This window comes from Lytechinus pictus, chromosome 6, assembly GCF_037042905.1.
Source record: "Lytechinus pictus isolate F3 Inbred chromosome 6, Lp3.0, whole genome shotgun sequence".
Classification (NCBI taxonomy): Eukaryota; Metazoa; Echinodermata; class Echinoidea; order Temnopleuroida; family Toxopneustidae; genus Lytechinus; species Lytechinus pictus.
This window is the reverse complement of record NC_087250.1, coordinates 10,727,804-10,791,438: the sequence shown is the minus strand read 5'-3', so window position 1 is coordinate 10,791,438 and position 63,635 is coordinate 10,727,804. Positions and strand designations below refer to the sequence as shown.

Genomic DNA, 63,635 nt, shown 5'->3' with positions numbered 1-63,635 from the left:
CTGTATCAAGACGAATATGGCTATGTAAAATGTGTGCATGGCTCAATAAAAAAAAAAAAAGAATTGTTATAAGGAAGACAAAGTACTTTAATTTTAATATATAAACCCTAAACTACAACTTTTACCCCGAAATGAATATTATTGACGTGTTTGTATTTAAAACACATTGCGTATGTTCTGCATTATAGTAACAACATTTTTGTGACCCAATTTGACCTTTTTATTACCTCAAATATCCTTCAACTGCACTTTACGTGCAATCAATGCTATGAGATCCATATAGTTAAACTTTTCAACAGCTTTAATTTGCTATCAACACATCACATGTACTTTCCGTAATCTATAAAAGTCAATTAAGAGAAATGTGAAAATTTGACGTTGCTTATGATGTCAATCAACAAGATTGCCTTAGAGTGCCAAGATTGCAACCTCCAGATTATTGATATACACACTCTCAACTACAATTTTCAGCAGAATATGCATATGATACGCTACATGTAATATTTTAGAACATATGACGCTTCGTAGTGTATGTTGTATTACCTTTTGTGACCCAATTCGACCTTTGACGACCTGTACGTGACTTTAATGCCACATGAATTTATTTACATTCTATTTTTTCATCAGTTTCAATATGATACCAAACATGAATTATTTATTCTGTAAAGTAGACAAATCAGGAGCAAGATGAGTGCGAATAATGGGCGTTTCTTAAGTCATTGATTCGAAAAAAATGTTCAACCCCCCCCCCCAAAAAAAGCACTTATACCCACTTTAACGATCATGTTGTGATTCTACTGGACTATTTTCATCGTTGCGAGAATTGGTCGTGCGGTTTGTTGAAGGGAACGTGATCTATCAGATTTATTATTTTCGCTGATGTTTTTTGCGGTACACCATGTGGAGTTTTATAGAAACAGTGGATAGAAGAAGAAAAATAAAGAAAACGAAGAAAGAAGAAAAAAGAAATGGATAGGCGAGAAAGTGAAAATTTGAGAGTAGAGTATTCTTTCTTCCACTTTCTCGCCTATCCATTTTCTTTTTTTTTCTTCTTTTTCTTTTTTTTCCCCTTCTTCTATCCACTGTTTCTATAGTACTCCACATGGTGTACCGTAAACCACATCAGCGATTGTACATGCAACCATGCAAACCTTCAAACAAGATTTGTTATTGGTGGTGTGATTTTAGGTCTGTGTTTGGTGGGGGGGGGGGTGGCGATTTTAGGAAGAAACATTTCTAGCTGTTTGAGGAAAACATCCGGGTTTCGCCAACCAAAAGGAAAGAGGTCTGACTGCCAATGAGAAGGAGGACTGGATTTCTATATGAGAACGAATATTTTCCCAATTTTTTCTTGCCAAGTTTCTTTATGAGGAGCTAGATTGGGCAGATAGTCAGCGGTTTAAGTGAAATCTTCAGGAGACGGCAGGCAATGGATCTCCGATAACCAGAAATAATGCCGTATGCATAGGTTGGCTTTTAAAACCGTCATCGAGTGACTTGTAATCCCGAGAGACATCGGACAATAGGACTTGATACACACCGACACCGTTTTCAGCATGTCATAATTTTGTTTATTGAAACCAGGCACTAAAAAGAGAAATGGAAAAAAAAATCATATACATTGTTGCATTCGGGCAGAAAGGTTGTTAAATTTTTCTGCCGTGGGGTTTAATTAAGTTAAACAAACCAGATGAAATTCATATCACAAACTTAATTCATCAACAAATTGCGTGTAACAATAAAATCAACATCAGTTAAAGGGAGAAAGTGCATCAACCCCAACCCCACCCTCACGTAGAAACCGAGTACCAAGCCCCTCTCACCACGGTAAATAGTGTTCAGGATTTGGTGATGAGGTGCCCTCATAAATCTATTATAATTCGATAATGATTTCATACTAGGAAATCATTATCGAATTACTATTAAATTCATAGTAGAAGAAAATGAATTAAATTACGAGGTCCAGTCGTATGGAAACATTCGACGACATGATTTAGTGCGTGGTTTGGGACTGGTAAAGATTTTTTCCTTCTAATTGAGCGTGATGAATAATAGTGATAAATAATATCATGCTGATGTAAGATAGTAAATGGAGCTGCTATACTGTATCTTAATATTGCTTTGTGGAGAGTGCATAAGGTGTGTCAGATATGACATCTCTCAAAAGAAGATTGAAAGTGTCCCATTCATCTCTGAACTGTTAAGGATACTTAACTTTTACTGGATTCACTGAATTTTCGCATTTTTTAAAGCATTTTTTTTATATTCTTGAATCTAACTATAGCGGAAGCACCTATGAACCGCTATAAAGATGGCTCCTCGTGGAGCAAACGAATCAAATTTGGAGCAGAGAGAGCTGGCTGTGGTCCTTAAGAAGGACCATAGTGTAAAGTGGGTCGATCGATGGTGGGCTAACGAAAAACCACCTGGCCTCATCTCCTTCGAGAACAGAAGGGGTGTGGTCAGAAACAGAAAAAAAGAAGAATGGCTTTAGGCCAAGAGCATTAGGTAATTTGAGGCAACAAGCTGATTTTTTTCAGGATAGGTCCAGTATTATGTCTGAAAATCCTCATACATCTTTTTTGAGGGTTTTCCGCAATCCAAGATGGCCTCCAAAATGACACCCATTCATAGAAAATGGACATAACTCACTCGTTATCAACACTAGACATGCAAAGTCCGTGCTTATTTCATGATTTAAATGGGTAAAACGATGTATTGATACAGGTTAGAGTGAACATAGGAATCCTAGGAACCCAAGTTGACGTCTGTTACGGTCTTAAACTGTAACCTCTTGCTATAGTGTAACTCGCTCTGTAGCTTATTGAAAATGTGTCCAGTGTGTGCGCGCAGTGCCTCTGTGTTGTTTGGTACCATTTGTTTGTACACCAACGCAGCGGATGCACGCATAGGATCCACTGCATGCACACGTACACGATCGCCTATGATTTGCTCTAAATGAAAAATATGCTGCAGTTTTTTACTAGGTTATTATATGTCTTAAATCTCTTTTATTTTGTGATGAGAAAGATGTGTTTTTTCTAGAACAGACTACAACTCCTCACCCCAAAAGAAAAAGTAAGTAGTTGGAAAAAAGAAACATACAGAGTGTTTGTGCGTGAATATTTTATTGAAGCGATATTCTCGCATAAACTCCCCATTCACTGTGCGCTCGTACATTATATTTGCAATAGAACACTTTTACGCGAGCTTACCCGGCGAGTTACACTATAAGCACGATTCGCTTATAAGTCCAACAATGGCCGCGAAAGCCTAAACGTCCACAATTCATCCATTTCTTACTATAATGTAATAATTTTTTTTCTATTCAACGATTTTGAGTTTCAAGTAATACATTACGACGGGATACAAGAACAGAGAGTGGTCAAATGTGTCAAAAATCAAAGATAGCTTCCGAAAATGGCCGTATGGACATAGTTCATTTAATATTGGTCTGGAACATATGATTTTGGTTTTTAAACCATTGTTTAAAGGGGCAAATTATACATCTGGACAAGTCAAAATGACAGTTAGTGGTCCAGTTTGTCCAAAAAACAAGTTTGCTTTCAAAAATGGAGTCCTAATGGGCTGCTGTTACTGAAAAAAATGACATCGTTCATTTAAAGGTCAAGTCCACCTCAGAAAATTGTTGATTTGAATCAATAGATAAAAATCAGACAAGCACTATGCTGAAAATTTCATCAAAATCGGATGTGAAATAAGAAAGTTATGACATTTCAAACTTTCGCTTATTTTGAAAAAAAAATAGTTATATGAACGAGCCAGTTACATCCAAATGAGAGAGTCGATGATGTCACTCATTCACTATTTCTTTTATTTTTTTTTGTTTGAGTTATACAACATTTCATTTTTTTACGAATTTGACGATTAAGACCTCCTTGCCTGAACCACAAAATGTTAAAATAATGGAATTCCACGTGTTCAGGGAGGAATGAAACTTCATTTCTCATGACAATGACGAGAAAATCAAAATATTTCATATAATAAAATACAAAAGAAAAAGTGAGTCAGTGATGTCACCAGTTCCCTCATGTGCATACTGACCGAGATAAACATATAACTGTTTTGTGAAATGAAGCGAAACTTTAGAATGTCATAACTTGTTTATTTTACATCCGATTTCTATGAATTTTTTAGTGTTATGCTTGTTGAATTTTTCTCTTTTTATTCAACTCAAGTTTTTGTTGGGGTGGACTTGTCCTTTAATATCTGTCTGGGAAATAAGATTTTGGTGTTTAAACCATGGCTTAGAGGGTCAAAAATACTCTAGAACAGATTCGAAGGACAGTCAGTTATCCACTTTGTCCGAAAATCAAAGACGGTTTCGAAAAATGTAGTCTAAAATGGCTGTTGCTACATTCTAATTTAAATATTCCATTTAATGTATGGCTGGGAGATGAATTCGTTGTGTCTAAACCATGGTAAAAAAAGGGTAAAAAAATACATTCAGACATTTTAAAAGGGCAGTGAGCTATTTATTCAAAGGTCGATCACGGCTTCCAAAAGTGGATTCTAAAATGGCTGCTGTTACTTTCAAAATAAAAGTTCAATTTATATCCGCCTGAGATTATGTTGGTGTCTACACTATAGTTTCAATGGTTTAAATTTCAATTTGGTTAACGTAAAAAATTGACAAGCCAAAAAATAAATAAATAAAAAGAAAAATGTCTTCACTTTCAAGAGGGGAAGGGGAGGGGCTGGATCCGCCAGTAGTATAGACACCACAATCATATCTATCAGGTGGATTTTTAACGAACTGTGTCATTTTTTTCGATAACAATAGTCAATTTAGACTCTATTATTTAGAAGCCATCTTCAATTGTTTTTTTTAATACTTGACCACTGACTGTACTTGTAACTTGTCCCAATTTATAATTTGGCTCTTTAATTCATGGTTTAAACACCAACATTATATATTCCAGGTAGATGTTTATTCAATTTTTCCAACATAATCCATTTCGGACTCAATTTTTTAGAAGCCATCTTCGATTTTTGTACATACTGAACCAATTAATGTTGTCCTAGAGTATTATTTGACAATCTACACTATAGTTTAGACACCAAAATCATATCTCCCAGGTTGATTTTTTAATGAACCATGTCAATTTTTCAATTACAACAGTTATTTTAGACTCCTTTGTTTAATCATCTCAGATTTTGTTTGAAACACTGAACCACTTACTGTCTTTGTAACTAGTTCGAATATATCATTTGGCTATTTAAACCACGGTTTAAACACCAAATTCTTGATCTCCATGGCAGACATCAAATAAACTATGCCTATTTGTATGCACCAGTAGTCATTTAACTCTTACTATGCCATGCCCAATACCCCTCTAGTGCCAGGGATATTCGAGGGAATCCTAAATTGACCGAAACGTAAGCAGAGACCGATTTTAAAACGGTCATATCTCTTCACCCGTACGTTGTATAATGAAACCTTCTACATATGAAATGATGCATGGTTCATGAACTTTATGATCATGTTATGACCTTTCATATTTGCAATCGGAAAAATTGAGAAAAGATGAAATATTTTACATCGTTTTTTTTCAATAAGTAAAACATAGAAAATTATGATTTCATGAACATTTCAAAGAGTAAATAACCTCAGTAATTATAGAGATACCAAAAAATTAAGAGGATAAAATGAAAGTTCAATGTTTACCCTTTCAAATGACGTATCTATTGATGAAATTGAACAAACAGAAATATGAAAAATAATGCTCTTTTTAATGAAATACTATTTTGCTATTCAAGTTATTTCCTCTGAAATGTGAGAGGGTTTATACACACGAAATTGAAACCGACCTTTCCAAAAAAGGGCATTGTCGTCGATCAAGTGACCAATCACAGCACAGCTGCGATCCCCACGCAAACACACACAATAATATATTGGAGCCATGTATCTTCACAGTGCAGCCAACCGTACCCTTACATTCGTGTAGTCTTCAAAACAAGACCCTGTAATTTTTCAGAATGCGCGGTATTCCGAAACTACCGCTATTGGGGAAACAAAATTATTAGCGCAGTGTAAATTTTATGTCATTTCAATTCTTGTCAATATTGTCGTAATGCAAAACATGTTTTAGAAAAATCGTAACCTGGATACGAGTTGTGGTGTGCGATGCACTCAACTATATACTGTTTTGGATAATGTAGGCGATTTCTATCCAGTGTCGGCAACAAACATTTGCGACCCACTCAACTATCGTTCTAAAGCATGAATCAGTGAAAAGTTTGGCCATATTTTGTCAGGGTCGATTCGTCGTACATACTATACGGGCTTTCGACTGTAACAAAGTTATTGCCAGTCAGAAGGAGACAAAATATAGAAAACTAAAGATGATATATTGAAATATAGATAAAGAGGGATCGGACAGATTCAATACTAACAGGTTTGGGGTGTAAAATCCCACAAAATAATATGGGCGTTTTTGGCAAAGTATTAAAATATTATGAACGTTGATATTTGTGAACACTCATTTTTAAACTGTCAAAAAATGTTAATGTTGAGCCGTTTTGAAGTAAGAGACCCCCCCCCCCCCCCGCGGCTTCCAGGGTAACCAAAATTAAGATAAACATAATGAATAATTACGCAATTAGAATTTTGTGATTACAGTCATTATAATACTGGTATTCTGACAATTTACAGACTGTAATCTGGGCCAACTATGCATCTCGTACATGCCAAGGAATGGACAATACATGCCGGATATTCTTTTTCGTGTGGATAATATAATGCAATATGAATATGAAAATATAATGGAAATTTTAGACAAAAAAAGGGCCCCATTGCATATTATGTCTTTGAATAATTGATTATTTTCAAACTTTAGGCTTCATTCATTCCGCAAGCGAGCAAAGTAGCCACCTGTCTGATAGCGACTGCATTTTTATTGTTCATTCCACCAAGTCATGAACAATAGATCCCCAGACTCTCTTTCATGAGGAATGTCTAATCCGCACTCCCTCCTGACCTATTATCGAGGAGAGCAATTTAGCACAGGATGTTCATAGAAATCGTGCCACGCGCGCGTCTTTTGATTTGACAATTGAATACTTTCAAAGGTTCCGATACGCACAATAGCTTTTCTCTCCGTTGAGATCAAGATTAAGATTCCTCTGTCTCTTTCCCCAACACTGTTTCGACTTTAAGACATTTAGCATCGACAATATGCGTCAAATTTCCTGTAATCTAAATGATGATGATGATGATAGTGATGATGGTAAAGATGGCATGGATAATGTTGAGAATGAAATCACGGGGAAACAGCACACCTCCACCACCACGACCACCAGCACAAACACTGGCATTGTTACTTCCACTTATCAAAAGCATAAAGAAAAACAAATAGTTTAAAATAATTTAATTAACTTGTAGCTGAAGCCTATTTTGCAAATTTAGAAATAAAGGATAAAGATAAGATTTAAGATTGAAGAAATGTATAGGCTATATAATCCTTGACAAATCAAAAATACAGGAAATTGAAAGATAAAAGAGGGAACATAAATAACGAAGCAATGGGGTGTGAAGGTAGAAATTACTAACAATTTGTAGAAATTTAGATCTTTATAAATTGTTGAACCTTACGATTGTTTATTCAAATAATATGTTTGTAATTGATCATCTATCAGAAAAGTAAGATATTGCTTTCGACAATATCAGAAATTATATTTTCTACACCTCTTTATTTGTGATATTTATAATTACCCCGTCATTAAAATATCAATCTAGTAAGGATTATTTTTACTTCCCCTTCCCTGAAATAATAAGTTAAATGGACATTATTTGCTGTTCAAATGATATATAAGTGACACCACTAAATTTCTTTATACCGTGCATTGTCAATATTCATGCAGTAGGACTTATGCACAATCAACATACTCGATATGTTAGTACAATTTACATTTCCAATTATTAAATTTGCTTGATATATATTTTTTTTCCATTTAGTAGTAATCCAGTTTATGCTTCCAGATTTGCCATATGAGCTCAGCGTGTAGGGGAATATACCCATTATCTTTTTGCTGGCAAAAAGGGAGAAACAAAAGAAAGCGGAACATCGGAAGAAATTATGCATTGATTGATATAAATTATTTCTCGCTAATAAAACAAATGAGGAAGAATAAAAAAAGCATTACGGAAAATGCATGACATTCACAGAATTCACGGAATTGACATTCACAGAATTATGAAAAGTGAAAAGATCATGAAAAGTGCGTTTACTCGCTTGATTCGCTCACTCCCATTTTCTCTTGTTTTTCTTCCTTACACACATCATACTTTTTATTTCGCCCTTGCCACATTGACATCATATATTTTGTTGAATATCAAAATAATATTTAGGTTTCTTTCCGTAACTGATGCAAATTTGATGCTTATTTTTTCCACCAAAATTGGTACGTAATTTGGTGTTGTTATCAAATTTTCTTGATCCATTTTTTTTTTCATTTAGTAGTATAATGATATCACATTTGACATAAGAGCTCAGCGTGTAGGGGAATTTACCCATCATCTTTTTGCTGGCATAAAGTGAATATGGTTATAATGAGCCATTTATGAATTCCATAATTCCAACGTATATGTGCCGAAGGCGGGAGGTCCTATTCTAAAAAATTAAGTATGTCACAATTAAATCTATCAAAACGGTCATCATGACTTGGGGAAAAGCGAAGATTTTACAAAATAACACGACTTTTTCCTCGTAAATTTCTTAACTATTCTGTTGATTTGAGAAGCAATACCTTTGTTTCTAGAAAGAAAAAAATGTCTGCTCTTTCATATTTACATTTACTAAAAATCCTGAAAATACTTTAGTTTGGCGCAATTAGCAATTGATTCGGAAAACACCGCCACAGATCCAAATACCAGCAATGTACCAAAACGGCTCCGCCGCAGGGAGAGGTATCGGGATTCGCGGGCCCGCACGCAAAGGGTTAATTATCACTCTCTTTTTTCTTCGTCCTATTTTATTCGAGGAGAAAATTGAACAATTAATATTTTTGTGAGAAGTTTAAATATGATATTAATAAGCGTAACAATATCAATAATTCTTTTTTATAATGGTATGGGCTATAAAAACACAAACGAATATGAACCATTATTTACCTGATCTTAAGTTTATGAAGAGAGAGTTTGGCTGCAGCGGAAATGAAATTGATATGATTACAATCATTTTATGACATAATATATAATTATAATATTTATGACTGTTTTCACAAAATATTACTAAACTTTGAAATTCAATAACTTTGTTATTTGTTAGCCGATTTTGATGAAAATTTCGGTATTTTGCTCAGTGAATTCTGCTTTGTATATAAAACTATAAATACTTTCAGCCGGGACCATCCCTTTTATACTAAAAAGAAGGTGAAAGAGAAGAATAATGATAATAATAATTATAATAACAATAACAATAACAATAATGATAATAATAATTATAATAATAATAATAATAATAATGGTTATTTATACACAAAAAGTATCACAGCGCTTACAATCAGAAATAAAATATAAATATAAATGTTACGTAACAAACATGTAGAATTATACACATTAAATTGCATCAATCATTGGTGTTCTCAACTAATACTAATAATGATAATATTAATAACAATAATAAATGAATAAATAAATAATGAGTGTGATGATTGCAGTGCGCAGACGAGAGTTGGAAATGACAGGCTTCTTTACTAATATATTTATAACGAGAACAATTTTGTGACAATGCTAAAAACAATGTATAAGACCTTTCTCCCGCCCCCCCCCCAAAAAAAAAAAATCCCCAAACCGTGCACATTTGCAGGCAGAAAAAAGCCTTGACACAAGAATACTACCATACAGGCCTGCAAAAGACCTGATCGATAGCTCATGAATATTCATGTAACAATAGCGAATGGGCGAGTAGTGTTGGGTGAGGAACATCGTACCGCTCGGTCATTGGTCAATTCCGAGCTGAATGTCTTCGCACATTCGCCTTTGCTCTGCCCATAGAAGTACAGTGCCGGCCGCAGGAAACGTCACGCCCGAGCACGCAAACACCCTAGGGGGCTTTTGCGTCTAACCGAGGGTATTCAAGGGGAGCCCCCTAGGGTGTTTAGCCGCGCCCGCAATTTCCTGCGTGCTATATAATATTGGCCGTGCCCGCACTTATCCTCGGGTACCCTAGGGTACGTACATTGCATTATGTTTACATGTGCATGTACTCTGGTTATGTTGTGATAGACCATTATATTTTTAAACTAGCGTGATCAGAATCTATTTTAGATTTTTTTAATAGATGTTATTTGTTATCTTTTCTTTCATTTTTTCATTTCTGTTTTCCCTTTTAATTCTTTTCCCTTATTCCCTCTTTCCTTTCTTCCTTCCTTCATGTTTTCTTCTGTCTACGGTTTCTTTCAAATAATGAAGGAATTCTTTTTCTTTCTTTCTTTCTCTTTTCCTCAATTTTTCTTACTTTTCTCTTTTCCCTCCTTATGTTTTTTTTCTCCACATTTATTCATCTTCCCTTCCTTTATTTTAATTCTTTCTTTCTTTATTCATTTCAAGTAATGACGGAAACTGTTATCTGTCTTTTATTCTTTCTTTCATCCTTTTATTCAAACTTTTTTCCTTTTAATTTTTCCTTATTTTTTTTCTTTCCTCTCAATTCATTTCTTGTTTCCTAATTTTCTTTCTCTTTTGTTTCTTCCGCTCACCCTCCCTTCCCCTTTCTTAATATATTTTGTTAACAAGTCTAACATTGTGTAGCATTTTTGTTGATTTTTTGGCCTGGCTCGGTCGATCCGATGGTACGTAGTGCTTTGTTGATTTCCCGTATTTAATTTTGTAAAATCTGGTCACCCTTGCTGGAACATCGAATTTATTGTTTTTCATTTACCGCAATGAATCTAATTAATTAATCTAATTTGATGCATTAGGTAAACTTATTTTCCTTACGCCTTACGTGGGAGGCATATGTATCATACAAATTTGTTTAAAAAATAGGACACAATTGTGATTTAATGTCATGGAGATCAATTCTTTATCTTTTGTGATAAGTTTTTTTCTCTCTCCATACGTACCCATTCCTCTCCCTTCAGCGTGAACTTTACACCAAATCCCATCTCCTTATTATGAACAGTGTAAGAACTAGAAAACATTTGAAACATTCTTCCTTGAGTTTTAACGGGGTGCACAAGGTGGAATCAGAAAAGAAGAAAGAAAGGCATATCAACAACAAAAAATAATTAAAATAGACAAAAGACATTAATAAGCAGACTTGATTTAGTTATTAGTTATTAACAGAGTGATTGTTAACAAACATTAATAACAAACTTAAAATAAAACAGAATTATGAATATCAAGGGCATTTGCGAATTCTCATTATGTTATAACAAACGTGCGGTCAATATTGGGATCGTCAATTCGTTGACATGGTTGATAAAACCCTAATAAAGGGAATGAAAGGTACGTGAAAACGAATACTAGTATGACCAAGATCATACAAAGTAGACGTGCAAAAAGCGAACACCAGCAAAACTGGTTGTGCTCATCGATTTGTTATTTGGTTCTTTTGTTATTGTCAACAGTCTGGTAGAGTCTTGCTCCCCGCCCACACCTTTGATCTCCTTTGATCACATCCGCTTCCCAATTTATGACAGGATGTTCATAGAAATGGGGGGGGGGATTAATTTGTTGATGCGTTAACAACAATAAATGAGGATGTTATTTTCATTTCGGTTCAAATCGGGTCTCTAAAACCCTCACCCTATAAAAAGTATAAATTTACCTAAATGTAACAGATAAAACAGATTTATCTTTTTGCTAAAACATCTGATCACATTACCTGCACTCTATTGCGGTTTTTAAGTTACATTGGTAGATATTCGAATTAGGAAGAGATGAAAGTGGTGGAAATAATAAATGAGGATGAAGAAATATACTTTGTTATATGAAATGGAAATGATAAAACCAAGTCACAATTTGGTATAATACAGAATTCAGTGTTATATGGCAGCTAAAAATAATAATACATGGCATTTGTAAGGCGCACTTTCCATCTTGATTGGATGCTCAATGCGCTTCAGAGCAAAGCAACAAAAGCTATTTACATAATGTAACTATTTAGAAAAATTCTTGCGCATTTAGCTTCAATGTTTAAACACATACCCTAGTAAAAGTATGTTTTCGAAAGCGACTATGACGTAGTGTGTGGAATGGGTACTTAACGAGTTAATTATCACTTGCCGACAAAGCAAGAATGGAGCAGCTATACAAACCATTCTCTTCTTTTGTAAAGAGTTTTGGTGGGTGCTCACGCAAACGCTAACTATCAAACCTAACAATTCTTTTGGGGGAACAAAGGAGTCAGTCAAGCCAAGTTAAAGAATGAAAGCCCCGTCCCGGTTCACCTTTATATAGTCGAAAATCCTTTTAATCATCACGCGTGAGCATTACTGAGTAAAACAAATTTCATAACTAAGTACTGCATAACTATATGGTATCCATATTACCACGAAACAATAAGCCCCCTCTATTTTCTCTTTCTTCCCTTCGTTTCTTCGCTCCCTTCTGCTTCTCTCACTTCTTCTATTTCCTTCTCATTTTCCCTCCATCCCTTCGTATTTGCCTTTTTCTTTCATTTTTCTTTCTTCTTTCGTGAATGAGCGGATGTAAATTCGGGATAAGTTTTTAATTGATGCAACGAGAGCAGGAAATTGTGAGCATGGTGAGAGAAAATAATTACAAGATTAAGCGCAAGAATGTTCAATACTTGTCATCAGCGTAAAAATGGGCAAATGCGAATTACTAACGTATTTTCTGACATGAAAATCTGGACAAATTCCCAAATTTTTCTTCCCACTATCTCTCTTTTCCTCTACTTTTTCTTAAGTCCCACTTCTATTGTCCCCTGTACTTCTTACCTTTTCCTGCGCCCTTCCTTCTCTTCCCTTTCTCTCTTTTTTACTCCATTTTATTATGTCTCCCTTCTTCATTTTATTTAATTTCCCCCTCCTTATCATTCTCTCTTTCTCATTCTGTCCTTCCTTTTCTTCCTTTGTATCTTCTTCTCCACTTCGATTTTCAATCTATTTTCCTTTTCTCCTTTTCCCTCTTTTCTTTCTGCCTCACCTTCCCTTTTTTATCCCCTCTGTTTTCTTCTCCATTTCACATTTTCCTTATTTATTTTCTTTACCCCCTCTCCCTCTTTCTCCTCCCCCCCCCCCCCCCCCCCGCTCTATTTTCTCTTTCTCCCCTTTCCCCTTCTCTCACTTTTTCTATTTATCTTATCTCTTTCCTTCTCGTCTTCAATCCATCCCTTCATTTTTGCTTTCTTCTTCTCCCTTTTATCTGCATCTCGTAGATCCGCGCCTGAAAGGCATGTCAGGGTATATAAAAAAGGATGACCATGTAGGGAAAGAATAAAGTAAATAGTTCTAGGACGACCTCTGGAATGTAGGGTCAACATCGACAAATACCTGCTCCTTCGTCAGAAACTCATTTACGATCACGACTAACCAAGTCAGTGAATGAAATAACGGACACCACGGGAGAAAATTCATATACATGTATAGGAAAGGACCCTTTACGCTGGTGCCAGTGTGTAATCGAACACAATAAGTAATTCGGTGAAAAGCCTAAAATCCCAGTTATCAACCCAAAATTTTGTAATTTTCATAACAGATTTTATCCACAATAAATTATCGAAAACTTATGCTTGATATAAGATAAAATCACATGCAGTCTTGAACGAATGTGTCAAATCAGACCTCCTCTTTCGACCAAGAATGCACGGCCGAACATCCTAGGGAAACACCCTAGGATAGACGCGGGCACTATCCTCGGGCACTCCCCTAGGGCACTCATGCCCTAGGGGAGCGGACGCGGGCGTCTTCCCTCGTCCGCTCCCCTCAAATGTCCGCTACGGGCTACCGCGTTCGCCCTAGGGGGCACTGTGACGTTTCCCGCGGCCGGCACTGTACGTGTATTGCTACACACAACCGTTATATCACACGTGTCAATAGGGGAAATCTTGATTCAGATCGCAGCAATATCCGAAATCAACTCTTGAAAATAATGATGCAAAAATACAATTTTACTCAAAAAATGTCTATGTAAACCACTATTTTTTATATGATAAAATGAATTGTGAATTCCTGGCCAGTATAACAACATAAAAAACAGAGAATATGGTGTTGATTTTCTGGCTGTAAAATTGGTTTTAAAAAATAAAGTTATCTGGGCACGCATACGTGCCAATGGCATTAGAGGGCTAAGGGCACGCATAGCTGCCAACGGCATTTAAAGAGTTAAGACTAGTTTTGGAAGCCATCTTTGATTTTTTGACATACTTGAACACTGACTGTCCTTGTAACTTGTCCCAATGTACTACTTGACCTTTTAACCACTGAATAGAAAAAAAAATAGAGACACAGAAGTACGTAATATATGAATTGTAGATTTTTAGGCTTTGGCAGCCATTTTGGACGCCATCTTTGATTTTTTTTTTAGGCAATGTGATCTGCTTATGGTACTCTAACATGTATTGTTGTACCTCTTTAAACCAAGAAATGTGCACTGAAAATAGATGTCAAGGGTGGATAATGAGTGAGTTATATCTATTTTCTGTGAATGGTGGCCATTTTGGACACCATCTTGGATTACGGATTTTCGTATCTTATTCTCCACATAACTCTGGACCTACCATGAAAACATCAGCTTGTTACCTAAAATTTCAATGTTAAACTAAATGCTCTTGGCCTATTTGGCAGATACACAACAAAACCAAGTTTGATGATGGTTAATTAGGTTGGCAGGAGGGCGAAATATTTAGTAATTGTAAAACAAAAGTGACAGAAGTTTTTAGTTATGTCTTGTTAGTCTTAATGAACTCAATAAAATGCCACTTTCATAATACGGCATTATGAACCCTCTAATCTCAAGTGCCTCATAAAATCATTCGCAAATCACGAACATTGAGACGGTTATGAGGATCCAAACAGGTCATTAATATGACAACTATGCAACTACACATCTATTCTAGATTTTTTTCATAGATGTTTAATTTAACCAATCAGAAAACATGTAACTGTATATCTATACATCTATCCCACTGACCCCAACCAAGCTCATTTAGTCGCATGGTTTTAAAGTAATCCGAACCAAACTGCAGTTATTCTGCGTAACTATAGGCCTATAGTCCTGTCAATCCAGCCAGAATAGGGGGTAACCCACCACTAATTGCAACACAAAATATTCCACTGAAATGTATGGAAGCTTAAAAGTGCCACCGAGATGTTGAAATAATTATCTTTGGAAGTCGACATCTTGCTAGCGAAAAGATCAGATGACGAGATCTTGGATTTCGTCGCGTCGACATCTTTTAGAAGAGATGACAGATGACAAGATCCCTCATCTCTTCGTGTCGACATCTTTAAGAAGAGATGATCAGATGACAAGATCCCGGATCTCGTCATGTCGACATCTTTAAGAAGAGATGATCAGATGACAAGATCCCGGATCTCGTCATGTCGACATATTTTAAAAGAGATGATCAGATGACAAGATCCCGGATCTCGTCATGTCGACATCTTTTAGAAGAGATGATCAGATGACTAGATTCCGGATCTCGTCATGTCGACATCTTTTAGAAGAGATGATCAGATGACAAGATCCAAGATCTCGTCATGTCGACATCTTTTAAAAGAGATGATCAGATGACTAGATCCCGGATCTCGTCATGTCGACATCTTTTAGAAGAGATGATCAGATGACTAGATTCAGGATCTCGTCAAGTCCACATCTTGTAGAAGAGATGATCAGATGACAAGATCCCGGATCTCGTCATGTCCACATCTTGTGGAAGAGATGATCAGATGACAAGATCCCGGATCTCGTCATGTCGACATCTTTCAAAAGAGATGGTCAGATGACAAGATCCTGGATCTCGTCATGTCGACATCTTTCATAAGAGATGATCAGATGACAAGATCCCGGATCTGGTCATGTCCACATCTTTTAGAAGAGACGATCAGATGACAAGATTTTTTGCACCTGGATGCATTAAATTCAATGCAGTTTGTAGCCTCCTGCTATGTTTTGTCAGTCCAAATAATTTCATGATGAAACGAACTAATCTGAAGGCGAACATGGAGGTATTTTACGTACCGGTAAGTGTATGTGAGTTCTTTATAAATACATTAATGAACTCAATAAAATGCCACTTTCATAATACGGCATTATGAACCCTCTAATCTCAAGTGCCTCATAAAATCATTCGCAACTCACGAACATTGAGACGGTTATGAGGATCCAGGTCATTAATATGACAACTATGCAACTACACATCTATTCTATATTTTTTTCATAGAAGTTTAATTTAACCAATCAGAAAACATGTAACTGTATATCTATACATCTATCCCACTGACCCCAACCAAGCTCATTTAGTCGCATGGTTTTAAAGTAATCCGAACCAAACTGCAGTTATTCTGCGTAACTATAGGCCTATAGTCCTGTCAATCCAGCCAGAATAGGGGGTAACCCACCACTAATTGCAACACAAAATATTCCACTGAAATGTATGGAAGCTTAAAAGTGCCACCGAGATGTTGAAATAATTATCTTTGGAAGTCGACATCTTGCTAGCGAAAAGATTAGATGACGAGATCTTGGATCTCGTCATGTCAACATCTTTTAGAAGAGATGACAGATGACAAGATCCCTCATCTCTTCGTGTCGACATCTTTAAGAAGAGATGATCAGATGACAAGATCCCGGATCTGGTCGTGTCCACATCTTTTAGAAGAGACGATCAGATGACAAGATTTTTTGCACCTGGATGCATTAAATTCAATGCAGTTTGTAGCCTCCTGCTATGTTTTGTCAGTCCAAATAATTTCATGATGAAACGAACTAATCTGAAGGCGAACATGGAGGTATTTTACGTACCGGTAAGTGTATGTGAGTTCTTTATAAATACATTAATGAACTCAATAAAATGCCACTTTCATAATACGGCATTATGAACCCTCTAATCTCAAGTGCCTCATAAAATCATTCACAACTCACGAACATTGAGACGGTTATGAGGATCCAGGTCATTAATATGACAACTATGCAACTACACATCTATTCTAGATTTTTTTCATAGAAGTTTAATTTAACCAATCAGAAAACATGTAACTGTATATCTATACATCTATCCCACTGACCCCAACCAAGCTCATTTAGTCGCATGGTTTTAAAGTAATCCGAACCGAACTGCAGTTATTCTGCGTAACTATAGGCCTATAGTCCTGTCAATCCAGCCAGAATAGGGGGTAACCCACCACTAATTGCAACACAAAATATTCCACTGAAATGTATGGAAGCTTAAAAGTGCCACCGAGATGTTGAAATAATTATCTTTGGAAGTCGACATCTTGCTAGCGAAAAGATCAGATGACGAGATCTTGGATCTCGTCATGTCAACATCTTTTAGAAGAGATGACAGATGACTAGATCCCTCATCTCTTCGTGTCGACATCTTTAAGAAGAGATGATCAGATGACAAGATCCCGGATCTCGTCATGTCCACATCTTTTAGAAGAGATGATCAGATGACAAGATCCTGGATCTCTGCGTGTCGACATCTTTTAGAAGAGATGATCAGATGACAAGATCCCGGATCTCGTCATGTCGACACCTTTAAGAAGAGATGATCAGATGACAAGATCCCGGATCTCGTCATGTCGACATCTTTTAGAAGAGATGATCAGATGACAAGATCCCGGATCTGGTCATGTCGACATCTTTTAAAAGAGATGATCAGATGACAAGATCCCGGATCTCGTCATGTCGACATCTTTTAGAAGAGATGATCAGATGACAAGATCCCGGATCTCGTCATGTCGACATCTTTTAAAAGAGATGATCAGATGACAAGATCCCGGATCTCGTCATGTCGACATCTTTTAGAAGAGATGATCAGATGACTAGATCCCGGATCTCGTCAAGTCCACATCTCTAAAAAAGATGATCAAATGACAAGATCCCGGATCTCGTAATGTCGACATCTTGTAGAAAAGATTTTTTTTTTTTTCTTTTCCTCGTGTCAGAGGTATTTATTCATTCAATTGCCAAATCAACATGTATTTACATCCAGGGTCTTAGAGACAACATCCGAGATGTTGTCTAAAAGAATTTCATATTTAAACACATGCCATATAGAATAACTGTTATATGGTTTACCTTGGAAATAGTTAATCATATACATCAAATAGATTGCATATTGAGCATACACAAGGACTGTATTTATATCTGTTGCTTTTTCATGTGAGAAATCAAAACCAACTATTAATAATTTTTCGTTTAATATAATTTTTTCTTTAAACATTAAATTAATCAAATTCACAATACGTTTCCAGAAAAGCTTTACGCTTGGGCATTCTAAAACGACATGATAAAAAGATTCTGTTGTTTTACAGAAAATACATAAGTTGTCTGTTACAATTTTCCACCTCCACAAGTTGTATCTAAACGGTAAAATCCTGTGAAGAGTTTTGAAGTTGAGTTGCTTTATTTTATTATTTTTCAACGTCTTAGACTTAAATTTCAATGTGTCTTTCCAGTCAAAATCAACTGCAAGGTTCAATTTACCTTCCCAGAATGTTAAAGCAGCCGGTTCTCTTTTCTTAAATTCACACAATAAACTATAGAAATTGCGAGACTTCATTGATCGTAGTCTAATAAAATCAAGCGTTCTAATTTCGAATACGTCGCTTCCGTATTGTGAATTTGATTCATCGTTATCTGCATAACTTATGTCTAGAATTCTTTCGATCCAAATTTTTGGTATCGCATTTTTCAGTTTCGAATACATAAAGTCAATTAACAAAGAATTTAAGCCAAGCACTCGACAAATATGTTCTCTTGGCCGAAATCGTCCATTTTCTACAATGTCATTAATCGTTATAATGCCTTTTTCAAACCATCTTTTAAAAAATAAAGGTTTTCTATCATGTGTGATATTACTATTGTACCACAAAACTTGATTTTTAACATTTACAATATCTGGAAACTGAATATATTTAAGTTCACTCCAAGTTATGAGACAGTCTATATAAAAGTCGGGTACCTTTTGTTTTACGCACAACTTCAACATATCTTTACTGAAACAATTTGTTTTCAAAATTAATAAAATAGGACATATTTTTTCAATCCAATATCTAAACATAAACTTCCACGGTGCATCATTATCATTTTCAAAGAATCTACTCAACCATGATAAATGTAAGGATTGGAATTTAGATTTCAGATCTATCATTCGCAGTCCTCCCCTTATAATATCATTAATTAAGACTGCTCTCTTGACTTTTTCTCGTTTTGAATTCCATAAAGAATTATACATCAGTTTATTGAGATCAACAATTAGTTTCTGGGGGATGGGTAATACAGAGGCAACGTAAACAAATTGAGAAATTACTAATGATTTAAGAATCAAAACTTTACCATAGTAAATTAAATTTCTCATTTTCCAAAAATTTAAAATTGATTTAACTTTTTGAAGTTTCATAAACCAGTTTAGTCGTTCAGACTCTTTTTTATCACTTGTTAGATATATTCCTAAGTACTTGACAGGTTCATCATTCCATTGAATACCTTCAATGAATGCATGTTGTTGTTGCATAGTGACAGCATTTGTTTTCATTACATTTAGGCTTGGCCCAGCAAAGAAACCAAAACGTTTTACTTCTCCAAGACATAAGTTGGCAGACTGAATGTTGTTTAAAAAGAGAACAGTGTCATCTGCAAGTTGAGATATCTTAAATTCTTTTGAAATACCAGTTACAGTAGATTCTACAGTGATACCACTGATATCAATATTCTGCTTTATTTTTAATGCCATAATTTCTACAACAAGAATAAACAATAGAGCCGACAGAGGGCAACCCTGTCCAATTCCTCTTTTTATTTCAAATTTTTTCGAAATCCAACCATTATTCATGACACTCCCTCCAACATTTGCATAGAGGACCTTAATCCATGTAATAAAAGATTCTTTGAATTTAAGTTTGTATAATATTTGAAATAAAAACTGATGGGTAACCGTATCGAAAGCTTTTCGAAAATCAAGAAAAAGAAAAATGCCTGGGTGATTATTATATTCACAATATTTAATAATATCTTTAACCAAACGTAGATTTTGCATAGCAGAGCGCTGTTTTAAATAACCTGATTGATCAAAAGAAATCAATTTATCTATAACACCTCTTAATCTTGTACACAATACTTTTGCTGCAATCTTATAGTCTGTGTTGAGCAATGATATAGGTCTCCAATTATCTAGACATTGTTTATCACCTTTCTTGTACAGCAAAGTTAATATAGCTAATTTCTGAGTTTCTGATAACTGTTTTTTAATAAAACCTTCATTAACACTATCTATTATAAGGGATTTAACATCGTCCCAAAAATATTTTAAAAATTCAACAGATAAACCGTCACTACCTGGTGACTTATTGTTTTTCATAGAAAATAAAGCATTACGACATTCTTCCTCAGTAAGTATACCTTCGCATGACAATGCTTCTTGTTCTGTTAACGTAGGTAATACAGTTGAATCTAAATAGTCATCAATATCAGACGATTCAACTTCATTGTTTGTTTTAGAGTACAAATGTTTATAATATTGAAATATTTTTCCAAGAACAGATTCCTGGTTTGTAATAACCCTTCCATTCTTTTTAATAGAATTAATTTCTTTTCTCTTTCCGTTTCTCTTTTCACTTTCAAAAAAATATTTGGTTGACTTTTCACCATGCTCTATCCATTTTTGTCTGGATCTGATGAAAGCTCCTTTGCATTTATATGTTAACCATTGGTCTAGTTTAATTTTTGTTTGTTCTAATTCAGCTTTATTTTCATTAGATGAGTTTTCATCAGTCTTATAACTCATTGAATCGAATTCAGATTGCAATTGGTTGAAAGTTTCATTATTTTCTTTCTGTTTTTGTTTCGAATACTTGATAGTGTATTCTTTAATTTTTATTTTACACATATCCCATTTCATTTGAGGATTCATAATAACATTTTCCAATATAAATTTTTTAATCAAACTTTTCACATTTTTTGTATAATAATCGTCTTTTAATAACGAATTATTCATTTTCCATAAGCCACATCCTTTTCGAGGACTATTAGTTGTCAATTTTAAAGTAATTGCACAATGATCATAATTTGGAGCAGGTTTAATTTCAACCGTTTGCACACAGCAGCATAAAGAATCTATTAACAGCCAATAGTCAAGACGGGAAAATATGTTTAATGACAATTGACGCCAGGTGAATTGCTTTTTGTAAGGAAACATTTTCCTCCAAACATCAATCAGATGGAAATTTTTAATTAGTTTCTTAAACACCTTATTTTCTTTATAAGCATAAGACACACCTCGCGTATCTAGTTGGGCATTTTGAACGCAATTACAATCTCCGCCTAGCACCAATGAATCATTGACTTGTAACACTTTTCGTAACCATTCTGTTAAATGACTATAAAAAAAATTCTTGTTCATTATTTTTTGTTGGTGCGTAGACATTTACAACAAGGTAAGAGTTTTTATCATATTTCAATCTTATCGCAAGAACTCGACCATCAAGGTGCAAAAACTTTTCGATCTGTTCAAAGTAACCTTTACGCACAAAAATAGCCACACCTCTAGAGTGGTTTGTGCCATGATTGAAGAAACATTGGTAATGTGATTCTCGACTCACTATCGATTCCATTTCAAAGGTCAAAAAACTTTATTGTAACATTATTACATCTGTTTTCTGTTTAATTATCCACAACATAATTTTGCTTCGTTTCAGTTTATTTCTGATCCCTCTTACATTGAGGGATAAAAAAGACATATTCTGTTTTCGTTCACTCGTACCGAGGATTTTTTTTTTTCCATGTCCGTGTTTGGTGATCTGAGTTTCAGTTTACTCACTTTGCTTTGGTCAATTTCTTTCTTTCCGATTTCCTCTTTTGAACTTTCTGCTGGGGTGTGCTTTTTTGTGGAGAAGCTATCCGTTCTTCCTGGGTATTCTGACCTGATGAGAGTGTGCTGGAGTCATCAGTGGCGTAGTCGGAGCTTGATGGCGATGTTGATTTTGGACGTAGAAATTGTGAAATAATTGGTTGGCGAGTAATCTTCGGTCGAACAGTAGTTGCGTCATCGCTACGATGAGTCATCACCGCTGGTGTCCCGGGGATTTCCCGCTCATCCGTTTTGTTTTGTGTTGCGTGCTGTGTTGATGTGCTTACGTGTTGATGATTGCTTGAAGTGGTTGGTTGTGTTGAAAGGTGGTCGATGAGTGGTTGATCTCTTGTGTTGGTCTGAGCATCGTTTGATGTAGCTTCGTTGTTAGCATCGACGGTATGACAGCTAGTGCTCTTATGCCCAGGTTGTTTGCAAATTCTACACTTGATATCATTTGTGCAATGCGATGAGTGGTGGCCATTTTCTAGGCATTTTGAACATTTCTTTGTTTGCTCGGGCTGACCGGCGTGGAAAGCTCTGCCCCGAAATATATTTGCGACGTTGATCATTCTCGGCAGAGGTTGTGATGGTGGCTCTATATAACATACACGGTCTCCATTCAAACAGTTAATGAGTTGCCCACTTACTCGTAACTTCTGTCTGATCACTTGACTCTTTACGTTACATTTCAATTTTTCAAGGGATAATTTCACGAGGTCATCCCCGACAGATAAGGGAATATCCTTGATCGTTACCCTGGTTAACTCCTCATTATTTGTTTTTGTGAATGGGTTCGTATCGTACACTGGTAGACTTGTTTGCCTCATTTGCAGACCACTAGTGATGAGCTTAACCCTGTCTTCTTGCGTACCAAGGTAGATTCTCCATAACGATCCTATTCGTTGTATTCCTAAAATTGCGTCACTAGCAACAGACTTAGACAAGGCATGATAGAATTCCTCACCTGTAGAAAAGATGATCAGATGACAAGATCCCGGATCTCGTCATGTCCACATCTTTAAGAAGAGATGATCAGATAACAAGATCCCGGATCTCGTCAATTCCACATCTCTTAGAAGAGATGATCAAATGACAAGATCCCGGATCTCGTCATGTCCACATCTTGTAGAAGAGATGATCAGATGACAAGATCCCGGATCTCGTCATGTCGACATCTTGTGGAAGAAATGATCAGATGACAAGATCCCGGATCTCGTCATGTCGACATCTTTCAGAAGAGATGATCAGATGACAAGATCCTGGATCTCGTCATGTCGACATCTTTCAGAAGAGATGATCAGATGACAAGATCCCGGATCTGGTCATGTCGACATCTTTTAGAAGAGACGATCAGATGACAAGATTTTTGCACCTGGATGCATTAAATTCAATGCAGTTTGTAGCCTGCTGCTATGTTTTGTCCGTCCAAATTATTTCATGATGAAACGAACTAATCTGAAGGCGAACATGGAGGTATTTTACGTACCGGTAAGTGTATGTGTGTTTTTTATAACTACATTATATTTTTTACCCGTAATGGACTAAGAAATATTACTGGAATATAATGACAAATGAGAATGTTTTTAATAGACTACGGTACTGCTTGGGCCATGGGTTTACGAGGAACCCAGCATTACGCCGACGCTAAGGCTTATACAGGCCCTAACTAAGTACGGAATAAACACGGAACGCTTTTTAGAGGTGTTTCCAGTATGCCAATTAAATAATCAAGCCAATGTTGATAGTTAACCACCAGTTTTATTTAGACATACATGAAGCTTAATTATTTCATTGCTATTTAGCCTACTGTGGGCTGGCTCTGCAGCTCTGCTTGTATGCCATCGCCTGGCCCCGGCTGGCCCGCCCAGCGATCCCGCGAAATTGTACTGTCACCAAGGCAAGCCAAAGACAAAGTCTGGTGACGAAAATTGGATTTCGTATTCCTTCATTAACTGAACTTGATTTAACTTATTCATGGCAAAAGAAGGTTGTTATGTTTCAGTTGTACCAAAATTAATATGAACTTTGAATTTGCTTTTCAAATTTTATTTTTGAGAAAACATTTTGCCAAGGCCAATGCCAAGCCCAAGGGCGAGGGCCTGGCAAGTAGCCTCTTCACAAGGGGCGGATCAAGGATTACAATAGTCGATCATATGGATCGTACCTCATTAGCACCAAGTGTTTAATAATGTAGAGGCCTTATATGCACTAAAAAAATCCGGGTCAGATTGACCCGGAAAATAGTCCGTTTGTGGCCACACTTCATTCCGGGTCAAAAATTACCCGGAATAGGGTCAGAAATACTTGTTTCTGGGTCACATTTGACTTTATTCCGGGTCGTTTTTACTCTATTCTTGGTCATTTCTTTTACTCATAATGTCTAGTATGGCCCAAACATACCATTTTCCGGGTCAAGTCTGCTTCAGAATTTTTAGGAGCGATGGGTGTGGAATGCGGGTTCACCATAGGAACATTTGAATTTGACATTTTTCCCCAGACGTTATCAAAATCATTATATTTTGACTGAAAATATATATATAAAACATTGCATATATATCTGGGGGTGGGTGTGAGAGGGGGTTCCGCCTACAATTGTGAGAAAAATTTTGAAATTGAAGCTTCTCCTGGCATGTTATTATGCATACCAAATTCTCAAATTTTGAACAAAAAATATAGAGAAAAAATTATACTCCTGGGGTAGGTGTCGGAGGGGCCCGCTCCAACTTTTCGTGTATTATGGTGCATACAAAATCCTTAATTTTGAAAGAAAATTTATAGAGGAAGCATTGCATAGGCCTATACTTCTGGGTTTCGGTGTTGGATGGGCCATTTCAAAATAATAAAAAAACACATTAAGTTATACAACAGAAAGTCAATGATAACAGACAAGAAACATACTCCCAAAGTGCAAAATTTGGCTGCCGGGAAGGAGACAGCAAACTTTAACCTGGATGGTCCTCCTCCCCGACCAAAATTTTGCACTGTGAGAGTTTGTAGATGTGCTTACTCTTAGACACCAGAATTGTAGCACTGCAAATTTGTAATGGGCTGAAATGCATTGATTTTACATATAGACTCTCTGTTCAAAACCGATGATGTTTTTTTCATAAGTTACGGGATTAAATAGGCTTTCCAGATTATGACGATCAAATTAGGACGTAGGCCTATATTATATTTTATTTTATAATTCTCGGAACCAGAATACATGAGAGCCCGCCCGCTACGCTTACGTTCAATACGTTCGTCGCGCTTACCAACCACGCTATGAACTTTGTTTTTTCCGCGGATTTTCACAAAAAAATTCGCCATCTGGCAGATCAACGTATTAAAATTAGTTGTTCATTAGTAAAGATCAAATGCTTGTGAACGAGACTGTATCCTTTCTGGACAATTTTCGCTTCGTATTTTTCGAAATGGAGTCTTTTACCACGACTCGACTCACTCCAGGTGTCAGCGGAGTTACAGCGGGCAACAGCCCAAAGGCTACCGGCAGCTCCGGAGAGAAGTCGCCGACACCGCCGCCGAGTAAGGCAAAGCCGAGCTCGGGTAAGTCCACTCACGACAAAGTGATTACAAGTTGTAAGGCAAAGCCGAACGATCATGATACAAGTAAGTTGCCACAAAAAAACACCCTCTAAAGAGAAATCTAGTACTATGACCAAGGCTAAACCGATCGGTGAGAGTAGATCTAAAACTAGTTTGAGTAAGGCAAAGCCGAGCTCAAAGGGGGGGGGGGACCTCAGCACTTCTAGCGTAGATTCTAGAATGGACAGGCTTGAAAGCATGTTATCAGTCCTGATGGAGAAGCTCCCTCCAGCGGGCCCTGTACAAGCTCATGCTTCTGACCAGGCTGTTTTTAATGCTAGTTTGGAACCCCCGCTAGTTGGGTTCGCCCGCGGCTTGCCTGGTGAGGGCGATGGGAGTGGTTCTCTTACCCCAAATAGTGACATTCTTTTTGACGCAGATGAAGAGGACCTTTGTCATAGACATAGGTCTCCAAACGTTAACTTAGCCAGCTCAGGCAGGGCTCTCTCTACAACTGCCTCTACTTTGGTTGACAAGGGAGAAATCAATCCTGTCCCTTCAACAATCCTCGTAATAGCAGCAAAATTTGCTGCGCCTAGTGCCATAGGCACACCTTTGAATGAAGATTTCGCTCGATCAATATCTTGAATAATGATTTACAAGCTGGAAGAAAAATCCATTGAGAAAGCGGCTGAACAATATATCTCACCCGCAAACTGTGAAATTCTTGACACCCCAAAAGTGACACCATCATCGGGGAGAATTTGCGCTCCGCTACTAGAAATAAAGACCTTAGACTTCAGCACATTCAGCTGTCCATGACTAAGGGCTTATGTGCCTTTGCGCATACTCTTGATCCAGTTTCAATGACAGAGGAACAGCACGATGCTTTAGCCTTGCTGTGTAATGCCAATTATGGCATGAACTTGCTTCGAAAAAATATGATCAAACCAGACCTTAACCCCTGTATCATCCTCTCTGTCGTCCTACTCAACCTATCACAAAGCGGGGAATTCAGATCGGCTTTTTTAGGCCAACATCAGAACTACAAGAAAGGGAAATACAAGCAAGCTCAGCAAGCTTCCCACACTTTCACACCAACAGCACACAAGGACAGAGCACAACGCAAGAAATAGTTGTGGAAGTCCCGACATCAGAGCCAAGCACTCAAGAGGTAAGTGCTTGTAATGGGAATCCCCCTGAATTATGTACTGTTGGAGGTCGACTGAAGCTTGTTGTCAATAAATGGCGTCAAATTACCTCAGACCCTTTCCCGCTCCAAGCCATTCAGGGCTATAAATTGGAGTTTGACCCAGACAAGTTTCCCCCGAGACATGAAAAACCCATACATATCTACAAGAGGGATAACATGCAGATGGCAATGATTAATGAAGAATTAGCAAACTTAGAAAGAAAAAGTGTAATTGAACGCTGCTCCCATGTAACTGGGGAATTCATTTGAAATGTCTTTACAAGGCCTAAGAAAAATGGAGGAGTACGCTTGATTTTTGATTTATCTTGGCTAAATGAATATGTAGACTATCACCATTTTAAGATGGACAACCTCGCCACTGCAATCTCTCTTATTTCTCGGGGAGACTTATTAGCTTCAGTCGATCTTCGTGATGCTTACTATACAGTTCCAATCCATACAGACTCTAGAAAGTATCTTAGATTTATTTGGCAAGGTCAACTTTGGCAGTACAAAGCCTTACCAAATGGACTTAGTTCTGCCCCCCGACTTTTTACCAAGCTCCCTAAACCAGTGTTTGCCTCTCGTAGACAGTCCAAACACAAAGTTGTCGGGTATTTGGATGACACCCTAATTATTGGAAAGAATGAAGAAGCAACAAACAAGTCTGTGTTGGCCACAACGACACTATTAAGTTATCATTGATTTATAATTCACTCCTCAAAGTCTGTTCTCGAGCCCACTCAAGTAGTGTAGTTTTGGGGGTTTCAACTCAGTACGATTACAATGACAGTCACATCGCCTGACAACAAAGGTAAAGACTTAAAAGAGGCATGCATTAGGTTGTATGAGAAAAAGAGTCCAACTATACAAGAAGTTGCTAAGTTAGTTGGGAAAATAGTAGCTGCATTCCCAGCTTCACAATATGGCCCCCTCTATTACAGGGCACTCGAGAAAGATAAAATAGCAGCCTTAAGATGTAATAAAGGGTATTTTGATAGAGTCATGTCACTCTCGACAGAAGCTAAGAAGGATCTGGAATGGTGGGCCACAAATGCTACATCAACGACATGCCAAATGCATCATGGGAAATTTACGATGGAACTACGTACAGATGCTAGTGGGGAAGACTGTGGTGCTACAGACCTCACCTACCAAACAGGGGGTAGATGGAATGCCCATGAATTGGTTAGGGCTAAAAATAATGAAATAAACTTTCTAGAGACATTATCAGCAGGGTTTGGTCTGAAAGCTTATTGCTCCCATTTTAGTGCGGTATGGTGTGTTATCCCGTAGGATTTGTTTGCCAATATTGATTGTTGGGTTGTTTTGGCTTCAATATGGTCCCTTTAGACCAAAAATGATGGGGTTCAAATTTTCAGCCCCCTCCTTCCCTTCGTGGGGGGGGGGGTTCCTTTTTGGCGCCATATTGGCCTGTACAAAGCCCAATTGGATAATACATTGTTTTCAACCTTATTTCTCACTTTTCTTCGCCAATTTTATTTTTAAGTTGTCTGAGGTGTATGAGAATGAATATTTGATGATGTCGTGATGTCAATTCTTTTTCACTTTTACCTTATGGGGGCGGATTTTGCGAAAAATGCCCCAAAATTGTAAAATATTACCCCAAAAAATGTAATTTCCCCCCTTTTTTGGCACTAGAATTAGGACAAAAAGATTACAAAATGAAATGCATATGTCTTGTTATACAGTCCAATAACAGAAGAATATATCACATGTAATTCACATAATTATTCTTGGTCAATTGATGTAAAAATCAACCCCATTTCAGGATTTTATGCAGTGAAAACCTTACTACAACACTAGAGGGCGCCATAACTTATCATGATGATATTAGTGCGGTACGGTATGTCATGACACAGCTCCTGTATGACTTTTGCGCCATTTTTTTTTCATTTTGGATTTACTTGGGTCCAATCTATCAGGAAGTGATAGGGTTCCAGTTTCCCCCACCCTCACCCACTGCCCGAGGGGGGGGGATGTCACCTATATCAACACCCCCTAAAATCAGGTGTATTAGCAATTTTGCGCCTGGTTAAAAAAATGAATTGTTTTATGGTATTTTATCATCCCTAGACAGCTAGAATGCTTATATCTGAAGACTTCCAGTTAGACGAGCATCCTACCAACCATATCCCCTACCCCTTCCCCTACCCCCCCCCCCCCCCCCAACTGACTGACATACAACTTTCACCATTCGGCCACTCGTTCTAGAGTACAATTTACGAGTTAAAGGACTTCTGTTTGAATTGTCAATTATATACATCTCGGCTAATTTCCAATTACTGATAGACAGAAAGAAACACAAAGTATTTTTTATAGCCCCCCCCCCCACACACACACACACGCACACACATGCACATAACCTTTTTTGAAATAATATGTGATGTTTTATTAATTGACCTTCACAAGATTTAGAGAACTTCCATACAAACATGCATTGTGCCTCAATTTCTAAGGTAGGGCCTTTAGACTATTCAATGTACGACCAAAAATACCCTTACTCGGAAAACTTGCAACAAATTGTTTTTCAACAGTTTTTAGTACTAATTGACCTCAGGAATAATATACTAACAATCTACCAAAATCCGCATCAGGGAAAGTGGTTATTTTCAAAATAGTATCCTAGATGGCCACCATTCACTGAAAATTGATAAATACGACTCACTCATTATCCACCCGAGAATCCTAATTGGTTTCATACTCCATGGTCTAGGAGGTAAAATAATTGTTGAAACAAGGTAGATTGAATATAAGGACCCCAGGATACCTGGAAAATCCATGATGGCATAAGAAATGGCTGCCGTGTGCTAAAAATCCACAATTTGGTTTCCAGTCAATGATTTTAAGGGTAAAGTAGTAAATTTGAAAAAGTTACAAGGACAGTGAGTGGTCTGGTGGGTCCAAAAATCCATGATGGCTTCAGAAAAATTTACTCTGAAATGGCTGCTAAACTTAAAGCAGACATAGCTGATTTCATATCGTCCAGGGAAATGTGATTTCGATGTTTAACTTTAAACCACTGGTTTGGGTCAAGTAATATATGAGGATAAATTACAAGGACAGTCAGTGGTCTGGTATGTCCATAAATCAAAGATGAATTCCATAAATTGATCTTAAAATGGCTGCTGACACTTAAAGCGGACATAGTTCATTTCATATCGTCCTGGGATATATAATTTTGGTGTCTAAACCAATGGTTTCAAGGGTCACATAAGACATTAGGACAAGTTAATAGGGGCAGTCAGTGGTCTGGTATGTCAAAAATGCGATATGGCCTCCAAAATGCAGGGTCTAAATTGACTGTGGTTCTTAAAAGTAGATAAGAAGCGCACATCGTGGATTTGATTTTGATGTCTACACTAGAGTTTAAAGGATCAAGTATATTTCAAGTTGAAAGAACAGTCGGGTGTCAAAAAATCCAAGATTGCTTCAATGACTGCTGTTACTTAAAAGTGGATATAGAACATTAAGCATACACCTGGGGCTATTATTTTGGTGTCTACACTAGTATTTTAAAAGTTAAAAATACTTATTAAGGACTGGTTACAATAACTATGCAGTTATCCATTTTGCCTTGAAATCCAAGTTGGCTTTCAAAAATTGGTTTTAAAAATGACTATTGTATAGTGGAAAAAATCATTCATACAATATCAACCTGTGAGAAATATTTTGGTGCCTACACTTAAATGTATGGGATAAGTTATATTGATTCATGAGTTTGAAATAGCACCCATTTGATGAATTTTTTTAATCTACCATGGATTTTGGACAAAATTGAAAACTAAATATCCTTGTTATTTGTCGAATGTATTATCTGACCCTTTATACCACCATGTAGACACCAAAATTATTCCTCACAGATTAATATTGTATAAACTCTGACCATTATTAATGAGTGTTAGGAATCATTTTAGATGCCATTTTGAAAAATTTATTGGATTTTTAGGCAAAATGGACCAGTGCATATCTTTGTAACCAGTCGAAAGAATCATTTTAATCATGAAACCATTGAGTGGACACCAAAATCATATGTCCTTGGTGGATTTTAAATTAACTATGTCCACTTTTAAGTAACAGCAGTCACTTTGGACTCAGATTTCTTGACGCCACCTTGGATTTTTCGACATAGACCACTGACTGTCCTTGTTATAATATGATATTAATAATATAGGTATATTTACCTAGGGAAGCCCCTTCAGTTCTAAAACTGTTCTCCCAGCGGGCCCAGCTATTATAATTATCCCTGCTTTAAATTGGCTGCCTAGGCGCTCAAGCATTTAGATAATTTCTTCTTACCGGGTACCCATTTACCCCTTCTGGGTTGAGTGCAGCACAATGTAGATAATTTTTTGCAGAAGGAAATTATGCCATGGCTGGGATTTGAACCTACGACCCTTTCAAAGTCAAAAGACTAATCCACTGGGCCACAACACTCGAACGCTCGTAACTAATTTTCTTACTTTAAAAATCATGGTTTAGACATCAAAACCATATCCTTGATGGATATTCAATTTGTAAATAACAGTGGCTATTTTATACTTCATTGTTTAACATACTCGACCAACGACTCTCCTTGTAACTTATTCTAATGTATTATTTGACCTATTTTACCATGGTAGACACAAAAACTCATATTTCCGGATATTGAACAAACTATATCTGTTTTTCAAGCAGCAACAGCAATTTCAAACTCAATTTTTGGAAGCCATCTTGGATTTTTTTCAACATACCGGACCGCTGACTGTCCCGGTATGTTGAAAAATCCCAGATGGCTTCCAAAAATTAAATAAATGAAAAAAAGGAACCAGTATTCTTGTCCCAGTTTTGATCTTTGAAACCATGGTCTAGACACCGATTCCATCTATCTCAGGTTGATATAAAATGTGCTATGTCCATTTAAAGTATCAACAGCCATTTTAAACTCCATTTTTGAAAGTCATCTTGGATTTCTGGGCACGAGACCACTTGCTGTCCTTGATCATTTTGCCGATATACTTCTTCACCCTTAAAAACTTTTGAATTGAAACCAAATTAAAAAAATGAATCCAGGACTTTTAGCCTAAGGCAACCGTTTTGCCTCCCCCCCCCCCCCCAGGGGGGGGGGGTTAGAATCAAAACAAATTAGATGCCCATACTATGAATTGGCATTGGAAATAATTGCTCTTGAAATGTGTCAGCTTTCAAATTCATTGATAAAATTACAATGCCTAGAATTCGATTTTTTTAAAGGCAGTGCTTATCATAAGTTATGGCGCCCTCTAGTGTTGTAGTAAGTTTTTCACTGCATAAAATCCTGAAATGGGGTTGATTTTTACATCAATTGACCAAAAATAATGATATAAATTGCATGTGATATATTCCTCTGTTATTGGATTGTATAACAAGACATATTCATTTAATTTTGTAACCCTTTTGTCCTAATTCTAGTGCCAAAAAAGGTGGAAAATGAAATTTTAGGGATAATATTTTACAATTTTAGGGCATTTTTCGTAAATTCCGCCCCCATATGGTAAAAGTGAAAAAGAAATTGACATCACAACATCATCAAATATTCATTCTCATACACCTCAGACAACTTAAAAATAAAATTGGCGAAGAAAAGTGAGAAATAAGGTTGAAAAGAATGGATTATCTTATTGGGCTTTGTACAGCCCAATATGGTGCCAAAAAGGACCCCCCCACGAAGGGAAGGAGGGGGCTGAAAATTTTCACCCCATCATTTTTGGTCTAAGAGGACCCTATTGAAGCCAAAACAACCAAAAAATCAATTTTGGCACGAAAGTCCTACGGGAGCTGTGTCAGTGACATACCGTACCACACTATTTGAGAAATGTGCATGTTTTGAACAGGCTAGACAACATGACGGCAGCTTCTTACCTCAACAAGATGGGGGGGGGGGGTATTAAATCAAATTCATGCAATGAAATGGCCAAACAAATATGGAATTGGTGTAGAGACCGAAACATTTGGATTACAGCTGCCTACTTGCCGGGTACTTAAAATGTTGAAGCTGACCGTATGTCCCGCACATTCAATGACAACATTGAATGGGCCCTTCATGAGATGGCTTTTAAGGAAATACTTAATAAATATGGCCCACCAGAGGTAGATTTATTTGCAACGAGACTCAATGCTCAATTACCTAAATATGTCTCTTGGAAACCTGACCCAAATGCATGGGCAGTTGACGCATTTACATTGGACTGGGGGAAACTTGATTTCTATGCTTTCCCTCCCTTCAACCTTATCGCTAAATGTCTACAGAAGATTAAAGTAGATGGTGCACAAGGGTTAATAGTAGTACCAAATTGGCCTACACAGGCTTGGTTCATTTCCCTGGAAGAAATGATGCTAGAAGAGCCTTTGTTTTTTTTGATGTGCTGCTCACTCAGCCAGTGTCTGGCAGACCCCACCCTCTTACTAATCTTGATCTCCTTTGTTGCAGGCTTGGAGGGCACACTGTGACCTACAAGGACTAACTAAGCAAACTACAGACATCATTGGTGCATCTTGGAGAAAATCAACAAAGAAGCAGTACAACATTTACATAAACAAGTGGAAAAAAATTTGCCAAGAACACAATATTCCATGGATGCAGGCCAGAGCTAGGGATATTTTAGAATTTTTCAGTGATTTATTCTACGGACAAAATGCATTCTCAAACATGTAGGTTGGGCAAATGAAAAAAACTTTTCAGACTTTTTATAACAAACCAGTGGAGGATCAAAATGGTTCCTACACGTAAGCAGTGTTACACCAAGGGAAATAAGTTCTGCACTTTGCAGGTTAGTTAATTTTCTGGAAGTATGACGCATGTGACTACTGGGCTTTGAAATCTCATGTATTCTCGTTCCGAAAATTATGAAATAAAATAGGAGGATTAAACGAGAACTTACCGTTTGAAGTTTGATCCTTATTTTATGAGTAATTGTAGGTTAGAGGATACATGCCCTCCTCTCCCTCCCTTACTCAGGATCTTTTAGGTCTGTTCTCGTAAGCCTTATTTTATTTTCGTTCTCACCAGTAGTCACAGTCGCTTTGAGGATTGAACGTAAGCGTAGCGGGCGAGCTTTCATGTATTCTCTAACCTCCAATTACTCATAAAATAAGGATCAAACTTCAAACGGTAAATTCTCGTTTAATCCTCCTATTTTAGAATAATTTAGCGCTAAATCAGAGGGATATGGGGGGGGGGTGGGGGACACGAAGTACAGCAAGAAATAAAACGACAATTGGATCATCAAATATCAAGTTGAGATCAATCTCACTTTTCTAAAACATGGCCCATTGAAAAGTTGGAAATTTGTGTTAATAGAAAAACGTTGGATCCTACTATAATAGACGTTTTGGCATCGACCCTTTAAATGAAAATTGAAATTGCTATAATTACAACCAAACAATATTGTTGTACAATGAATTAGTGAGCACTAGAAATCTTGTATGCTCAATGAACCCTATAGGAGTCGTAATATGGATTCAGGTATATTATGGTCAATTGGTCATTGTTTTATCACTACACTGAATTTTAAATGTTTTTAGATAACGAGTTTCCTGTTCAGTACAAATCTGGATTATATTTAGCTGCATCAATACAGTTTCTTAAAAACGCTACCCCCAAAGTAAGCCTGTTTAGTCCGAGTAATTAGAATACAACTAATTTTTACGTATTTTGAACGTGACATATTTTGAATAAATATACTATACGACTGGAAATTAAAGGGTGAACTGATTTTGTTCAACTGAGTTACGGTATTGTTCAAAATCGTATTTTATTGCAGGTTCTATTGTGTCCTGTGCTATTGTTAGACGGAGTCCAAGCAAGACCACCCAGCTATACTGCAGAAGCATTTGAAATCCCTGGGAATGGCCTGCTTAGGGATGAACTTGTTCGTCATTATTACACAATTGGGTACACAGCCACCGAGGTCATCATCCTTTTACTTATGCGCCATAACATCACTGAAAGCCTGAGACAGATTAGGCGAATCATTTTAGATTAGGCATCCGGAGAAGGGATAACCAACCAAATTTTAACCATGTTGTGACGACTTTGAGGCAGGAACTCCAAGGAAGTGGGCAACATCTAGGTTATTGGGCAATGTGGAGAAGACTGATGACAAGGTATGACATTTGCATTCCACAGAACTTTTTAAGACAACTCCTTTCAGTCCTAGATCCAGAAGGAGTTGAGCAAGATCGAGACGACGGTTACGCCGGAGGCAATACGTTAGTAAAGGGTTCCAATTTCTTGGTTCACATTTACGGTTACGACAAGTTGAAGGTTTTTGGATTTGCTGTTCACGGTGCAATCGACGGATTCTCCCGCAAGATTCTGTTGCTACAAGGATCCACGAATAACGATCCACGTTATATTGCCAAGTTATACATGGAATATGTGCGAGACATTAGGGCAAGGTTTCCACTTTGGCGAGTTAATATCGCGAGTTATGGCGAGTTATAGCGAGTTGCCAAAATGAGGCACTCGCGATAACTCGCATAAAGCTCACCATGAAACTCGGGATAACTCCCGACAACTCGGCATGGCTCGGCGGAGCTCGGGACAACTCTCCTTGAAGTCGTGAGCACTTTCAAAATTTTGGAACATGTTCAAAAATTTTGCCAAGTAAACTCACTGTAACTCGTGCTGAACTCACCTAAACTCATTATATACTCGCAGTACTCGCAATAACTCGTAAGAAGCTCGAGATAAACTCGCCATAATTCGTAATAACTCGCCACATCTGAGTATACGCGAGTGCATTCCGAGTTTTCAAGAGCGAGATACGAGCATTGCGATCGTTTTATGAGTCAAGTGGAGGTGCCCACGAGATTAGCGCGACTTAAGATCGAGCACCCCGAGTTACAGCGAGTTTCGTATGAGTTTATTCCGAGTGCGTTGCAAGTGCTCATTGACATGCCAGCTGAATGATAAATGTCCAGTGATCTATATTTTCCCACATATAAACCCCTCAAAAATAAGTTTGGAAATCTGAGTTTTGCCACTAATTTCTCCCAACTCAAAATTTTACACAATGCATATTTGACATCATTTAAAAGATCATTTAATTCTCCTTACAATTATACCATGTTTGTTATGATCATGCCATTACAAAAAAAGCAGGAATCAAAAGTGTTGGAAGAAGTCTGAATTGAAAAGCTGCAAAACGAGCACAAAAAAAAGTTTGGAAATCTGAGTTTGGCCTTTAATTTCTCCCAACTCCAAATTTTACACAATGCATATTTGATATCTTTCAAAAAATCATTTGATTCTCTCTAAAATGATACCATGCTTGTTTTGATCATGCCATAAAAAAGAGCAAAATTCAAAAGTGTTGGATGAGGTCTGAATTGAAAAGCTGCAAAGCGAGCAGAAATAGTCATGAAGGGTCAATACAAAACATGATTATTTTGTCTGTGTCAATAGAGATGAAAATCCATTCAAATCAAGCCCTTGCTTCTTCATTTCTTATGTTTTGTTGTGGTTTATGTTTGTTATTGTGTTTACTTGTGCAGAGGTGTGTTTGATTCCATTTTAATGTTGATGTTAAGTTGCATGAAAACAAACGAAACCGCTGAGAAACTCAGAAATAATTCATTGATATTAATTACACATTGATATTTACTAAAAACCAAGGCGGGATTATCGATCAGAGTCAAAAGAAACCGCTTAAGAAATTCACTCATCACCACGGAAAAAAGAACAGCGACTTTCAATATTGTGTCATTTTGCAACTTTTGAATTTTGACCTTGCCCCCATTTCAAGGCACTGCACCTCCATGTGAACCATAATCATATCATGTAAGGTATCATTTTAAAAAGAAATTGAATGATCTATTCATTGATATTCAATTACACATTGATATTTACTAAAACCGAGGAGGGATTATCGATCAAAGCCAGATTTTCAAACTTTTTTTGAGGAGTTCATTTTAAAGTGAGAGCACATTTTAAGTGACCCACGCATGTACACGTACTTTAAAATGGCTGTTGTCACTGCATTATTACAAGTACCAACAAAGGAGAGAAATATGCCTCGACCCAAAAGATCCAAGAGTTGTGGCCATTCAGGTAGGGAAACACAGAAAGAAGATGTCATTCAAACAAGGGTAGAAGTAGAAGAAGTGCAGGAAGAGACAATTGAAACGGAAGAGGAGGTCAATGACGAGCAGAGCCAGGTAAAAGAACATGACACCAAACTAGACCAGGTCCAAGTGGAGCGCCTCTGGCAGTCTCACCTACATCACGCGATTCAATATAGCAGCAGTGCTGACTTTAAAAACTACTATAAAATAATTATTCACAAAACACCATTCATATGATGACACAATACTACGTTCATTGACAATAAATGACATTTGACCTTGATCATATGACCTAAGACTTATCAGTGATACTTGATTACTCTTATGTCCAAGTTTTATGAACTAAATTCATACACTTTCAGAATGATGATGGCCATTCAACAAATACACCCGATATATGGCCAAAGTCCTTTGATCTTTGACCTTGGCCATGTGACCTTAAACTCGCACAGGATGTTCAGTAATACTTGATTACTCTTATATTCAAGTTTGATGACTCAGATCCATAAACATTCAAAGTTATGATGGTAATTCAACAGATCACCCGAACATCACCAAAGTTCATTGACCTTTGACCTTGGACATGTGACCTGAAATTCGCACAGGATGTTCTCGAGACTTGATTACTATTATATTTAAGTTTCATGAATCAGATTCATAAACTTTCAAAGTTATAATGGTAATTCAACAAATACCCCTATTGGCCAAAGTCCATTGATCCTAAATGACCTTTGACCTTAGTCATGTGACTTGAAACTCGAGCAGGGTGTTTAGTAATCATGGTAATACTGTAATAACCTTATGTCCAAGTTTCATGAACTTGGTTTATATATTTTCTAAAAAGTTATGATGACATTTCAAAAACTTAACCGTAGGTTAAGATTTTGATGTTGATTCCCACAACAGGGTCTAAGTTTATTTATCCTAAATGACCTCTGACCTTGGTCTTGTGACCTGAAACGCATGGAGGATGTTCAATAATACTTGGTTAATATTATGGTCAAGTTTCATGAACTAGGTCTATATACTTTCTAAGTTATGATGTCATTTCAAGAACTTAACCTTCGGTTAAGATTTGGTGTTGACGCTGCCGCCGGCATCCATCTTTGAGTGCCAAAAATGTGCATGTCCCACCCCTTAGTCGTATGAAACTCTTATCACTCGTAACAAAATATGGATAATTCGTTCATAGCTCGCTTTAAGTCGTATAAAGGTCACTGCAACTCATACTAAGCTCGGTCTGACTCGTTTCGCGCTCGGTTCACTCGTACAGCGAGCGTAGTAAACTCGATGTTGAGTCTTTTGTCACTCGAGCAAATTCCAGAAAAAAATGTAAATTTCACGCGAGCTTGTGCGAGTTAAGGCGAGGGAGAGCTCGCGCAGCTCGCGTACGACTCGCAATTCCAACTCGCCAAAATGAAATTTATTTATTTATTGATATATTCATATTCCACAATCATCAAAGTACATTTATAATAAATCATTTTAACACTGAAAAAATTGCATAACACACAGGATTGAAACGTAGCAATGAAATGAAAAAAGTGGAGGGGCCTACTAAAAAGCAAAGCTTGTAAAATGTAGACCCCCTATCAAAATTTTATACAAGGGTAATATGATATAAGTACAGTAAAATAATCAGCAAAATTCTATAAAATTATATATAAACACTGTAACACAAATGTATTTACACTATATACAAAATTAAATATTGACTTTAAAATAATCAATACTACCGTGGGTAAGTATGAGGTTCACAAAATATTTGATTGAATCAATAAGAATTCAGAATAAATTTTTTGATGAGTAATTTAAATCGGTTTAGATTAGCTGCCTCTTTTATTACTCTGTCCAGAGAATTCCAGAGTTTTGGTCCTGTGAAAAATACAGTTTTGCTAGAAAATACTGTTCTACTTTTGGGTCAGTGATAGTCATTTGAATGTCTCGTATTATATGAATGTAAAGTATTGTTTCTCATAAATTTCTTTTGTAGGACATTAGGTACACTATTTCTATCTAGCTTATACATGAATTGGAATAGTTGCAAGCGGTACAGGTCATTGACTTTAAGGATGCGTTTATGACGAAACAATTCATCTGTATGAGCTCTAAAGGACATATTGCATATTATTCTCAGTACTTTTTTCTGAAGTAGCAAGACTTTATTGAGTCTCGTTTGAGAGGCATTACCCCATGCCAGAATTCCATAATTAAGATATGGTAGAATTAATGCACAATACAACATGGATAGCGCCTGCGCTGGAAGAGCGTTTTTAAGCTTATTGATGACTCCAATATTTCTTGCCACAGTTTTGCAAATATTGTTGATATGAGCATTCCACGTAAGCTTGTGATCAATAGTAAGACCTAAGAATTTTGTTGTTTGCACTTCTTTGATTTCAGTATTATCTAAAAGTATTTGATGCGGTAGATGTTTCAATGAATGACTAAAAAGCATATAATTAGTTTTTTGCAGATTCAATGACAGTTTGTTGGCTTTAATCCAGTTTGTTACTTTTTTTAAATTCTGCATTCATAGTGCTCACAAGTACATGTGGATCATGATGTGTAAAGAAAATATTGGAATCATCAGCAAAGAGAATAAATGAGAGAACATGAGATGAATTTTTCATATCATTAACATAAAGTACAAATAGCAAAGGGCCAAGAATACTACCTTGTGGAATTCCACAGGAAACTGGCCTTGTTGGAGATTCTGATTCATTCACTGTAACAAACTGAATTCTATCAGTAAGGTAACTCCTAAACCATTGTAAAGCTGTCCCTCTGATACCGTAATTTGATAGCTTACATAATAGTATTTCATGATCTATTGTATCAAACGCTTTTGAGAAGTCAAGGAATAACCCTACGGTGTGATCAGAATCGTCAAAAGAAGTAGATATTTTATTTATTAATGTCAATATAGCATGAGTTGTATTATGTTTTTCTCTAAAACCGAATTGATTATCACATATAATACTATATTTCTTAAGGAAAGCAACTGTCCTTTTATAAATTATCCTTTCAAGAATTTTAGAGAACGAAGTTAACAAAGATATTGGGCGGTAATTACTAGTAATTAATTGGTCTCCCTTCTTGAAAATGGGTATAACTTTAGCTATTTTCATCTTCTTTGGGACCTGGCCAAGCTGTAACGATAAATTAAATATATGAAGCAGAGGATCAGCAAGAGAATGTATAATGTTTTTCACAACTCTATTTATAATGCCATCATAACCGGGAGTCTTTTCTGCTTTCAAATTAAATACAATCTCAAGTAATTCTTCTCTATGAACTGGAGTAAGAAATATTGAACTTTCATTTTGTTTATCCAAAAAGTCCTTAAACGAATTTTCTACAGGCATAATATTTCCAGCTAACTTTGGTCCAATTTGAGAGAAATATGTATTAAATTCATTTGCTATAGAATGAGTATCTTCAACCATATTACCATCTACACATAATTTATGAACAGCACTAGATTTGTTAATTTTGTTTAGGGCCCCATTTATTGTTTTCCATGTATTTTTAAGGTCGTTTTTATATGAATTTAATTTTTCTGAATAAAACCTCTTTTTTGCTATTCGGAGAGTAGTTGTTAAGGTATTTTTATAAGACGTGTATCTATTCCTTGAAATATCATTTGGATTTGATATATAAGAAACATACAGATTATTTTTCCGATTTATAGACCTTAATATCAATTTTGAAACCCATGGGAGCTTTGGAACACGTTTATAATCGTAATTTCGATATTTCTTTAAAGGAACACAAGAATCTAAGCAGTCATTGAAAGATTTCAAAAATATGTCAAATGAGTCATCGACATTCACATTCGAGTTATAAACGTCAGACCAATCAACAGAGCTTAAATCTTCTGTTAAGAAATTACTGTTAAGAAAACAGCGTTGGAATGATTGATGAGGTGAAAAGCTTGCATATTGAGAGGAGATCGTGGAACAGAACACTGTATTGTTCGAGGTATAAAACTTGCCCTTCGCTTGAAGCACAACGATATCAAGCGACATGCTAGTTTCTTGTACGGTCGCTCTACGAGCAATCAACGTATTGAAAGGTGGTGGCGTTATCTTACTGATAGTTCTACATGTCTTTGGATAAACCTGTTCAACGAATTGCAGAGGAACGGAGCATTCGATAACAGTAACCATGTACATATCGAGAATCTAAGATTTTGTTTCACTGGGCTAATTCAAAGTGACTTTGATCAAACAGTTCAGGAGTGGAATCAACATTCTATTAGGCGTCAAAACGATGTAGAATTTCTAGACGAGAAACCGGATCTTATGTTTTATGCTCCGGAGATGTGCGACTGCGAAGAGCAGAAGATGCCTCTGTTATATTCCGAACAAGATCTGGTGGAGCATTTACTCTGCCGAGAGTACCCTCCGTTTGGATGTAGTCCGGAATTTGTTGATGTGATCGATTGTATTGTTGGAAATGTTCGCCATTTTGTTATTCCACAGACTATAGAGGAAACTGTTAATCTATATGGTGAACTGATTGAAATATGAGTATGATTAATTACGGTTATAATCGTGTTCCAGTGAAGGATGGATCTGATTGAAGTGGAATATACAGTTGATACATATAATTGCTCTATCGTTGAGAAACTTGTACTGTGCCATTACTCTTCAAAGAGTAGTTATTAACAAAGCGCTATATAAAGTACATGCACCGCGTAAGTTCCAAAAATTGTTATGTTTTTCTTCATAACATTGCTCAATAATTTTGACCTATTTTAATATGAAAGTCATTCAGGTTTATCTTGACTTCACCATATTCTATTTGTATCTTTATTTGATGTGACACTTCATATTTTACTTTTCTTTGTCATGTTATATTTACATAGGTAATTTTGCCATATTAACAAATGGTAATTTAAACTTGTTATACTTGTTACCGGTATATTTTTCCTTGTCATGCTATATATTGACAGTGGTAATTTAACTTGTTATTTTAGTCTTGACTTGAGCATAGTTTTCCTCTTGTTTTTCAATTTTATTATAATCTTTATCTTTGTCATGCTATTGACATTGACATCTATTATCACAGTTATTTAATCTGATTTTTTTTTATTTTTTTTTTAATAATTATTATTCATTAGAAAGCTAGAACACAATGCTTTCAGGCACAACATAGTCTGCAATTTTTTTTTCTTTCTTTCTTTTCTCTCTCTCTTTTCTCTTTTCACTGAATGATGGTCATTTACTCTGTGTTTACATTTACAACATGAAATTTCAAGTTTTACGATTGTTCTAATATTATATAGTTGACGTATTCCATTCAGACAGCCTGTCTGTCACCAGTAATTTATATTTTTTTCTAATATTATATGCATTTACTATCCAGGTTAATGAATATATTATTCATTGATTCATCTTATTCATCTGTTATACTTATAATATATACTGCCATTTTAGTTTTTATTTTCTGAATGTGCTAGTGTGTGTACTTGTGTGTGCGTGTTTGACTATGTCAAGTTGCCCCCCCTCTCCAGGTAATGTAATTGATAATACTGATTTTACTCATGTTGTATCATCTATTGAGCAAGAAAATATTGATGACTTAGACCCAGATGACAATTTTTATATTTTTGACAATCCATCAAGATATTGGTTATGTAATGAATTCAATAATAACAAACAGATATGTGATGATAACAAAGAGAGATTTAGTATGCTTCATTTTAATTCTAGAAGTCTATATAGAAATTTTGATGATATTCATTCCTTTATTACTCAACTTAATTTGAAATTTTCTATTTATGGTTTTAGTGAAACGTGGATTCATAATAACACACCATTCTTGTTTAATTTTGACGGATACAGTTTTTATCACAGTGACAGACATGATCGAAGAGGAGGCGGTGTTGCCTTGCTCATCCATAACTCATTTAATGTCAAAATAAGATCAGATATATGTTTATCAAATTATTTTTGTGAATCTCTTTTTATAGAAATAGTATTGCAACATAGAAAGAATATTGTGGTTGGTGTCATATATAGAGATCCTCATGTAGATATCAAAGGCTTTAATGAAAATATTGATGAATGTCTTGACAAATTGTCACATGAAAATAAGTCCATTTACATTATGGGCGACTTTAATATAAATTTTCTGAACATAGATTCCAATAAATACATAAATGATTTTGTTAATATTTTATATAATAATTCATTTCGTCCTTCACGTATGTTCACGGCCTCAACTCAGTGGAGCGCGCCATTGAAAGGCCTTTTCGCCTAGCAATATTGTTAGCGACGTTTGTTAGCATCACTTTGCTCACTCTCCAAAATGTCTGCGACATTAAAATTCTAAAAACAATGGATTTGTTCAATTTTAGTGAGGCTATGAATGTTTATCATTTACATTGACTATCAGTGTACCAACATATACCGAATTTACAAGCAAGTGTGGGTAAGACTTTGAATTATCAGTCATTTCGATGCAATCCCAAAATTGATGAAAATATAACAGAAATTTGATATAGCATTGCAAAATCCTTATTTTCATATCCCCTTAATTTTTTTATCATTTGCAAAAGCATCTTAGTACGTTTCCTAGAATTTTTCACAACTGATAACGGTGGTGGCTTATTGATTCTAGTTTTTTTAAAGAAATGGCAGGCATTTGAAATCAGGTAAATTGTTGTTATATTTTTAAAAGAAAATCGTTAGATTCGAACAACTTACTAATAGTTCTCCAAAAGAAGGGTTATATTCAATTATCTGTGTGTAAATGATACATGACGACAAATTTTACGAGTATATCATTGCATGTTGGATAACCTTTTCCACGATGAGTTTCGTAATTGAGAGAAAAATCAAGTTCATTCCTAGCACGCGAGCCGCAGAATGATAAATTTTAGCGTGCGCACACGGGCTGATCGCCGTGTCTGCGGGGACGGATATCTAGTCCCATACTGGTGTAAGGTGGTATTTTCCACGTACCTTTTCCCCTTGTAATGACCACTTTAATACTTAATTTTGACACTTTCACACTGTGAAATTAATGGTTTAACGATTTTGGAAAATGTTCGGAATATACCTAACACATAAATGATTTCATTTTCTAGAATTATTATTTCTTTCCTGAATTACCAAAAGGCAAATTTAGGTCAAGATTGCATATACTCACATTGACTGTTTAGCATAGCGCATATCTATTACAATTTCTATTATGTGTGTCTATATTAGATAAATTGTCCTGATGTAAATATATGTTATAGAATCATATTAGATACAAAAATCATGACGGGTGTCATGGTCTGAGTTTTCTTTGTGTATAACAAACAAAATACTGCATGATTCCAATTTTATTTGAACATGTCATCGTATGCAACGGCAATTTCAATCAGTTTATAATTTTCTTTTGCTTAGTCAGCGTTTATTTGTCAATGTGCAGAATTGGTTCGCAAGCGGTTTTTACACCAAAGAGCTTGCCAAAGAGCTCATTCCTGGCACTTCGACTAAAGATGGATATGATTATTTTGTTTCTCATGGTTATCCATTTTTAAAAACAATATTTATTTACTGCAGCCAACGAGTTCCTGACACAATTATTTTTTTGACTAAAAACTACATTATGAATGTCCCCCGAGCGGTCTTAAAATAAAAAAGAAATACCCTTTTTCGCAAATGAATCATAGTTGTAGCTGTAAAATTGCTTTGTCTTAATTCCTTTCCTCTTAATTTAATATTTTAGTATTTCATTTACATAACCTAAATGAAGGAGGATTCGAAACGATTATTGTTTGATGATTATGGGTGTGAAAGGACCCCTCCCCAAAAATAATAATGAGTAAGAATAAATGAATAAATAAATTAAATTAAATTAAATTAAAATAAAAGTCAGTAATCTTTAACAGGATAGTTCGAAAGCTTATTTTCAGTGGGGTCCTCAACACGTATAGAATTGTAATTATAAAAGGTAAAATCTGTTTACACTATAAATATGAATATGAACTACTATTAAAAATGAATAAGATCTTGAGATGGTATGTACAAGAAATATATAAAAAAGAGAACGAAGAAGAAAGTTGAAGGTATAATGTTGTCTCAAGCGGATCGGGAGAAGGGGGTGCTCCTTTTCCTCTCTTTTCCAATACACCGGGTGAGTTATGTATATCTCAATATTGATTTTATAACAAATTACTTAAAATCCCCATTTCATGACAGATTATAAAAAAATTCGGCTTACGATTTGTGCTAGCATTGATTGTTGAAAATATATTAAATCGTGCATCATAATTACAAAAGTGCTTTAAATGTCCATTTTTCAAGCCATAATATTAACAGATTACGCGCTCTCATTAGGCTTATTAGACTAATAAATAAGATATTAATTTAGTAATGACTATGTCCTTGTTTTCAGAATGGAATATCGACAAGTTCTATTTCGTGCTTAGGAAGAGAAATAGAAAGACAGTCATCATTTTCATTTGATGACATAATGTTCTTAGGATGTCCCGGTCCTAGGTCAAAACTCAAAGGAATAATATTGAAACATATCGGCTTTTTTAAAACTGTGATCCAAATCCACCTCACAATTGTCCTACAAAGTGCTTGAAATACAGAGATTAAATTGTCCCTTTTTCAGATCGGAATATCAAATACTTTAAGCTCGCGCTTTTTGCGCTCGCTTTATTGATTTTCATGATGTAAAAGGTATTTAGAATGCCCAGATTCTAGGTCGCGCATGTTTATTCAGATACGCAGCTTGTTCACTATTTAAATCATCCAAATATCAAACATTTTGTGCTCGCATTATAAGATTTCCAATTATCATTTTCATGATTTACACAAAATGATCAGAGTGTCCCATTTTTGGGTGTAAATCTCGATTTTTTTCCGCACGCGCTTCGCGCTCGCATCAATTGTTTAGTCATTTACTTATTATTATCACGATTACAAAAAGTGCTTAGAATTTCCGTACTTCGTCTAGAAATGTCAAAATTTTCAGCCCACGCTTTTCGCTCGCATTATTTGATTGTTGAAAAATGTAAGGTAGTTGCGGTGGATACACATCTGTCTTAGGATCACAAACATTGCCCAGAATATTTAGATTTCAGGACAAAATACTTTGCACTCGCACTAATCAAATAAGGCTTACGAGATTATTATATATTTATGTTGATTTATAAGAATAAAGCTTAGACTATTATAATAAAAGACTACCCCTTCAAAGATACAAACAAAAATCAACTTCGAGTGGCCGATCGGGAAAATGTGGCTAACAAAATTCGGCTCCCCCCCCCCCCCCCATATTGGCAAAGGCTGGATCCGCCCCTGTCTACTGATAGCTCTTGAAGGGGTGGGGGAAGAGTTACCCTTGAATATTATTGTTGAATATTCAGCTCAATATATTGCTTTGACCCCCATCCCTTCACACACGTTTTGTATATCCCCGTCTACTAACAGCTCTGGGGGGGACAATTTTTTTTTTAACTCAACATAATTATTGCTCTCACACCCCCCCCCCCCCCCCCCGATCAGATGAATTACGCCACTTGACGTGCGTGATTTCAATTGCAATATAGCCCCAAGATCCACTGACTATTTATTTAGCTTACACATTAAAAAAAACTGGAGAGTTGTCAAACTCATCACAAATATACAATAAAATAACAACAAAATAACATACTATAGAAAGAAAGTATTAAAAAAATTGAGAACTTAGTACAATAAAGATAATAAAATGTTGAAATTTTTTACCCCCGTCTCCCACACTCGATATATTACGTATTAGACAATGATATGAAATTATGCTGATCTGCCTTTATTTGCGCATGATATTCTTAACTAAAGTCATGATATGACCATTGATATAATGGATTATAAATTTTCATAGTTTGATCACACAATATCCACTTTAAATCCCTGGAAATTCCAGCAACAATACATGTTGTCATGGTACGACACACATTTTCTTTATTGAAAAGTATCACGACACCAACGTTGAAACTGTGCAAAGGCCTTTAATGGCGAACTCCACTGGGTTGATACATAGCCTATGGGTGATGAACATACGTGCCTTTAATAGATAAGCCCACCCGGATTACCACCCAATCTTCAACTTTAATCGACAACATAATTACTAACGTACATACATCTCAAATTCAGACAGGGATATTCTACAGCGACATTACTGATCATCTCCCCATATTCCAAATAAGTAATCTGTATTGCGAACAAAAGACCATTAAAATTCTACCTCCCACTTTACATAAGACAGATACAGCTTCTATAAATTCTCTGAAAAATGATTTATCTAATATTTCCTGGGATGAAGTTGTATTATGCAAAGATATTGATAATGCCTATTGTAAATTCATGCACTATTTTAAAACTGCGTACGACAGTAACTGTGTATCAATAAGAACAAAAACAAAGCAAAAAATACGCAAGCCATGGATAACAAACTCTTTATTGAAATGCATACATAAAAAAGACAATTTATATAAACGTTTTTGTAAAAGTAGAAATCAAACAATTGAAAGGAAGTTCAAATCTTACCGAAATAAATTGAACCTTATTCTAAAAAAGGCCAAAAAACAATATTATAGTAACTTGCTGCAAAAACATAAAAATAATCTTTCTAAGTTGTGGAAAATAATTAATGAGGTTCTTTTTACAAATAAAGATAATTTAAATACTTATTTCCTGAAAGATGGTGTTAAAATAACTGATGATCAAATTATCGTAGAAGAATTTAATACATTTTTTGCTAATATAGCTACCAATATCAAATTAAATATTCCCCAGTGTTCTAATAATTTTTTTGTCTTATCTCTCAAACCAATGTCAAAATTCTATATTCTTACATCCAACAAATGAACATGAAATTATTGAAATAGTAAAACATTTTAAATCAATTAAAAGCATGGGATTTGATGGAATTAGTCAGTGTGTTATTAAAAAAATAATTCATTTCATAACAAAACCCCTAACACATATCTTTAATGTATCATTTTTAACAGGTAGATTCCCAAAGGACATGAAAATAGGGAAAATTATTCCAGTATTTAAAAAAGGGGACTTGCATATATTTTCAAATTATAGACCTATTACTTTACTCCCTAGTATTTCCAAAATCTTAGAAAAGTTAATGTACAATAGGCTTATACGGCACATTGATAAAAATAATTTATTAAATAATTCACAATACGGTTTTAGATCAAATTACTCATGCGAGCTTGCACTTATCGACCTTAATGATCATCTCCTAAATAATATGACTAATAATCTACATTCACTCGGTATTTTTCTCGATTTAAGCAAAGCCTTTGATGTTATCAACCACAATATTTTACTTAGTAAACTATCTCATTTTGGTATTCGTGGCATTGCCCTTGAATGGTTTAAAGATTATTTAACTGATCGTTTTCATTATACCGTTTATAATAATGCTGTTTCTCATCATGAGAGGGTCCATTGTGGAGTCCCCCAGGGCTCCACACTGGGCCCGCTCTTATTCTTGATATATATCAATGATTTATGTAATGTTTCTCATTTTTTTCATGTTGTCCTTTTTGCAGATGATACAAATTTAGTTGCGTCCAATTGTGATTTTGATTTACTTATTAAGAATACAAATGAAGAATTAATTAAGATTATAAACTGGTTCCATGCTAATGAATTAGTAATCAATTATGAAAAGACAACTGTTATGTATATTAGTAAAGAACATGTAAAACATGACATTTCGGATGTTAAAATATTTATGAATCAAATCCTCTTGAATTGTTCGAAAACAACCAAGTTTCTCGGAATCACTTTAGATGATACACTGTCATACAGCAGCCACCGTTCTATTTTAGCTAACAAAATCTCAAAAAAATATTGGCATTCTTTTTAAACTTCGCAATTTTTTGCCACAGAAGGAGTTATTTATGATATATAACTGTCTTTCCTTACCCTATCTTCAATATTGTAATATTATTTGGGCGAATGCTGGAATAACAAAATTGGAACCCCTTCATAAATTACAAAAGAAAATATTAAGAATATGTACCAACTCCCCCTTTAGAGCTCCCTCACGACCTTTATTTTTTAATCTCAATACCCTTAATATATATGATATTCATAAATTTCAGATAGCATCTGTGATGTTTCGTACTATTCATAACATAATTCCTTTTAATATATCCCGTATGTTTTTAATAAATAATTCCGTTCATTGTCACAATACTCGCTCAAGTAATAATTTTTATTATCCCAAGGTTAAAACACAAATTCTCCTAAATTCATTAAGGCATTATGGCCCACGCATTTGGAATAATCTCCCCGATGGAATTAAGTACTCAACAACAATTACGTCATTTAAATCTAAGTTAAAAAGAATGTATTTAAATGAATATGCAAAATAATTTGTTTTCTTTCTCCTTGCTGAAATCTCATACATTTACCGCCCTACCCTCCCTGTGTGTTTGCTGGTGTTTGTTGATGCTGTGTGTGCATTTTTTTCTCTTTTTTTTTTAAATTCAATATTAATGTCATACAATGTACTGGGAACTATATACTACTCACAAGTTTTTATAAACTTTTCTGTAGTTTCCAATTTTCTCTGATACTATTTGTCATTCCTGTACATATTGTATATATATCATTTTTTTATGCTGAGAAAATGAATAAATTGAACTGAACTGAACTGAACTGAAAAAGTAATGAACATATAATTAATCTGTATGGTAGAAAATGGAAAATATCCTGCACCACGTTTTGGAGTGCAGATATAACAGACAGTAACGCTACATGCATTAAATTTCATTTTCAACACATAATACAAAGCATATTTGTTTGTAAGTAAGAAACTCTAACAGGGGGATATTCATTTTCATAAAATAATTGTATTGTTTAACAATGCAGGCTAAGTGTTTAAAAATAAACGTTTGAACAAGTGAGTGCCTCGAGGATGATATTCATTATGCCATTTCCAGACTTATTCAAGGCCGTACGCGTGCGCAGCGGCCCCCCCCCCCCCCTTCCAAAAAAGAGAAATTAAAACCTCAATTGAAAAATGCAAAAATCACACAATAACATCTATAAAAAGGCATTTTATTCTACTTTATTTTAGAAACACTTAAACCTACCCACGCTTTCTCTGGATGGTAACTGTTCTAAATGAAAAGATAGGCATTTTATTTTCATTTCTGTAAATAAAATACATGCATATTAATACAATGTAGTTTACCGAGGGTTGATGTAAATTTGGAAGTGAAATGTTATTCCAAGGATCCTTCAGAAAACATGATATGAGTTTTGTTCATGTATTCTTTATCAGATATTTTGTTAATCAGTATTCATTATAGGAAGGCTAGGAAGACTTGCGCATGAGAGAACTCCAAAAGCATCAGTAAGGTAAAGCTCGGAATTATTACAATGCATTAAAGAGGACCAGAAAATGGTTTATAGACAAGGGTATAATACATAATTTGTTGACCAGATTGACAATGATCCAGGCTATATCAATTAGCATGTTGGGAGCCCTTAATACCATGCGCTATGACTAAATAGGAATAGCATTATTAAAGGAAGGCAACATATTTTTAGTCTTGGTATTCACCACTGATCATGGTGATGATGATGACGCTGCTCTACAAGTTCTGGGACCTAGTCCTGACCAAGACATGTCCAGATAACATATTGTTTAGTCAAGCAGGTGTAGCCAAACTACTGTAGACATTGTTAAAAAGAGAACAACCTGAATAAAGCTACTAAGCCAGATGGAATCTCTGCTACACTTCTTTTGTGACTACCCATCAGATCCTACCTGCCATAAGTTTGCTTTTCCTGGCCTTACTTTATACAGTGACATTTCAAGAAAGTCTTTGTTATTCCAATCCATATAAGAAATTTAATTTAATTTAAATACTGTGATTTGTTCTTGTTAATCCCATCATCTTGTCAGACTAGCAACAGGGCTTTACGAAGCGAAGAACATATTTCCAGTATTTTTCCTTGAATAAAAATTATATTAGGATAAATTTGCATGCTTAGTGATAGCAGCATATTCATTTGAACAACTGAAGTGTTTTCACTGCAGTCAATGTGAGAAAAATAAAAACTTCTTGAAATTTTTCTTTTAAAGATACTTATTTGTATAATATGCAAATAAGGCAGATTTGCTAGCTTTTTTTTAGAATAAAAACATTGAACTCATTTATTCATCATGAATTTTTGTTCAAAAATATCTTGCTTTGGACAATTTGCAATCTTTGGAATATTTTCCCTATTTTCTATTTTTAATGGCTAATTTGCATAATATGCAAATTATTTATTAGGCATTGGGATGAATTCTCATGCTAAGTGATAGTAGCATATAAATTTCAACATTTAATGAAACGTTTTCAAGCAGTCTCCGTGAAAGAAATCACATTATCTTGACATTTTTTTTTCCATATATCGATGCTTATTTACCTAATATTCAAATAAGGTATAATTTTTTGCACTTTTGATTAAAAACATTGTATTCAGTTATTTATCATGAACTTTCATTAAAATTAAATTGTTTTGGACAATTAATTAGCAATATTTGATTTGTTTCCCTGTCTTTAAAAAAATTTTATGGCTAATTTATTAATATGCAAATTTCTTAAATTTCCACTGCTCGGATCTTTTGGGACTTTTAGTATGTTGTTTAGGGGACCTTCCTGGAAAGAATTTCAGTGAAATATCCCGTGTTGCAATTAGTGGTAGGTTACCCTGTTCTGGCTAGATTGACTGGACTAATAACCAATCACTCAGCTAGAGGAATGAAAGTTCTACGATACCCTTTACGACTCGTTCTACACGTTGTAGGATCCATGTTTTTTCTTGAACCTGTGAGTTGTGTCTGTAGCAGCACTTGGGGAAAATGAAAAGCATAGTTGGAGAGGATTGAAAATAGAGAGGGGGCTAGACACAGATAGAAACAAGAGAGGAGGATTAAATAAGAGGGTAGATGTTTGTATTATTGGTTTATAAAGACAGAAAATTGACATATAAATAAAGGAGGCGGAGGAATGAGAAAGGGAGAGAGAAAGTATGAGACACAAAGGGGAGGGGGATATTGAAAGAGTATACTAGAAAGAGAGAGAAATGTTTGTGTGTATTGATATTTTGAGAGAAGAAGTGACAGAAAATGATGCATTGATAGATGAAGAAAAGAGCGGACGAGAAAAAGAGGGGGCGGGGGGCTAAGGAGAGAGAATGCGTGAGAGAGATATATTTGCACGTGCATTGTGGGATCATAACGGGTGAGGATGGACATAGAGAAGGGGGGGGTGATGACATATTTGACTTTAAAAAAACCCCAAAGATACCGTTTCCACCAGGAGCCACATAACGGTTCGATGGGGGGGGGGGTGATCACGCTGAATATTACGAATGTTTTATACACATACGCCTATAACGAACATCAAAAACCTATAGTTCACGCGCCGGCCAAAAAAAATACATTCAACTTTATTTAGAAATCGCCATTTTAAAGCAAAATATTGGATCCGCCAATGCTTTAATTGGCTTACAATACAGGCTCACGCCAAAGCTCCCAGTTATGGACTTTAGACTCGCCAGGCTTGACTATTAATAGAATATTGAATCATTCTGCCAGTGCGTATTAGTGTTTGCACTGTGCAATATGATATGAAATGCCTTATCAAACAAACACACTTGGGCGCCATTTTAATCTGCCGGCTGAGAAATAGCATCACTAGGGAGGTAAGTTGCTTTAAAACAAGGAAATGGGGGATATTATTACCGATCAATGTTGCCAGTGCTGCAATGATTTTTTTAAGTATATGTATTAACACCATAAGCCATATAATACAAATCATTTGCTTTCTAATTTCTTGATATAAGTTATGCATAACCGCGGCAAGTAACAAATGCAATGATTACACATAGCCCAATGAATTTGATTTGGCGTTATGGTGCAGCCGAAGGGTGCAAAATGCAGCAGCTGTTTCAGCTTAGAAAATGCTACAAGTATAAAACTTGGTACAATCATTCTTCACCTAATACTGATCATTTTCAGGTGTGGTGCCAAAATTTACTACATTTTCCGTAGCAACAGTTTTGATAGGTACCAAAATTACACTTACAGCTGGCATTTTAAGGGGAGATGCCACAGTAACTTTCCCAGCCGAGTGACCCCAAGACAAGCAGGATACCCTCCAAAAAAATGGCTCTAAGCCATATACTCCAAGTGGCGTCCATGCTGATGGCCACCAAATAAGAGTATTTCTTTTTAAATACATGTACATTATTGCAATAATGTTTTATTGTTTGGGATTGTACTGTACAGACGCAATTAACTAGGATGCTATTGCTCCAAATAATAAAGCTTATAGAATATGTTTTTCAAACACGCTTTAGATCATATACAGTATTGATATTTTTGTTTGATAATAACATTCTCTCAGTAAGTGAACAGTTGGTCAACTGATGTTCAAATCTCCCCACTATTTTCTTTATATGTTTAAAATACATCTCTAAACTAATATCCAAAAAGGCAACAACATTATCACATTCCATTAACAAGAACTTTATTTGTATTTGTAACGAATTAATGTACCTTCTCAATGACTGCCTTTCGAAATTCTTGCCTCAATATTTTTCAAAATCCTATAATGTAAATATTTTTTCCTAAAATGACGCAAACTGAAAAAAAATAATTAAATTGTATTTTCATTTTTTTTCATTTATTCTTTGATTACTCGTACTCATTTGGCTATGAATTGCAAATTGCATGATCTTTTTGCGCGTAGATTATGCAATGAATCAAAGTTGAGGAGCTTGCCTTTTTACAAGCCCTTGGCTCTTTTCAGCAAACACCTCCGTTTTACTCAGGCTTTAGAATACCCCCCCCCCCCCCTCCGTAAAATAAAGATAATCTAAAGTTTGTTTAGTTTGCTTCTCTCTACTGTATTAGTATGAAAAAAATATATAATCTGTGGTACTGACCATCATCATCGTCATTAACATTTTCTTTAAACGCCATCTCTACGACTAGTCAGTGCATGTATATAATTATACAGTATTTATTCTTGGCGGCGAAGAGAAAAGATGCAAGAGTAGTCTGCAGGCACAGACCCTGATTGAAAATTTGATCAACATGTGTGTCTCCACGCAAAGACTAGCACATACCAAACTGCTGTTTGAAGGCCTTCAGTACACAAGGCATGAGTAGGCTGCAATTCAGACTCTTTACTCGAGTGAAGGGTTTGCCCAGCAGACCAGTGCGAGAGAGGGCTGGTACATTCCCCAAGGGCAGGGTTTGGCTCAACTACTCTCTTCAATTAAAATTAAAATTACGTAATTAAATATATATTCCACTACGATTACATTTCAATTGAATTCCAATTACAATTACCAATTACTTTTGTCAGTTACAGTTACATTTTCAATAATTTTCTATAAGAGATTAAAACAAAGTTTTATTCAGTACATAGTACCACCTATTTCAACATACATGTAACTCTAAGTTACAGAGAAACTGACAAGATGAAGATTTAAGTTACACAGCCCTGACTCTGCCTATTAATCTCTTTGATGCTGAAGAAGATTACATGAAAAAGGTCACGAAATTAAATCAAAGTTTTTAAATGTTTATTGTAAAGTTATTGAATGTAATTAAAGTTATTGGCAGTAATTAAAGTCAATTACATTTTTTTTTTTCCAATTGAAATTTCTTTCCCTTTCAAAACTTCAATTACAATTTAAATTACAAAAAAATATTAATTACGTAATTGATCAGTTACGTTGTAATTGAGCCCATCCCTGCCAAATGGATACAGATTATGTAGACACTACCCTTGTAGAGACTTGACAATCAAAATTTACATAACTATTTTTTGTGCTATAAAAACGAAACACCCCGTGCAGACAATCAAAGCACCGTAAGTAAGGCTTATTTGGTTATCATTCCTTATAGTCGGGTAGATATGATCAAAACTATTGCATGACCGTCAAGTTGGGTATACATGTATATGCATTTTTTTGCTGAAAGTTGTAATATAGGGTGTCTACTTCAAGTATCCGACGGGTGCCACTTGTGCACCTGGTATTTTTTTTAATCGACGTCATAGGCCACGCCCACTTTTACATAGCTCTTAAATATGACTTTCATATTTTACAAAATAATCATGTCATGTTTGGTATCAAATAAAAGCTAATGAAAAATCAAGTGCAAATGTTTGAATCACTGTGCATTCAAATCACGTTAATGTCAGTAAAAGGTCATTTAAGGTCATAAAAGGTCAAAGTGCATTACAAATGTAAGTAATACATATAAGGCGAAAAATATGTTTTAAATACAAAAGAGGTTATACATTATATGCATTTTTTGCTTTGAGTTAAGTTGAGGGTGTGCAGATGGGTGCGACCTTGGCATCTTGAGCAATTTTATTTTTTCTGACGTCATAAACCACATAACCTTCTTCCATTCCTCTCAATTGATACTTTTCTATTGAGCGGAATAAACATATCATATGTGTAATATCAAATTATAGCAAATGTCCTATCCTCTTCAACAAGATGCTCACCGGTTTCCCTTTCCTCAACAATCTCGACTGCAAGTCTCTGCCTTAGCTGTATACTGTGTTTCACACTTGCAGTATGAATTATGACTTTCATCGACACGTACGTTGTTGTAATTCATGGGAGCAACCACTTTGTCATAAACAAGTACATACTATCAAATATCTTCTGAAGATGTCATTAGGGCCATTGGAGTAGAATCATATATAATTTTTCTCTGACGACACTGACATTTTTGTTCTACCAGACTGTTGTCCTTTATGGTTTTACAAGTCTAATCTACATACTGATGAAAAGGTAATTGATATTAAAGATATGATATTGAAACTATAGCCTTTTATAGGAGAAAAGGCTGGCTGTGCACAGACAATTCCTGTAATATGTTGGGATACCATGTTTTGTTAATTTGGCAAGGGGTATACTCTATCTCTTTCCTAACTAATAACAAATGTAAGTCTCTCTTAAATTGCTTAGCATTAGTTCACATTTTTTTTGCAAGAAGAAAGATTCTACAAAGATTATAAGAGCCTACCCAACTGAAAGGAGCTTTATCTGGAGAAAATCTGATCCGAAAGACTCCCCTGCAAGTAACCTTCCATGTATGGATGGGAAGTATAAGTTTGGAGGGCATTCCTATGGTGGCCCTGAAGGGATATCGCAAATAGACCCAATCGCGAATATTCACAACGAAATCGGCGACGAAATTCACGACGTCGCCAATTAGAATATTGACGAAATTCACGACATCGTGCATTTCGTCGCCAATTAGAATATTGACGAAATTCACGACGTCGTGAATTTTGTCGTAAATAATTGGCGACGAAATTCACGATGTCGTGAATTTCGTCGTCAATATTCAAATTGCCGACGAAAATTGGCGACGTCGTAAATTTCGTCGTGAATAATTCGCGACGAAATTGGCGACGAAATTCACGATGTCGTGAATTCCGTTGCCAATTTCGTCGTGAATATTCAAATTGACGACGAAATTGGCGACGTCGTGAATTTCGTCGCCAATTTCGTCGTGGATATTCGCGATTTGGTCTATTTGCGATGTCCCTTCAGGGCCACCATACATTCCTGTACATGTTCATAGCACAGTGGATACTCCCATCATGGAATTATCAAAACTTGTTCCATGTGGATTAAAATCGGGGCCACCATATGAAATTCTAGGGCTAGCGTTTGCCACTTGGTGTATCGTATATATTGTGCCGTTCTAAACACAATTATATAACTTAACATGCAATTGAAATTGAAGAAGGGAAATCAGTCTGGAAGAGGAATATGCAAGATCAGAGTGGAAGTCTTTACCTTGCCAAATTTACACAACATGGTATCCGAACCAAATACGCGTTTTTCATGCCTTGTGATTCATATACGTGGATTGATTTTGCATTTGCTATTATTTGATATTAAATATGATATGTTTATTCCGCTCAGTAGAAAAGTAACAAGAGGAATGTAAAAAAGTTGATGTGGCTTATGACGTCACATAAATAAAATCCCTCAAGATGCCAAGGTAGCAACCATCGAATTCTTAATATGCATACCCTCAACTTAACTTTAAGCAAAAAATGCATGTACTATACCTAAATTGTTTGTATTTAAAACATGATATTTATCGCCTTATAATATGTATCAGTTACATTTGTTATGCAATTTGACCTTTTATGACCTTAACTGACCCTTCACTGACATATGCGTGATTTAAATGCCCAGTGATATATATATGTTTGTATTTAATTTTTCATAAGCTTTAATTTGATAGCTAACATGACATGTTTATTTCGTAAAAAATGAAAGTCATGATATGTAAAAAGTGGGCGTGGCATATGACGTCAATTTAAAATAAATGGGTACCCAAGTGGCATCCATCGGATTCTTAAAGTAGACACCCTATACTACAACTTTCAGCCAAAAAAAAATGCATACATACCCAACTTGACGGTAATGTTGTGGTTCTACTAGACTGTTAGAATGGATGGAGTAAGTGACGAGCTGATCTTGGAACTAGCAGGGGAGATAGGGAATGTCTGGAATTTGCGGAAACTAGCTCTGAAATTGGGGTTTTCGTTGGCGGATGCGGATATTTTCGTGAAAACCAACCAGCTGAATGGAAGAGTGACCAGTGAAGGAACATTGGAGATGCTTCGGCAATGGAGGAATAACACCCCAACAAGTATTCAGCGAAATATGATGAAGACGGCCCTCGAAAAAGCACAACTTAGTGAACTAGCAGATATTCATTTTGGTAAGTGCTATTATTTACGTGAGAACATATTGTATTTATCTTGGATTATTTTTTTATGTGTAGGGGAATTAACAATTATATTTGAATTCTATTACTGGTATTACATATTTCGTATTTCTTTGGCGCCATATCTCAGATGGCACTGTGGTAAATGCCTGTCGGAGCTACTACATATGGTACTTTCCACTGCACCTTTTCTGAATAACAACAAAAACAAATATATAAAATAAATTATATATAAGAAAAAAAAAACGAGTGATAAAGAGAAAGAGACAGAGAGAGAGAGAGCCAAGCCCAAATATGTATACAGTGTGAAGTCAGAAAAAAATTGTCTCGTCAGTTTAAAGTTGCCTTGGCTTGTCTGAAGTAGGAACCTTTAATCATTGATTTATTAATATGTCCTGATAGAATTGCTCTTCCCGCATATTTTGGTAACAGTTTCGCGTGGATCTAAGTTGCGCTAAGTGGGTGAAGAACAAAGTGTCCAAAAATAATTTGTACGCAGGCAGAAAGACACTCAACCATGACAAACTCAAAAACCCCAAACATCCGCACCCTCACAAACACACCCAGAACACATCACCCCTTCCTCACACTCTACCACCACTCACTCACCCCATGGACCTATGGTGACATACACTTGTGAAGGGCTCAACGAATACCGTGTTTACACACACCTCGGCCGGAGTGTTGAATCCTCATGCAGGGTCGAATCCTGCGAAGAGGGCAATTATGATTGCGTTTATTCTGAAACTAAAAATGCGAGTTCGACATGGTCCGCGATTACGAACGGAAGTAGATTAGACGTCACATATATATGCTGTGCTTGACATTAAAATGTCTTATAAACTGCTTTATCTAATGCAATCCCGGGGGCACTTCCATTCACGGGTGGATACCATGCGCGACCATGGGGTACCAAAAAGCAACCTAAACACGTCTTTTCCATATTCTGAAAATGCACCCCTTAAAGGGGAATCCAACCCAAATAAAAACTTGGCTAATATGTCATTTTTCCCAAAAGTTTTATTTCAAATTATATTTTTCTTTCATGAGGACATAAAACAATATACTACCTGGGTTATATTTAGATTACTGCCCCAGGGGAATAGGTACTTAAGAGAAAACCACAAATCCCTGATAATAAAGTACATGGCCTATGGGAAAGTTGTCCTTGCCCCTTGTCATAATTTACTTACCAAGTTGCCAATTTGAAATCTACATAGTATTAGTGATCTCAATTTTAAAGCAGCTATAACTTTCTTATTGCTTGTCCGATTTCTTTCAAACTTTCACCATTCTGTTTAATTTATTTTTCTCCTTCCCAACACAACATTTAATGGCCAAGGCTGGATTCCCCTTTAACAAGTATTGGCGTGTGAAACCCTACCCTTAACACGTATTAGAAACAAGACAATACTATTGGCAAGTATTCCCTGAATTGTACCCCTAAACAAGTACAGCGATATTTCAAACACGGACGTCGGTCGTCGGTTTTACCTTATACCTACATCATTGGATTTAGTACAGCCCAACTCGCGAAAATCGTACTCTAAACACGTAGTGTTGGGGCAAAAAGTACATCCTTTAGATTCGTGATTGTATACCCTCGCAAATTTGATCCTAAACACGTAAATGTCCTAACGAAATAGATACCCCTTTTTCATTATGTTATTGCTTTTGACACCCTTATTACGTTACGAACGTAACGTGCCCTATCTTTAAAAAAATAATCCTTTTTTACGTGGTTTTTTTTTGGGGTCGTGCATGGTATCCACTCGTCAATGTAAGTGCCCCCCCCCCCCCGGAATGCAATCTTATTAAGAATGTGTTTTATTTCACCCTTAAAGATCAACCTTGTACAAATGGAGGACAGAGAGAAGAACATACCCGCAAAAGGTTTCGAAGTGAGCTCAGTGATACCATTGAGGGAAAGGATGCCATTACGACTAAACAAGGTAGTGTCCTTATTTGCCCATCTCTCTGATTCTTACAAATTTACATATCTGCAAAGGAATGCTAACAGGCACTACACACGCATACATGTATATATCCTAACATACTCACATCCACACTAAAGACAATGGCAGCAATATGGCCTATGACTAATTAACATGTACTGCTTCCATCAGTGCCACGTACTTGATGTAATGGAATTCGACAATTTTTTTTCTATTAATATGTACTGTATCTTTGCGAATTGTTATTTTAACTAAGCTCTCTGACAAAACCTAAGATAGTGGGGTAGCATGTATAGATAAGACTGCACATTATTATACATAAAAGTGTTTGGTAATGATAATGGTGATGGTATAATGATGATGATAAAAGTAATGAATTAGAGTTAATATGTGTTTAACATGAAATACCTAATACCGTAGATATACTCATCTGAATTAAAATTAAGAACACTAAAGATATAGGCCTCCGTTAAAAAAACTTAATACGTTTTACCAAAGACTGCAAGTAAATGATCCCATGACCGGGGTATTAATAGCTGCGTTGTAAAACGCTTGGAAGTAATAAACGCTATATAAATGTAACCGTTATCACTATTATACGGTTTATCATTGAATTATAGGGAGCTCAGAGAACATTATCTTTTGTAACGTAGTTTTATTACTTCACATCCTGTGTCTGAAAATCGGATTTGGATGTCATATTTCAAATTCTCTTTTCTTTGGATCAATAATTGTGTATAATGATTTTTCCCCGCCATGATTGTGACAATAAAGACGAAAAGGGTTTCTGACAGCGCTTTAATTGAGAGCAAAATGATTGTACTGTTCATTATTACCTATTTGAGTTATTGTGTATCCAATCTTTTTCAAATATCAGTTCATCACACACTGGTCGGTATGCACATAGGGGGAATGTTGATATCATCCATTCAAAATTTTGTATTTTATCATTTGCAATATGTAATATTTCATTCTTCTCCTAATTGTGAAACAAAGTTTTCTTTTTCTCTGAACATGTGGAATTTTCAATGTTCTATTACAATTTTGTGGTTTAGTCAAGTTGGTCCTTATTGGACCTCTCGGAAGAACAGAGCCATTATATAAATGGCTCTGAATAGAGTGATCCATCCGTATGTTTTTATGTGCATATTTATATATTCATATTTAATCTAATATCTTGTGAAATGTATTTTATTGTGATTTTATACGGTAAATAAAACCAAACCAATTGACTAATCTGTAACATTGAAATATATAAACAATACATAATGCACTTCCTTCAAATTTACAAGTTTGTAATTCCTTGTTAGTTTTTAAAAAATTATGCAAAGCCTTTCATACGAATTGATAAAGAACGAAATGATATTCCTTTGATTTACAATGCTATGTATGTTTAAATTGTCACTTCCCACTCTATATCTTGGTGTTAATTGTTTCTGATGTTAGATATTTTGTATTTTGTATTTTTGATGTTGTTTGTTGTTGTTGTTCATAGTTATCTTGACATGTATTTTAAACTGCAGGGCGCCTTTGTAAAGCAGTTTTAAGAACTGAACAGGCCTACCCTGCAGTATAAAATAAATAAAACAAAATAAATAAATAATAATAAATAAATAACAAACGAAATAGTGAGCGAGGGACATCATCGACTCTCTTTATTTGCATATCACTGAGTAGTGCATGTAACTGTAAAAGTCGTAATATAATATATTGTTTTGCATAATGATATAGGTATGGATGGCTCCTGAGGTGACTACTAATGACTTTCTGTATATAGAATTTAACCAATAGGTGGGAATAAAAAGATAATCCAAAATCAGAAACATAAGCAAGATATCACAGCTTGCCAAGTTAACTATTTAATGGTAAGATTTCACAGCTTACCCACCATGCCCACAATCATGGCAACATTTCACAGCTTGCCAATAGACCGACCCCTAAATTACGGGAATAGTTTCACATACGTATCCAAGTAAGTTTTGATAACATATTTCATGATTTGTTTAAACTTTATTTCCTTTGTCATTTTCTCTCCTTTCCATCATCTTATTAAACAGACAGTAAGTATAATAATAATAATAATGATGATAATAAAAACAATAAGAAGAAGAATAACGTCATATTTAACCCAGGGAAGCCACTTCAGTTCTGAAAACTGTTCTACCAGCGGGCCCTGCTGATAGCATAATAATGTTATTATTACCTCGGCTTTAACATGTATGATATTTATACGTATACTCTATCGTTGATCTTTCTCAAGATGAAGGTCCTTTGAACATGACTCCTATTTATTTTAGCTGACTTCGAAAAAAAATGTTTCTTCTTACATGTAAATCAGATATATTAAACAGGGTAAATTTTCGGTTTGAAGGACTCTAAGTCTTAAGTATGAAAGAAATCAGTTGATGTAAAATGTAATGACAATAAAATTATATTTTTGGATCGTCTAACATTACAATTCAGAATTCACCTTACAATTACCCAGCTAATTTCAGATACTTTTCCAAATAAGTTTTCGATAACACGTTCCATAATATTGTATGAGTTATATTCTTGTCATTCTCTCTGTTTCGTTATCTCATTTGACAGAGAGTAAGTATGCATGTTAACATATTTATACGTATTCGCTTTACCTTAATGTAATGACAATAAAATGATTCTATTTCTAAAACCTCTAACATTACTCATTCAAAATAAGACCCCATCCATTAAATGACAGGAATAGTTCCAGATACGCTACCAATTAAAATTTCAATAACAAGTTTTATAATGTTTTTACTTTGTATTCTTGCCATTTTCTATCTTTCCCTCGTCTTCATTCACAGCAAGTAAAAATACACTTCATTACGATGATATTGGTAAGTATTTGGATACTTCTATACAGGAATATCTTTAAACTTGATTTATGTCTATTCAACATAACAATGAAGGGGATTCCTGTATATGTTTGACACAACGTACAGTCACCTTGATTAGCCCCCAGTATAAGTACGAATAAAATCTATTGATATTTAGTGTAATATGACAATAAAACAATTTTTTTTTTTCCTCGAACATTAATTATTTCAACTCAGACCCACCTTTTTATCCACACGAATAGGTCCAAATACTTTTCTAAGTACGTGTTTGATAAAAATTTCCATTATCTTTATATTCTTGTTATTACTTATCTCCTTTCACAGTTAGCAAACACACCTTATTTACATAAGCATTATGGATTATACTTTAGAGGAATGCCTAAAAGCTTGATTTCTGTCTATATTATTTCATAAAATCAGCTATGTTCAACACAAAGTACAAACACATTGATTAACCAACAGTATAAGTACAAAAAAAAATCATTGATATTTAGTGTAAGGACAATAAAATAAATTATATTTTTTGGCCCTTTAACATTATTTATTTCAAATAAGACCCATTCCTAAGATCAAACGAAAAATAAATTCTTATCTTATTTGACAGCCCTTAAGTATAGCCCTAAATGTAATCATATTATAATGTATTTTGGACTATCATTTAGAAGAATGTTTATGAGCTTGATTCCAGTCTATTCACGAAAAAGATTCATTTTTAAAATCAGCTATTTTCAACACAACGTGCAGTTACCTTGATTAACCCACAGCATACTTCAAAAAAATTATAATAGGGTAATAACAATAAAGAAATTATATTGTTGGATCATCTAAATTACTTATTTAACATCAGACCCCAACCCTTCTAAAACTACACGAATATTACCAAGTATGTTTTTAAGTACGAATTCCAAAATTGTCCATAATAATTTCATTTTCTTGTTATTCTTTCTCTTTTCCCTCACCTTATTTGACAGCCCCGAGTATACACCTTAATGTATTTACATTTAAATGGATTTCTTTACTATTCTTTAGAGGAATGTCTATAACCTTGATTTCTGTCAATTCAATACATCATTGAAAAAAAATATTCCTTTATGAAATCAGATATGTTCAACACAACGTTGAGTCCCCTTAATTAATCCACAGTATAAGTACGGAAAAAAATCCATTGATATTAAAAGTAAAATGA

At 35.5% G+C, this 63,635-nt stretch overlaps 1 long non-coding RNA gene across 1 annotated transcript; it reads left to right on the top strand.

Annotated features, from left to right (window-relative positions):
• The first annotated feature begins 52,464 nt into the window (after positions 1–52,464).
• LOC135154407 (uncharacterized) lies at positions 52,465–63,220 on the top strand. Its single transcript, XR_010293802.1, has 4 exons — positions 52,465–52,556; positions 57,348–57,630; positions 59,481–59,591; positions 62,417–63,220. It is a non-coding gene; the product is annotated as an uncharacterized LOC135154407 (long non-coding RNA).
• Positions 63,221–63,635: the final 415 nt, after the last annotated feature.